The 72,089-nt window shown below is 38.5% G+C and overlaps 1 protein-coding gene across 1 annotated transcript; it reads right to left on the reverse strand.

Annotated features, from left to right (window-relative positions):
* Positions 1-12,853: 12,853 nt before the first annotated feature.
* MCHR2 (melanin concentrating hormone receptor 2) lies at positions 12,854-38,934 on the reverse strand. The gene is made up of 8 exons (XM_062608133.1): positions 38,920-38,934; positions 35,044-35,144; positions 30,403-30,423; positions 27,311-27,499; positions 19,053-19,247; positions 14,384-14,502; positions 14,192-14,228; positions 12,854-13,235 (listed from the first exon to the last, which is right to left on the reverse strand). The coding sequence occupies exons 1-8, from the start codon at positions 38,932-38,934 to the stop codon at positions 12,854-12,856; spliced, it is 1,059 nt and encodes a 352-aa protein (XP_062464117.1).
* Between the last annotated feature and the right edge of the window lie 33,155 nt (positions 38,935-72,089).

Below are 72,089 nucleotides of genomic sequence, written 5' to 3' on the forward strand. Positions count from 1 at the left end.
CTTTCATTTTCCTACAGAGGTTGGGCACATACACTTCCCACAGCTTTCAGGAAAGCAGTGCTGGTGGTATCTGTGGGAGAAAAGAAGCCCCTGGATGGTTATTGCTGTATGGATTATGTTTTCCCCAGTCAGGTTGCAATTCCGGATATGAACAGTTTTGATTTCTTTTTACATTTAGAGCTTGATTTTTTTTTTTTTCTTTAATTATTTGATTAACTTACCATAAAACAGATATCATCTTACTAACATCCACCATTTGTCCTGCATGTGATTGTCACTTGTTATCTATGATATTTGTATTAATATGTATCAGCCATACAATAAAAGACTATTTCACAGGGTCTGGTATTTATTGCATGGATTATGAGTTCAACTTCTGATTTCATACGGGTAAGAATCTTCAGACATAATGTTTTACTCTTGGAAGGTGCTGATTCAACAGAACTAAAAAGATCTTGCAGGAACTTAGTGACAGGATAAGTGTTATCTCCGAGAAACTTTTTAGATGCTCTGTTCCTGTTGGACAGAAATTGCAGCTTTCAGATGTTCCCTTCCTGAGCAGATGCACTGCTTTTCCTAAGATTATATTTCTTTTGGCAATTTACTTTGGCTAATGTTTTCAATAAATTCAGGCAACCTTGAGTAATTTCAGGCCATTAAATGAATTATCTGTGGACAGTTAAAGTTTAAAACTGAAGCATGTTGAGTTCAGAAAACAGAGACATCTAACAAAGTGTGGCAGTTTTGAAAACTGAATCATGAGTCTTTCTGTATATACAAGTGGAGTGTGGTCTTGGACATTTCAAAGCACAGAAATACACATTTTTGAACATTTACTGGTTTGCTTGTTAATACTGTTAAGCCATTATTTTTTAATTATTTAGCTTAGAAGAAAAGGAAAGGAATAAAAGTTTAGCTATTTCTTAGATACTAAAGTTTGGCCTTTTAATTGTGCCTGGGTGGTACGTATAAATCATTATATCAAAGCCTATGTATTTTAAAAAAATGATGCTTCTCCATGTTCAGAAGCTAGCTGAAGTCCTACAGGTCAGTCAGTCACTGCTAGAACACTTTTTTAAATTTTCTACAGCTCTATTCTTTGCACAGGAATGAGTTATACCACTTACAAGCAGTTCTAGAGTGAGTGGAATATATATTAAATATATAAATTAAATATATATTAAAACACAATTGTATTAATTTTCCCTAAACTATGTATCCTTTCATGCAAAGTCAGAAAAAACGCACCCAGAATAAGTATATTATGGATTTCCTCACATTCTTTCAAGAAGGGCAGAGACAGTTCACATAAAATTGTCTTTTTTGTTAAGTATTTGGCAGAACTTTTGTTGCCTTTATGGGGTTGACTTAAACCAGCTTCTATGTTAAAAACTAGTTGTTCTGCTATGCAGCCATCTGCCTCTTCATGTCACTTTTAGTCTTTCAGAATTTTAGACATTTAGCACTATTTTTCATATATAAATGCACTAATCTTAATAAGAGGACTAAACCAAATCTTGAAAAAGATTCCTGCCCTTCTCTCTACTAACTGCTTTAGAACTAGTTCTAAAGAAGATCTACTATTTAAAGTACAATGTTCTGTTGGGTTTTTTTGTCCTTTTACCACAAGAAGATCAGTATGACTCTTCTTTTTATTTTAGTCATTTTCAAATGTAATCTCTTAAAACATAAACCCCCTCCATAACTGGGTTTTCAATTTTGACATTTGGGATTTAATTTAGGATACTTTTCTCTTTTTTTTTTTTAAATTAAATTGGTTTTATTTTTGTTAAACTAAATTTTTATCATGATACAGACCATCTAGAATGTATTCTTTAGACTACAGACTATTAAATGATTCTGCAATGAAACATTTTTTGGAACAGTCACACACTTCTAAGATAAACATTCTAAACAATAAGAAAAGTTCGAAACCAGGTTTCTGTATAGAATTATTCATAAGGTTATAGATTTTTTTTCACTTTAAGAAGAGTTTTTATTAAAAAAAACTAAACATACTTATGAGATTAAAAAATAAAGGAATTCTGAAGGCAAAATTGTATCTAGATTAATCGTGCAAGATACAGGAGATATGGATTGAAATCCTTCCTTTCTTCATTCTGAGTCTTAGTAAATGCTATTGTTCCAGATACTAGAAACTTTGAGGCAAGGTGAAGAAATTACACACACACACACCCCCCCCTTTTTAGTATTTCACTGTGGGTGTTGGGGGGGTGGTGTGTGTTTAGGAAGGATGGAGTCAGGGAGCAGGATGACTTACAGGGTGATAGTCCTTCATAACTTCTGTTGCATAAGCACGGCTGTAGGCTCCATTCTCCTCAGCATTATGGAATGGATTTATCACTAGAGAAAAGCAGCGAGGGTTATCTGACCACACACACACTTTAATTCATTAGTTACTGTGAACATAGAGGAAGTGGAAAAAGAAACATCCCTGTCCAGAACGTGACTGATCTTATCCAAAGGTAGGTGTATGTAGGAACAGTTGCTGTGAAACTTGTGACTACTTTTGCTTTCCTCTGAAGTTGCATCATACTTCAGACTTCTCCCATTCAATAAATTATTTATGGCTCTTTAATTACTATAAATATCAAATTCTTATTGTTTTAACATTAACAACGACTGTAATCTCCATTTGTCCAGAAAGCAAGATATCATATTCAAGAATGAACAAAAGTTTTCACAGCTAGTTTCTGCTTCTTCCTGGTGATTTGCAGCATATAATTCTCTGTATTCGTTGACATAAGGTCAAGCAGTATTTTATGTCATCTACTCCAATCTCTAGTACCTCACATGTCATTCAGCCTCATCTAGTCACTCCTGTGCTGATCACAGTAACTTGCACGTAATGTAAAGATATCTTTGAAAAAAACCTTTCAGGAATGAATCCAGCTTTAATGAGGAGATAGACAAGCCAGTGCTGCTTCTCTCCTACAGTGCATATATTCTCTGGAGAGAAGCTCTCCCTTTTGGTCATTCGAGACAACATGTAATTTCCTTACAAGGAAAAAGCTCTGCTCCTAAAGGATATTCCCATGAGAACTTTTAGCTACACTTAGATAAAGACAAGGCAGTGCGGGTGACATAATCACTGATACCCAGTGAGAGCTGCCTACAGGGTTCTCCGTTAAAATAAGTGGCTGAGTTTATCTCACAGTCAAAGATTTTGTGCAGAACAAGACAGGCTTGAAAGCCACGCTGCATATGCAGCACAGCAGGGGCTTGTGCCCATTCAGGCTAACTCTGATGTGGATCACACATGCCTAAACATGCAATGGATTATTGGCCAGCGTGAACACAGACGTTCAAATATTTAAAAACATTTAGTGAAAGAGTTAGAAGAACAAATAAGACACTGAGGATTAAATTAGTGTAGCAAACTCACCCCATTGGGATCAAAGCTGAATAGTTACCTCCTTGTGTTCTCCCCATATGCTCTCTAGCCAGAAATTTGGAGAAATTGTCTGATATAGTACAACAGAGTGTAGTACACTGATGCTGGATGGTCAGCTACCCATAATTAATTGACTTTTTGTTTATGAATTTAAGGGGTGGTTTGTTTGGTTTGTTTTTTGCTATATTACACTTTCAGCCTTGATCACCTAGTTAGAGCACATGGGCTTATGGAAAAGGACAACAAAATACCTGATATTCCAATTGTACACCTTGCACAGACGTTAGGATGGGAATGGTGAAAAAATCTTCCTGCATTTGCTCTACTTGTGAATGTAGGGGAAAGTCTCTATTTAGTAATTAATAACAATTAACAACAATTTTCCTGGGTTCAAATTGCATAAATTATCTCTGTTCCAGACTTGCAGTTTTACGGAGAAAAGACGCCCTGGACATTTATCATCAAATGTCAAGCTGAAATACTGACATAAAACTGATTTCTGAAGATTTGGCTGTAGATTTCAGGAGACTCACAAAGCATGATAGGAAGTGGATCTCACAAAGAACAGATATGGCAGAAAGTGGGTATGTTGGGATGAGACAGTTAGAAAGGAAAAGTGCATAATGACCTACACTTTCAGCTGGTGGTCTTTGGCAGGGCATTCTGAGAGCAGAAGGAAGCCTCACACCTGGTCATTAAGTGGGATGAAATGTAGTGGTGTATGATCATATGTGCAGCATTCTTTGCAGCTGCAAGACAGCTTAAAACTTAAGATACACAGGGAACCTTGAAATTTAAGATACACAGGGAAGTCTGAATGAGTTTTTCTGTATACTGCATATCCCACTGCCAATAAATATTCCTTTCCTTTTAAATATCTTGCAAGTTTGTCACAACAATATGCTCAAATCTAAATGCTCATTTCAAACATTCACTGATATAATTTCCAGTCTTTTCAATACTTTCCCATATTTTTTCAGAACACTGGGATAAGTCTTCTGATTCTCCACAGTACAGGTTAGCTCTTATTCTGACAACGCTTGTTCCATCTGTCACTGAACACAGTTTGCTTTTCATAAAGTCTGAAGTAGCATTAGGATTTCTTTACACTTCACCAGCTTACGCTTTTCAACTGATTCCATACATTAGCACAAATTGCATTTTTAAGGAGTTCTTTGGGTAATCTGTTTGACCTCACAAATATATAGTGTTTCACTTCATTTGGCCAGCTCCCTTCATGGAAGTCTAGGTGCTGTGCCTGAGCAGCACCACCTGCTGAAGAGAAACTGAAGCACACTGAGCAGCTCCACGGAAGTCATATGTGTAAGTATATGCTTAAATGATTTGCTTGAATTGTCATGGAACGTTTACTACTTTGGAAGACCAAGTCCTGAGCATTTCTGTTTACACCACACAGGTGAGAGGGAACAGCTGTGGGGTAAGCAGAATACACAAGAAGTTGCAGAGCTGATCTTGGTTCCTGGAGGCACTTTGCACTTGTGGTAGTGGAACCTAGCTGAAAGATGGAGGGAAGGAGGGTAAGCCTTCTCTTTATCCCGGCTGCCAAGAACAGAGTCAGAGAAACTGCTGCCATTGCTGCCACTGCAGTCATGAGAAGAGACCCTAACTGTTATCTGGACCTTAAAATGACCTCCTCCAATGACAAAGCCCCCCTACCTCCTCCCCACCTTCCAATCTAGCAATCATCATTAAACCTATTGCTGTATTCAGTAGACATATCAAAACTATTTCCTTGATCTTTTTTATGTGTATGTAGAAATGTATTTCACAAAATGATATGCAATAAATTCTGCTTTCCCAAGCTTAGTTCCAATCCCAGACTTCAAGGATCAAATGTTTCAAGCAGATAAGAAGTCAGTTTTTGGTTTGTTACCTATATTTTTCAGGACGCAAAATTTTGCTTCAAGAAACATTGGATTGCCATGGCATTCTGATGTCACTGTCATCAAGATAGTGTCAGAAAGCTAATAGTGCAGTAAATGGCATATTATTTAGTACCTGAGTAGTCTATACATGTTCTACTCTTGAATAAACATACCAGGTGTGATTAATCAAATGCGGCATTTGTGATACATGTGTCTAATCTGAATGGGCCTCTTCTTAGACTCTTTTTATAATCAGCGGAAGCACAGTAATGTGTATGATTCATCTCATTCTAATACAGATGTCATAAATACAATAAATCATGAGAATTGCACCAGACATATAATTTTCCCTCCTTAGCTCTTAAAGGTTGGCAGAAGGATGACAAAATGTTATTGCCCATTTCACCACAAATCTTCTATTATAATATGTTAAATTACATTCTGGTGAGGCACGAAATAGCAGAAGTTGGTTGATTCAAAATGCAGTGCTGCTTTTCCATGCTAGTAATAGTGTTACTGACCTTGAGTAATAGCTTGAACAGGCCTTTTAATGTAAATAGAATAATTCATGCAATATAGTATGAATTGACTTATGGCCAGGTATAATATCAGGCTACTCATAAAATATTGCTGAGCTGTGGCTGAGAATAAGCTACATACTTGCACTCATCATTGTTGGTTTGGTCCGCCTTTTAGGAGGGTTGACAGTCTGGTTCAAGTTTACTGTGTAATGGTAGTGACAAGCTAAGGATGGCTTTCCCATACCCCCAAGGGGAACCTTAGGTCTCCTTGGAGGAAATTAAGTATAATACTAATGTTTAAACATAAACTAGAAGAGGCAGACTCCTTTGCTCAATCCCTTGAGCTCATCACAATGTATCTTCTACTGGCTTGAAGACTGGAATTGCACCAAGGTTTTTCACAGACTTGCTGAGTCCTCACCACCAGAGCGTTCATTATTGTTGCTTGCAGCTTGTACTCACAGGAAATTTTATCACAAGTTGTTTCTTTTGCAGGAAACAGATGGCATTTTTCAACATAAAATAATCATAAAAATTTTATGAACATGTTCCAGTAAAACAGAGCAGTTCTTCAAGTGAATTTTGAGCCAACTCACTGAAAATACTTCAGGTTTTGAAGTCTTTTCATTCATGTTGATTTTGGGAGAAAATGGCTGATAGCTTGGAGTGAGGGGTGCACCATGATTTTTGCCCATATGAAGGATTATCCAGTGCAGATTAATACTTGCAACAGTCTCCCTTAAGATGCATAACCAAGAGGCTAAGCTCACAACATATATATCTGAAAAGAACTTCTGAAAGATATATCGTGTTGCTTTTCTGTTTATTTAGATGCAGCTTTGATAAGTGTCTGGTTATCTTACTACAGGTGAATTAAGTGTACTGGCACAGTGATTTATTTAAAAAAGCTCATATTTTGGGTAGATTCACAGTTATACTGTGTTGTAAAAGCACAGTGAAAAGGGGGAGTTCCTGCTAGAATAGAAAAGTATTATGAATTTTGCCCAATATGTTCTTATCAGAGAGCTGGCCGTTGAAGTAGTGCAGACAGCCAAAAGGCACAGTAAATATGTCCAATGAGCACAGCTGCACTAGAGCTGCACTCACGTTAGTCCTGTTATCTCTACTTGTATTACAAGTCACAGTATAGGCGAACTCTAGCAAATATGGTTTTCACAAGGACGTGCTAGGAACTGCAAGCAGTGTGCATATTTTTTAAAATCTCTGATTACAAGGCAGCAATTGTTTTTTTCCTCTCTAAAATCAGATGGAAAAATTAAATATTTAATTGATGTAATTATAGATTGATAAGGGTTAGGCTTTAAAGTTCAAATCATTGCAGGTTTCTTATACAACATAATCCTGAACAAGATATCACTGGGAAAAAGTAAATGCATTGCTCTTTCTGCTTGTATAGCTTTACTTCCAAGGGAAGTATATCACTGTTTCAGTAGTTATTGGTGTTATTTTTTTATCCACACAAATCAGAAGGTGCAGAAAGCAGTGCTGAAAAAAGCCAGACCCCCCCCTCCTCTCAATTTTCTTTCTGTCACTAATGCTTACTGAATTTTTAGAATAGACATAGAAACCTTGGAGGAAATGGCTTATGTCTGAGGAATGCAACTGTGAGTTCTCTTTCCAGCTAAAGCAAGGATTTAATTTAACATTTGTTTCTTCTTTCCTTTTTCTTTTTTTTTTTTAAGACGTTATCCCAATTTATTTAAATGGAGCAGATTATGAGACTATTCAAGTAACTTTTGTTCTTTTTTACTGCTGGTTTAATGAATGGCAGCAGTTAAAAGCACCACTAATGGCAAAAAAAAAAAAAAAAGAAAGAAAAAAAACCTCTCCTCAAGTTTAAATGAATGCATTTGTCATTAATCATGTTCTCTCTGTATTTTCCCTCTTCCTTAGTGAAAATGCTTTCAAGAAGACTGTGTTCTGATTCTTCAGATACTGAAGAATTTCTTTTTCCTTCTTTCTTTGTCTTATCTGTTGTCTCCTGTCCTTTGCCATGATTTCTGAACCACTGACAGGGAGAGGGAGATGAATTTTCAGGTTTGAAGATAAAAAGGAGACAGCTAACTGGATGAGAAGCATTTCTCTCTCTCCCTCCCCAGAACCCAGGGAAGGGTGCCAGCCCGCAGCTCCTCTGTCCAGTCCTGCCAAATGCCAGTGCCTCTGCCCAGCACTGTATTTCCAGCCCAGAAACCCTTCACCACCCCTCAGTGGCTGGAGAAAGGCTTGTCTGCCTGGGGCACTTAATAGTATTGGTCCTCACTTCTGCTGCTCTCCCTACCCCTCAATGACAGTGCTTTTAACTTCTTGACAATAGGCCCTATTTCAAAATTATCTTTCTCTGAGGTGTTTGTACGTGAAGGAATGAGGAAGTCCAGGCTCACATGCACGACTTCTATTTTGATCCCATATCTTAAGTCAGACAAATGTCTTGAAATCTGGTGAAGTGCACCCTTGTTCAAATTTCAGCTTTATCTAACTAATTTCCTGAAGTGATGGGTGCAGGTTTGCATGTCCTCTTTTTTCCTTCTTAGCATGGGGCTGCAAAGCTGGCCAAAGCCCCTCCACATCTCAAACCACACAGGAGACAAAGCAGTACATCATACCACAATGACATGATAAAGTTTCTTTGTCTTCAAGGAGTGATTTACAAAAAGCTAGGAAAATAGCTCTGGTATTCTAATTTCTCTACAGGGCACCAAAAGATTGGTCTGTCAAAATATTCAAACATACTCCTAAATCCAGATGATCTCTAATAGGCAGAAGCAGGAGCATAAGCATCTTGCTGAATCAGAGCCACAAGTACAGTATATATAGAACTGATAATATCCGCAATATAGGAAGGTCTATTTTTATGAAATGACTGTCCACGGAAGAGTAAAGACATCAATACACAGACTGTAACATGATTTATTAACCACTGAGAATATCCCCCAGCAGAGTTTGTTGTACTGTTCAAGGAAACAAGGAAGCGCAGAGACATTGTTAGACAAATCCCATGTGAAAAAAATTCTTTAAAATGAAATCCTCGTTGAACCAAAATGTCAGAAATACTTATGATAAAAGGAAGAAACCATTACTTTCATCTTAAAGTCCTTATTACAAATATTTTTACTAAGGTTTTTGTTCTTTTTAATTTTTCAGTACAAATGTCCTAAACAAAATACAAGCATGTTAGCCTTTATAGACCTTCTGTTAAGAGTATTGTATGAAAAAGACATATTAATGGAGTTTGAAGTTTAAGCTGAGACTGAAGCTATTGGCCCAAAGTGTTCATACAACTATGGTGTTACTTCGAAAGGGGCTTCTTTTGAGTTTGTAGGGTAGGATATCCAATTAAGAAGTATGTTTTATTATCTCACATCCAACCAACCAGAGAAAAAAGTTGTTACTTTTTTTATTTAGCATCAGGTATTGCCTGCCTACTTTCTATCTAATCTATCTATCTATCTATCTATCATCTATCTATCTATCTATCTATCTATCTATCTATCTATCTATCTATCTATCTATCTAATCTATCCATCTATATACCTATCTATCCACCTACTTACTGAGACAGTTCATTCTTTGACACAGTCTGTACTCTTTCACAGTATGTGTGTGAAGAACCCATGCCACAGCAGTGTGTACAGCTATAAAGAGCATGTGAATAAAATGAGGACTAGCCAGCTCCTCCTGGGGGCGAAGGCAAAAAACCCACTCATAATTAAAATAAAAAGGAACAAAACACACACAAAATAGTTACTTTATGAAACTCACTCACAGCCTTTATGGAGTGAATAAACAATATGAGAAAGATTGTGCAGCATGTCAGTTCATTTTATTTCCAGTTTTGTCAGTGATGCCAGAGAAACTGATTTTCTGTTCTACAGAGTCTTGCAAAATTGAAAGTGAAAGATTAGAAAGTTTGATTTTAGGCATAATATGGTTGCAGCCTAAGTAAGTTGAATGCTGGTGTTCAGGCATTGGACCTGTGGTAACATACCCTGTGGACTCCCCCAAGCACAAATACGATATCCTTTGGCATTTTGTGCATTTTTATTAAAAGTCAAGGAACAGACTTGCCATTTTTTTCTGCTTCTTTCAAGGACTCTGAAGACTCTAAGACAGGTTTCCATAACACCTCTTTGGAGTGAAGGTAAAACAGGAGTGCACATTAGCAGAACTTTTCTGAAGCAGTGTGATCCCCAGCTCTGTCTGTCAAGCAGCTCTCAAGTCTAATGTTTAAAATAATAACGTATGTGTTTTAGAGCTGATTAAATGGTAGTGGTGATTGTCATTATTATTGGAGCACTACATAACAAATAGTTTAACTGAATTACTGAACAGCAAACATGCTTTTAGCTTTACATAATATACTTAACTGTGGAAAATATTCCTACAAATATTCAAATATGCAAATATGTTATATGCAGAAACAAACAGAAAATCACTTTATTACAGAGACTGTTGTTGATTTGGATAGTTCTCTTTCCCTCTGAAGAATCATACAGGTGATGCTGATTTTCTTTCAAGGTGGGACAGAGCTGACAGAGAATCCAAGGGATAGAAGACACTACTTCTCTACAGCAGTATGTCCATAATAGGGGATCCTGGCCCAAGTACATACATGGGTATAAATTCAGCCCTTTGAATCCAGCTCCAGGAAATATTTTTGAAGTCAAGAATAGTCTTCCTATTGTATTCCTTAGCAAGATAATCTCTAGAGTGCTAATTATGTTTGTGACTATTTGCAGGCACTCACCTGCTAGGAACTGTGCACAGGCATCCTGTCTCACTCTCTTCTACCTCTGCACACCTGTAAGTTGAGTAAATTCATCTCCAAATGGTAGTGGCATTTAGACAGAAGGTTTGGGCCCCAGTATGGCAAATCACATAGTCACATGCCTACATTGCCTTCTGTGAGACTCTACATGCTTAATATGTAATAGGTCTGCTAAGTGCTTTTACGGGATAGGGAATGCTGCATATATCATGCCATTACCACCTCCTAAACTATCCAATTTCACTTAGGCATCCAGTTTGCTCATGCAGGCAGTGTTTTAGACTGGCTGATGGGATTACAGTAGTCATCACTATGTACATAACAGGTGATACGTTATTAAATCTCAAAGCTTTGACATTTAATTTTCTAGAATCAGCTTCAGGTCCACAGTGCCCTGGAGTACAGTCAAAGCTGGCTTCCTAATGGTCTGGAAACTTTCAGCTGGAATGCTCTGATTTAGCTGCAGAATATTTTCCCTCTGAACTTATTACCAGAAGTTCAAACACAAGAAAAGCTTGAAATTCTGAACTGGATGGTGGTTGCAACACAATATTAATAGCCTATATAAAAAATGCTGCATTTTAGATAAGTGTTACATGCAAAATGAAACTTGTCTGAGGGTATGAGTGTACCCCTTATCTGTACACTGATATTACTCACCAGATTGCAAGTATCTTTAAATAAAATTTTGAAATTACAGTTTTTGTGTGGCTCGTAGTTATATATGGTGATGCAGTGTCAAATCTGCACAAAAAATACATATCACCAGCAGGGAATGGACTCAATGTTCCAGTTTGATTCTAGCAGTACTTTGCCTGTAGAGTTTAATGACAGTATTTCCTCTGCTTGCACAATTTATCTTGATTATTCATTTAGACTACTATGGTTACAATAACACCATCACAAATCTTTCTGATGAATTTTCTATGTAAAACTTTGGCTTTACCCTATGAGTAGTGATTTCAAAACCCTTAAACTCCTTTTTCTGCACGTGTGAGATCCCACGGGACTGGCAGGAGAAGATAAGGCAGTACCTCAATCCACAGTTTGGGAATGTGCATCCCAGTCTTCTTTCCCTTGTCATGGATCCTGTAGTGTGTTGGCAGATCATGGCATGGGATCACAAAGCGTGACCTTCACAGTTCTGCAAATAAATTAATCAAAAGGCCCATTTTGTATGGGATGACAAGACAGAATCTAACTGCAAGTGTGAAGAGCTGTATTGTAAGTGTTTCAGATTCATTAGGTCTCTGGATAACAAGAATACTGTACCCACAAAACCTCTGGTCTTAGCAAAATGTCATCCTCACACAGTGAAGTGATAACTGAAGTCCTAAGAGTAAGCGGACTGAGAAAAGTACATGAGGCAGATAAGCCCACAATGTGGTCAACATTAAAACTGTGAACATCTTGCAAGAACATCAGATGGGTTTCAACATTTTTTTTTTCCCCACCTAAGGTCCTACTGTATTGCTGATTACATCACCTACTAGAAATCTGTAAATTAATTGTTGACAACAAGTAGGCATTCTTCTACCCCACTTGAAATGAGTGGGAGTGCGTCCTGGGAAAGCACCAAGTTACCCTCAGCACTCATAGTGAGACTAACAGCAGGCTCTTTCAGGACTGAGCACCTTTCTCAGACTTGTCTTGCAAGCAGAGATTTTGAGAAAAGAGAAGCAGAGAAACATACAGTTCCTTTCAAAACTCAAGTTTAATAATTTCCGATGATGCACACTGTGAATTCACTTGTTTGCAAGAATATGTACAAAGGTTAATTCAAAAGTAGTTTTCCTCTGAAAGGGCCTTTATGTCTCTCCCCTGACTTTAATAGCTGCAGAAGTGAGTGCCAGATGAGACAGCTGTAGATAGGGTAAAAATCAATAGTTACCCTCTTCTGAGTCATCAGTAACTAAGACTCTTTTGGCCATTAACTTACAGTTTCCATGACTTCACACACAGTGTCAGATCCTAAAAGCCTGCCACAATCATTCTGTTACTACTGAAGGACTACAGCTTTTCTAAAACTCCACTTTTGTCTCGATACATTTGGTTCATCTCTGTGCAAATCATCATTAAAAAAAGGCAATGGCATAGTAACAAAGAACATTTTGTAGAGAATCTCTCCTCAAGGAGTTCTAACATGTCAAAGAATGGTACAGATCCTCTTACATCAGCTCAACAATTCCAGCAACAAAGCCATTTCTGAGTTACACTTTCATGAAAGTAGTGAAATCAGGCCTATCTACTGCACCTGAAAAAATCTATACATATATAATGCACTTTTCCTGGGAGAAAACCCTTCTATCAAAAACTTGACTGTGTTTACAATGCCATTGACATCTTGGTCTGTCATCCTGACTTCCACTTTTGTGCATCGCCAGAGACGCTTCTGGGAGTTCCCACTAAGCAGGATGTAGAGAAAGGGATTAATTCTGCTGCTGGCATAGCTGAGGCAGATGGAGATGTAGTAGCTCACGTAGAAGGTCAGGGTTGGCTGAGAAACCTGAAGATTCATGAGCTGGATTACATGGAATGGGGCAGCGCTTACCACAAACGCGCTGACGAGAGCAAGCACCATCTTAGTGAGGCTCAGGATTCTTTGCCTGGGGATACTGGTGGTGTAACTGCAAAACAAATAAAAGAAGGTTTCCTAGCATGGAAAATGAAGATGGGAAAATGATGGCATGGATTGAGTTTACTAAAGAATGGCTGTTATTTGAGACCAAATAACAGTGCAAGTAAAGGTCAGCTCTCAACAACTTCATATATTTTTATTGGTTGTACATTATTTTTTCTTCTGATTATTTTGCTGAATTTAATTCTATGCCACATACAGGAGCCACTTGAGAATAGTTTACATGTATTTGATGAAATACTGGCAATTATTTTCATTAAGAATGTTTACTCCTTTTCAGCATGAGAGCTTTATAGCTTTGCATTCTTTTTCATCTCTAACTACATCTTTTTTTCATCAATAACTACATCTAACATCTGGAAATAGCCACTTAAAACACAACAAGGGGGTTGGAACTAGATGGTCTTAAGATCCTTTCCAACCCTAACTATGATTCTATGATTCTATGATTATGAGCTTAAAGGAGACTTAGAGCAAAGAAGAAAATGATACTCCTGACTGAGAAATTAGAAACTACACTAAAATGGAAATCAATTTCCTTTTTGACAGAAGATTGGTACAAGCAGAAGAACTGCTGTCACAGAAATTGGGGAACTGTATTTCATCTGTTCATGTGCCAATTTTCTTTTATTGCTGGATTTCCCCAAGCTGCCAACAGTGGCTAGGGATCCTTGTGGGGCCTGGAGTCCCCTTTCCGCAGATGGGCAGTGCAGCCTGGAGACACTCAACCTGCAGCTCCCTGGGGCATAGCAGCTCGCATCAGACTGGGCACCCATGTTCTCCCTGAGTTTCCCAATCCCTGAACTGAGGCCTTGGAGCCATGAGACCCAGATAACCTGCCGCAGCCAGAAGTACAGGGTTGAGTTGTGCCCTTTTGTCGTCCTCAGATAAACCGAGAACTTCAGCCGCAACTTTCTCCACAATGTTTCCTTTTTTCTAAGTTACCTTGCTTCTTCCCTGAATCCCATACCCAGTTTGTCTCCTGGGAACATAACACAGTGTCTGAAGCACTGAATGTTATGTAATGCAGTGTCTAACTGTTGCTTTAGGATTGTTCTTTTTGTCCTGTTACATATAAAACCTACACCAGTCTGAGCACAGAATGTGATATAGGAAGAAGCATGAATAATACTTTACCTTCCTGCTTGCTTTTTTGTTGGTATGTTTCCCATGTGTAACATAAAATTAAAATATAGCAAATAAATATCAGTGGTAAAGGAAAAAAGAAAGTTGTTATAGTAAGACAAAGTGTATACCTGAAAAATAAAATGTAAGAGGAACAAACAAGATTATTACACAAATACAATCACATAAACGTAAAAGAAATATAAATGTCATTTTTCATAAAATGGTCTCTGATTTGCAATTCTTGATTAGAGATACATGGAGCTTGTTTTAGATAGCAGCAAGCACCTAGAACTGCAAGTACTTGTAAGTATTAAGGCCGTGTTTAGCACTTATAGAATCATAGAATCATAGAATAGTTCTTGGAATATGGTTGACTACAAAAGGAAAACTACAAAGGATACTTCTCAGCTTTCCAAATTCTTTCTGTGTGCACTTTTTCCCGCACCTGGGTAATTAGTGAAAATTATTGCAAACATTTATGCAGGACATAGTCTGTTTAGCCCCTGATATTTTGCTTGTCATATAGTAGACCAGTATATCATCTTCTGAGCACAGTTTTTTCTACCGTTCTTGCACTGCTAGTGTAATCTAATTGACACCATCTTTCCTAGCTGATGTGTTGTTACAGTTCAAGATATTTTACTTTTATTTAGTCTTTATCAGGCAAGATTCCATCAAAGAAGGAAATTAGATTGTTATAATTTGTTCCTGACAAATAGACATCAATTTTCTTATTGCTTTACAGATTGACATCTTGATAATTTGTTAAACTTTCTGGTTATTGACACTCATTGTGTTTTAAACTGTCTACCTGGTCATGCCATCTGAGAGAGGATGGACTAGACTGAATTCCCAACATTCTTTCAAATCTGTTTTTCTCCTATGTTCTTTGATTTTGTTCAGGCTATTAGGGGCTCATGTCCTTCACAAGTTCTTGAAAATAATCAGTCATATTTCAGGGGTTGTTTTTACTCATACCTTACATCTTCAGTAGTGATTTTCATTGATCTTTGCTGACATGAAAATAGTTAACTTCTGAACTGCTACACATTTTTTCTTTTTTTGGTGCTCTGGAGTTAGAATTAATTCCATTAAAAATCTGGTTGTGATTCAAATGGAGGGGGCAATGAGAAGGGAAGCTGGAACAAAAAAGGCTCAAATACACTCTTATTGGCTTTGCATTAACAAGTGGTACAAATGACTAGTGAAAATCTGTAGAGTGAAGTACTTGGTGCTTAGGGCATGATGCACTACACCCATGTTAGGGGGTTTATCTTAGAACTTTCTCTAATTGCACCCTGTGAGGACTGAGTACACAACAGTGATTTGAGTCCATTCATTGATTTTCTGGAGCACTTTTTCCATTCTGATTTCACCTGAAAAGAATACAGATCACATGATCTGAGACTGCTGAATATGTGACCTCAAGTGTCGTTGGAAATGTGACTCTCCAGGGCAGCCTTGGATGCAGCGATCATGAGATGCTCGAATTTGAGATCCTCAGGACAGTGAGAAGAGCATGCAGCAAGCTCACTGCCCTGGACTTCAAAAGAGCAGACTTTGGCCTCTTCAGAAACCTGCTTAGCAAGGTTCCATGGGATATAGCCCTAGAGGGCACTGGTGCCTAAGACTGTTGGTTGATATTCAAGGATCACCTGCTACAGGCTCAGGAGTGTTGCATCCCAACCAGAAGGAAGTGCAGCAGGAGGGCCAGGAGACCTCCTTGGGTGGATAAGGAGCTGCTGAGGAAAATTCAAATGAAAAAAGAGGCTTATAATAAGTGGAAGCAAGGACAGGTGGCATGGGAAGAGTACAGGGATGTCATCCAGGAAGCTAGGGACCAAGTTAGGAAAGCTAAGGCCCACTTAGAAGTAAACTTAGCTAGAGGTATTAAAGATAATAGGAAGGGATTCTACAAGTACATGGCAAATAAAAAACAGACTGGGGAGAACGTAGGCCCCCTCAGGAAGCTCTCAGGAGAACTGGCTACATGGGATTTGGAGAAGGCTGAGGTTCTGAATGACTTCTTTGCCTCAGTCTTCACTGGCAAAGGCTCTGACCAAACCACCCAAGTCTTGGAAGGCAGATGCAGGGACTGTGAGAATGAAGACCTTGCGCCCACTGTAGGAGAGGAACTGGTTCGAGACCATCTTAAAAATCTGAATGTGCACAAGTCCATGGGTCCTGATGAAATCCATCCGCAGGTCCTGAAGGAGCTGGTGAATGAAGTTGTGAAGCCGCTGGACATAATATTTGAGAAATCATGGCAGTCGGGTGAGGTTCCCAATGACTGGAAAAAGGGAAATATAACCCCCATTTTCAAGAAGGGGAAAATGGATGACCCAGGGAATTACAGACCAGTCAGTCTCACCTCTGTGCCTGGCAAAATCTTGGAGCAGATTCTCCTGGAAGGCATGCTAAGGCACATGAAAAACAACAAGGTGCTTGGTGACAGCCAGCATGGCTTCATTAAGGGGAAATCCTGCCTGACCAATTGGGTGGCCTTCTATGGTGGGGCTATGGAACCGATGGACAGGGGTAGAGCAGTTGATGTCATCTACCTGGACTTGTATAAAGCGTTCGACACTGTCCCACACAACATCCTTGTTTCTAAATTGGAGTGACATCAATTTGATAGGTGGACCACTCAGTGGATAAAGAACTGGCTGGATGGCCGCACACAAAGAGTTGTGGTCAATGGCTCAATGTCCGGCTGGAGACCAGTAACAAGTGGTGTCCCTCAGGGATCGGTGTTGGGACCGGTCTTGTTTAACATCTTTGTCGCTGACATGGACAGTGGAATTGAGTGCACCCTCAGCAAGTTTGCCAATGACACCAAGATATGTGGTTTGCTTGATACCCTGGAGGGAAGGAATGCCATTCAGAGAGACCTGGACACACTTGTGAGGTGGGCTGATGCCAACCTCATGAAGCTTAACCATGACAAGTACAAGGTCCTACACCTGGGTGGGATCAATCCCAGGCACAGCTACAGGTTGGGAAGAGAAGAGATTCTGAGCAGCCCTGTGGAGAATGACTTGGATGTGTTGGTTGATGAGAAAATGAACATGGGCCAGCAGTGTGCTCTTGCAGCCCAGAAAGCCAGCTGTATCCTGGGCTGCATCAAAAAGAGCGTGACCAGCAGGTTGAAAGAGGTGATCCTGCCCCTCTACTCTGCCCTTGTGAGACGCCACCTGGAGTATTGTGTGCAGTTCTGGTGCCCTCAACATACAAAGGACATGGGACTGTTGGAACAAGTCCAGAGAAGGGCCACGAGTATGATCAGGGGATTGGAGCACCTCCTGTATGAAGACAGGCTGAGGAAGTTGGAGCTGCTCAGCCTGGAGAAGAGAAGGCTGTGTGGAGACCTCCTAGCAGCCTTCCAGCATCTGAAGGGGGCCTATAGGGATGCTGGAGAGGGACTCTTCATTAGAGACTGTAGTGATAGGACAAGGGGTAATGGGTTAAAGCTTAAACAGGGGAAGTTTAGATTGGATATAAGAAGGAAATTCTTTCCTGTTAGGGTGGTGAGGTATTGGAATGGGTTGCCCAGGGAGGTTGTGAATGCTCCATCCCTGGCAGTGTTCAAGACCAGGTTGGATGAGGCCTTGGGTGATATGATTTAGTGTAAGGTGTCCCTGCCCACAGCAGGGGGGTTGGAACTTTATGATCTTAAGGTCCTTTCCAACCCTAACTATTCTAATTGGAGACAATTGGGATACTCACCCCAAAAATACCATCCTTATCCAAATGAACGTGCTAATTTAAGACCACCTAGTATCAGCCAAAAGTTACTCTCTGTTACATAAGGTTTCTAAAATTTTCTTTCATGTCCCTTGTTAGTCATCACCAACAAGCTAGCTTGAATTCAAGTATTTTTTTCATTCCATACTAATAAAAACCAAATTTTCTGTTCATGGCAGGCCAAGTGAATAATGCATCAAAAGATAGGATTTTCTGTAATTACTTTCTAAAATGGGAATGGACAACAGCAACAAAAACATTCTAGAAAGCAACCACTTCTCCAAACCACTCTTCTGCTTTAGTGTAGTCGACTGGATGTTCTTGCTTTGGAAAATGATTGTTTGGTGGTAGGTCCTTTGCGTGATTTGTAGCCAGATTAGCTGTGGAAGTGTTCAAGGCCAGGTTAGATGGGGTTTTGAGCAACCTTGTCTAGTGAAAGGCGTCCCTGCCTGTAGCAGGGGGATTGGAACTGGATATTAAGGTCTCTTCTAACCCAAACCATTCTATGATTATATGTTTCTAAGTAGGCAGACATCTGTTTGGCCATGAGATACTGGAAAGCCATATCTGCAAACTGAAGAGTGTTTAATCTCTTCTTTGATCTATATCTTCCAAACATGACAGTCTGCCAGGTCAGAAAGGGCAATGAGTTTTCACTTGCAAACCGGTTACCTAAATGCAGCAAGAGAAGCAGATGTCCTTATCTGTTACATTTGTTATGGGAGCTATCTTGCTGAACTTTGTCATGCTGGGGCTGCCCCTATATTACCAATACAAACTGGTCTAATGATCAGAATGATATAAGGCTCAGCTTCCACCTTTAATTCTATTTTATTCTATTCCATCCGTCTGCCTGTCAGGGATGTTAAAGACAAAACGGGCGGTATCTTCAACATCAGCTGAAGATGTGATACCCTTCACTTTGAAAACTTACCAGAGAACATCATCAGGTGAGGTTAAATCAAAAGCACAACTTTCCAAACCATCTTTGAACTTGATTACTTTTGAGTACACCCACACAGGGAACATCAGAATAAGTGACATCACACATAAACGTAAATTGACTTGAATTGTCTTTGATCTTGTTCTCAGATTGGTTAGACGAAATGGCTGGACAAGAGCGAGGTACCTGTAAAACAAGGTAACAGAGAAATAGAACAGAAAAAAGTATGAAATATCAAGGTTAAAATTGTTGACCGCAAAAGAACAATTCTAAGAATAACCATTGAAAAGGAAGGAAACTGCATTTTTTAAAAGGTTGTCTAGTACAATGTGTCAGAATGGTTTTTATTCGAGCAATTCCCTTAACATTCAACAGGTGTTGTTATAATTGATTATGCTTTCTGTCACAACATTATTTAATTAATATGATAAGAGTTTTTAACAAATTATAGTAGACTAGCGTGTAGGAAATAAATCTTAAAAATTCAGACATACAAAAATTAGTGACATCTGTAGTCATTGCCACCCAGACTGAAGGTGATGAGTCCTATGGCTCTGCCTTGGCCCCATGTCCACCAACTCATTCTCTATGACAGGGAAAAGGACAGGTGGAAGAACTAAACCTCTGGCAGCAGGAGCTGGTGTGTGAGTGGGGAGCCATAATCTTGAAGAGAAATGGGGGAGATGTAACTTATGGAAAAAAACTCAGTTCATCCATTTATCAGTCTCTAATTCTTCAATTAATGACAAGCAAAACAGCTAAGTTAAAGCTCTGAATGTCAACAGTTTACCCAAAAAAGGAGGGAGGAAGCTTTCAGGCTTTTATTTATTTTTCTTTTTTCAATATCTATTTTATCACCAGCCTTTAGAAAATGGATTATAGATTTCATTCTGCCCTCTTCAACTGTATCACACAAGCCTTTTTTCATGTAAAAGGTTGGAAGAGATTTAAATAGTAGCAGTGGAACACAGCTCTCCTATGTGAGTTAGATTGACTCAGTTTCTGCAAACTCTGAGTCATAGCCACAGAAATCTTCTGAAATGGTAATTTTCAAAAATTAACTGAAAATGAATGACTTGCTAGCTGCTATGAGCAAGGCAAATTACTCTGAATTTAAACAACACTTGGAAATAATTTTCTTGGTGACTGACCATTAACAACTTCTCTACCAAATTCTATCTTCCAGACTTCATGTCAGGGTACTTAAAACCTATACAACTGGAAAGGATAAAACTGAGAAATATTTAAATACTGGTGAATTTTTGACTGAATTTTAGTTCTTGTAGAGCAGAAAAGAAATGACAGCTCAACAAAACAAAACAGTCCACGCTAGTGTGACATGAATGTTAAGATGGTTTCAGGTACTGCCTAGAAAGCACCGTTATTCTAAAGGGTTATTATCTACGTGTGGAATTCCATGGTGCTTGTGCTCAGCTTATATAAGAAAGCTGATCTGAAAAGTAGATCATTCTTGCAGAAGACTCTTTTCCCCAGACACAACCATTTTTGGTGTGTCCTGAATATGTGCCATTAAACAGGCACCAACATAAGTGACTAATTATCACTCTTAACCTACATGAGATCTAGAAAACACTCTAACAATGAACTATTTATGCAGAAAAAACCACAATAGAAGGAACAGTCTTCATAAAAATGTGATTCCTTCTTAAAAGTACTTAATGAAAGAAAACCAGGTGTAGATAGGTCCACTAGCCTGTGAGAACAAGGTGTCTGCAGCACCTCACTTGCTTGGTATTGTTGCCCTTGTGCCAATGAAGATCAGGAACTGTTGCATAAGATCAAGAAAGATTCATATTTCATGTTTTATTAGCTTATTTTCATTCTTACTTGAATATGAGTAGGAAATAGATTTCTTTAATTATTCAAGCTTTGCAACAATCAAGTTCTTTTCCTTAAATAATGTTAAAGTAATGGCCATTATTGCTAGAATCGGCAAAAGGCTTTTCTGGCATAAGTTATCTTAAAAAGCTTTCTCTAATTTCATGCAGTTTTTCTCAGTCCTCATGATAGTCACAGAAAGAACAGAAATCCCCTCCATTTGCAATGGTAGAGCTACTTTGTTCCATTCTTGGTACAGCTACCTCTCCTGTTTCACTGGCTGCCTCATGGAAATAGCTTCTGACATCGATACTGCTTACAGGATCTGCGTAATAGAGAGTAATTTACAGGCTTCTCAGGTTCTTAAAACTTGTGATTACTACTGCTTTCCACAAAATTTGGCCTCTTAGTCTCCATGTAAGCGCACTGTACTATGTATACTTTGAGCTTGCTTTCATTTTTTTAGGTGGTGCAAACAACAACATCTCTATGCAAAGGGAGCAATACTGCAACTCTTTTTTAAAGGGGCAGCAGATATGTTTCCAAAGTAAGAATGCTGAAGACAGTTGCAGTGGACATTACGAACTGTGAATAAACTGTTAATTAAACAAAGTATTTGTCAGAAAATTGAAGTGTGTAAGATGGAAATAGGATATGTCAGGGATGTGCAAGAAAGTGACATGAGTAAGAAGTGTGCCTAACCAGGCCCCTCTCTTACCACTGGCTGCAAGGAAGGTGACAGGACAGGATGTTTCATCCTGTGCTGTGCTCTTCATACACCCTGTGAATCACCTTTTAGATATGTCTACTGCCTGCTGTTAATGAGAGACTGAACTTTAGCTGGTGCTTACAGTTGGATGATACGAAAGGTCCTTAATGCTTTCATATGCTCCTCCTTAGCAGAAAGGTTTCAGTGAGATCCTCTTTTTGTTTCAATTTGCTTAAGCTCACAAGGTACCTAACCATAAAAACATTGATTATTTGCTCTTTCATGAAGAGTCTAGAACTGTATATTACACAAAGGTTTTTGAGACAGGTTCACATGCACAGAGATTTATTAGAAGAGTTTGTAGCTGATGGAATATTAAGGGAAAAATCAAAATGAAAGGAGAAAGAGAAGCGATGGGGGAGCTTCAGACAAGCATCCTTCTCTGGGTCCACTAATATCAACGAGAAGCTTTGACCACAGGGTAGGAAAAGGGAGGGGAAGAAGGGGTGATTCTCACGCTGGTGGCAGTTACTTCCCATGAGAACCCACTGTAACAATGCTGTTGGGTTTGCAGGTGCAGGGCTGGGAGGATAACTGTGAGATCCACAGCGTGGGAACAAGGGGAAAGGGCTGACCCAGAGGTTCTGGGAAAGGCTGCCACGGTGGCTTGGGTGATTGTGCACAGAGCTGCCAACAGAAAGCCAGCTACAGAGCCTCAGAGAGAGGGCTGTTAGCATGTAAAGGGCTGAAGTTCTTAAGGCACCATGTGACATGTGACTTAGCGGGTGATACTGCCTTTGCCCAAAGGACCAGAGCGCAACGCAGCTCAAAACTTATCAACAGTGAATGTAACTCATTCTGATAGCAGCTGCAGTCTACTGGCTATGGACTAATGCAGTTTGTAATAAAACTAACTGCATTAATAGTCATTGAAGATCATTAAGGGAAGGAATGGTGCGTGCAATGGAACTTTCTAGGCACTAAATCCACACCTTCCAGCTCCAGAAGTGCCTGTCACTGCCTACGTGCTGGCTCGTTTTGTAGACAGTGTTTTCCTGGATACACAGCTGAATTTTCACAGGATTCTCCCAAAAGAAAAGCATAGTTTACTAATGATGCCTTAAAATCTGGCCTGTACAGAAGTGTATTTCCCTAAGTATTGTTAGATGAGTTTCCACACTTTCTTTCACACTTTGTGTTTTCACACAATTATTTTTCTGGATATTTTCATACAAAGATATGTTAATATAAAGGATAATTTACCTGGCTTTCTAATTCTGATTTCTAATATTCAGCTCAGCAAAGGAAAAAAAAGTCATTTAATGAATTTAAAGATGCAAGAGAAATAATTAGGGTGGATGGTATGAAGACGCCACCACAAATTCAATTCAACATAAATGATGTTATTTTCTTGATAGAACTTGAACTTATTCCAGCCTGCCAGTATTCTCATTTACCCTTCCCCAGACAGTAAGAAATTAATCTGATCCTAAATACTTATCAAGGATCTCTTGTCTCCATTCTTTTGCAGCAGTGGGTTTCTATTGGTTGTTTCAGTTTGGGTGTAATTTTTAATCTCGCCTATTGTCCAATGATAAAAATTGTGAAATTCCGTGAGTGGTGCATTTGGGAAAATGTGCTGGTCTTCAAAAAAGGGGTAATTTAAGATTCAAACAGAGAGTGGAACTTGAAGGCAGACATGTGCCCTCATCTGACAAAGTAATTCTCAGTAATGAAAGAGTCTTTTATTGGGAAAAGTCTGAAGAATATTTATCTGAAACAAACAATGGGAGAGTCTGAGCTGCATCTTTGACACAGAGAGCTGGAGAAGGAGGCAGTGATGGAGCCTGCAGAGCTCTCAAAAAGTTCAAGGCATAGAGTGCCTGTTACCCATGCCTATTGCAACATTTCTTTCTGCCTTTCTGCCAGACTTGCTGTTATGATGCTGCCTGGAGCAACATCTGTGAGACCAGCTACCATCATAGTGCATGGTATGATTGTGAAGGCCAAGGTAACACTTTAAAAGAGAAAGTATTTAATGAGATTTTATAAGGCTTTTACGTTTTCCTTTGGCTAAGGTGCTTGTGACTGCATGTGAAGTAAAGCAAAGAGAGATAGAAAAATGAGTATGAAGAATGAGTAAATGGATTAGTCCATGGCAAATCCAGTGGTTCTGGTTTTAAATAACTGAAAGCCCATGACTTCCATAGAGATATGGCCCCACCTTACCAGTGATACTGCCTTGGTAAATTTTAATTTCTTAGAGCAGCATTACAACAATGGGCAAACCAGGACACATTTTCTCATGCCTGTCAGTCTTTGCTGCTGCAAACACTTGGAACACCTGACTGTTTCTTCTCAGCTGTCACAGAGCTACTTACTCCAGATTTATCTTCCCAGCTTCATTTCTCCATTTATGTGGCTGAGGCCTTAAAGGGATAGGCTGAATAAATGTTTATGCAAGCCTCAAAATTGACTGGTACCCTATGTAACTCTCAGATTTCAGGAGCTTGCTCAGGGTCCTTTTCCCATGCACAGAGGCGCTTTGGAAACAAGATATTCACAAAAAGCGGTTATTTCTTGGCTATTACAGTAGGCAACAGACAGCTAGGACTAACAAGATCCTAGGCTAAGTCTTAGTACTCTTATCATTTCTGTATGGCACCCTTGAGTCTTTGCTGTACAGCTGTCAATGGGTGTGAAGTGGCATCTTCAGACTCCCTGATTCTTGTTAGTATTTTATACTACTTTGTGCCAGTGTTTCTCTTCTAGAACCTCTGAACTGCTGTCTCCACCTCAGAAATCTGTCTCTGGCTTTGATGTACCTTAACTTTCTTAGCATACATGGATCTAGTGTAGGTATTTTTGCACTGCTTAATATTTAGCAACTTTCTGAGGGGGCCGAGATAAGTTTAGATAGTGTGCCATACCAAAAGTACACCTTGGATCACAGGTAACCAAACCCCTGTCAAAAAGATCGCGCTTTTTCTTTTAACAAAAGTTTGTAGGAGTAGTCAGCAGCAGGTACATTCTATAAGAAAGGACACAGTGGCATTTTCCTATGACATGTTCCAGTGAATTCATTCTAAAAGGAATGAGATGTGCTTCACAGCATCCTGTCACAGAAAGAAAGTCCAGCATAGGCTTTATCAGCTGCCATCTCTTGTGCCATGAAGGAATAAAGGATGATGTAACTTCTTATTCTGCATCAGTTATTCAGAATGTGTAATTCTTGGCTATCTTTTAAAAATGTCATAGACAAAAGTGTTCCTTTGACATTTTAAAGAAGTCACTATCATCACTAATTACAGTGTTAATCTTCAACTAAAGTCAAGTGGCTTATTGGAACGTTCCAAGTAACAACATTTATGTGGGACATTATACTGGGTCCCATCTTTCCATCTTTCCTGTCTTACCAGACACAGCAACACAACATAAAAGTGTATCAACATTTGGGCTTGAGGAGTTGCTATCTGCACAGTACACAGTTCTGATTTCACTTATGCCAGATTTGCATCCTAATATTTTTGTTGACTGCTACAGCTAAACCCAGGACAAACAGACAGATTTACTCTTCATGTACATGGGGGATTAGGATTGTCTTCTGTGTGTGCCCATGTTCGTACTCGCCTAAGGAACTGGTGTTAGGAGCTGCTTCTTATGAAAGTTTCTTTTAACCAACAAGCAAAAGTTGTACTACCAATTTTTCATTGAAATATAATTTATGTAATGTCTGCCTAAAAATGAATCTGCATTAAAAATATACGTTTAATGTTAGTTTAGGAAACTTTTTCAGAAATGTTAATATATATACTCAACTTGCATAGTTTTTACAGCGCTCTTTTTTAATTTTTTAATTTTTTTTTAATTAATTTTTTTTTTTTAATTTCATATGGAAATGAGTAATGAAAAGCAAACTTTTATACATTGTACTCCTCATAAATTTACCCCTAAAGCTCCATGGAGAGAACAGCTGGGTTTTGCCACTTCTTAAGATCTTATAAGGAAATCGGATTCACAAAAAAAAAAAAAAGCTGAAATAATAAAGTCTCTATTGGACCATTGCATGACATAGTTCACTCCCATAATGAAGCAGAGGATTTATAGGAATAAACCCACCATTCAGCAATATGACAGATATTAATTTGCATGTGGTAGTTATTTTATTCAGCTTAGGCTCCTTTTGGAAGTGGCTTCCCAGGTCTGACCAGTTCCTGTCTTCCTTTAGAAGTGCTTCTTTGTTTTGAGATATGTGAAAGAGAACACAAAGTTGTCCAATGTTGCAGTAGGCATAACTTTTACTAAGGTATAATTATGTTTCTTGCTTTTATTGCAAATGTGAGATGATTTTACAGTCAAAGAAAGCCTGATAAACTCTGCTGATTTTTTGCAAAATATCTGGTTTAATCTTTTCTCTTAATGAAAGGCGGCTTCAGAGGTGCTTTACTGAAATTATCAAACAATAAACAGTCAGGGAGCTTGTCACCTGAAAAATCTTTGTCTCTCTTGGCTACCGTGTCATAATTTGTATTAGCAGATATTAGGTATTGGTATTAGGAGAGAAGCAATTTGAAGAGCTTTATGTAGGCAAGTGTATTTGAGATGGAAAAACTTGCCTCAAAATAGAAAAGAAAGTACAGGCTTTACCTTAAAAAAAAACCCAACAAAACACATGTCCATGTTAAGACATGGCTTTAGCTGGGACATAAACTATTTTTTATACCAGGTTTTGACATTCTGCCTTAATCCGTGCTGTCTTTTGCATGAAAATTTTTCTCTAAGCAGAAATAGTAAAGGTACCGCTAAGTGTAAATTCTTCAGGAATATAAGAAAAGGCTTTCATTTGTCACATTACTCATATGCAAATATTAGAAGAGAGCTTTAAAAATTAAACTACAAAGGAACTGATAATTTCTTGACTCTTTTTTAATTTCATGTCAATGAAATAAGACTTCTAATATTACGGCTCTTTATGATTGCCATAATTCATCTGTTTCAAAATTGTTTATAACTTGCAATTTCTTCTTTCTGCTTGCTGATAATTTTTCTCTCCCTCTTTTTAGTGGCAACGTTTCACTTCCATGGAAGCATGCTGTCTTGTATGGTACAAGTTCAATAGCAAGTGTCCTTCCCATCGACTCTGTCTATTAAGCCTAGATTCTTCTTAATGACTGACCAGTGTCTTATGCTATGCAGGATAGTTTGTCTTTTTTCCTTCATGCTCTTTCTGACTTATAAAAGAAGACATCTTTGGATCAAAGTAGACTTTTCTTTCCTGAATTCGACTTTTTTCTTTAAGATCAAGAACATACAGAAGCTGTTTTTAAAATCTGTAGTTATGATAAAAGCTAAAACTTTTGTCATACTCCTAATGAATTTTAACAATGATTTTAACAAATAACAGATACAGTAGGTTTCTGCAGTCTGTTTGGAAGCCATTTTTTAATCTGAAATGTGAATGGTTAAACCAAATCTTGGTTTAGTGACATTAAGCCTTTATTAGAAGTTTTGTCTCTAAAGATAAGCCTCACAGTAGTAGCACTGTTACCTCCACAAACATCAGAAAAAGATTCTTCCAGTTTTCAAAAAATCATCAACCATGACTGATGATATTTCTCTTTTTTGAGTTACTACAGCTTTGTATAAACACAATCAGATATCATTGCCCTGGATTATAGAATGAAAATGTGAAACCACATACCTGTCCAAACTCATTGCTGTCATAATGGCACTACATGTAAACTGGTTACACGTGTCCAGGGAGGTAATGATGGCGCAAAGAGGGCTGCCAAAAACCCACTCGCCTCCACGTGCCCACTGGTGAGTGAGAAAGGGCATGCCAATGATATTAACCAAATCTGCATTAGCTAGATTGCAGATGTAGATATCTGTATAGTTTTCTTCTGGGTTCTGAAATAAATTGGAAGACATGAAGATGATTACTTGACATATCTACTATACTGTTGGTAAAGCAGACTTCAAAACTGAACTCCACACAAATAAGTACACTGTCAGAACCACTATTTCAGAGTCTGGGGAAGTTTGTCAACCCAAAGATATTTCAAACTAAATATTTTAGGCTCAAGAAAAGTATATTGTTTTCCATAATTTTGCTTTCCAGTGAGGTTGAATGGTTATTTATTTTATTAACAACAGCACAATTATTCATATTCTCCTTTGAAAACTATAAAGTGTTCAAAATAAACACAGGTCTGAGGGACATAGGAACTCTAGAAATGTAAGCCTAGCATAAATAAGAGGAGCGATCAGAGCCTTCTTGCAGTGCAGCTGACCCAAGGCTGAATCTTGCTGAAAGATGCAGACAGGGGATTCTTGAATGCTGAAGGTAGAAATGGAACTGCTGAAAGAGGAATGATCCACTGGGAAAAGAATTAGCATGCAATGAAATATTCAAAGACAGTCTTGTGAGGTTTATACATACATACAAAAGGAGTGCAACTGATTTAAAACTGCATGCAGAGTCTTCATCTAAGTACTGGAGTTTGGCTTTGCTAGTTTCATAATGTCTATATTGCATAGCTTTTGTGTGATATACGTGTGTTTCTAGTTTCCTTTGCCAAAAAGTAATCCTTATCTTAGTACATCCCCTGATTTAGGCTTGGACAAATGTCATACATGCAGATGAAAGAATTCCTGACTTTAAATTGCCTTCCTCTATACAAAGTCAGGAAAGGAGTATAAAGCATCTTTGAAAAGCACTGATATTTACAAAATATTTTTTAATTGCAGGGCTTTATTAAAAAGGTCCTTATTTACAGTCTCCATATAGAAATCACCCTACCTATGATCACTTACAGACTGTCTAGTCTAAGCTATTTGTCTATGCTCCCCCTCAGTATCTCTAATCAAGTTTTTTTCCAGTCTACTACAACGTACCAGTTTATTTGTCATTCTTACTGGAAGGCACCTAAGAACCTGCAGCTGGAAGAACTCCACCTGGCCACCCTTGGACCACATTCAGAATTCCAGCACTACGGCCATCATTTCCTAAAAGGACCTGTGTGAGAAGAGTTCTTAATGTCATATTTTCCATGTTGCCTTCACTGCATGCTTCAAGATATGAAATAACTATGTTTCTAAAGAAACAGATTTAAGCTAGAGGGAATGAGCCAGATGAAAATATTCTTTTCAAACATTTTGAATAAATTACAAAGTATGATTCACTGTCATCTGGTTATGATACTGAAACCAAAACCAGACATCCATAAAGTATATCTGCTGGCACTAATGACTGGAGCTTGTGGAGAAAATGACGCATGTGTGACCTTTTTCTCCAGTGCCTTCAGCTTTGTGAACACTGAAGGATGCAAAACCTCCAGGAAAAGAGAAGCCTCAGACTGTGTTTCCTGCAAGGTGTCAAATAACACCATTATGCTTAAACACACAGGTTTCAAAGCATCTGGAAACTGCCTGTACATGTAGTTTTACAAAAAAAGTTTAATTGGTCCTTTTCTGCTTCATTTTATTCACATATACAGGATAAATCACACTTTATTGGAAACTACTTCTGGACTCAGTATGAGAACCTCATTGAAACTTGCACACTTTATGCTTGTTGGGTATAATCCCAGCAGACAACTAAGCACCACACAGCTGCTTGCTCACTCCTCTCTCCCCACCGCCCCACAGGATGGGGAAGAGAATTTGAATTTGAGATATGAACAGTTCATTAACATAACATAAAATAAAATACTACTACTACTACTAACTTTTAATGAAAAGGAAAATAACAAGAGAGAGAAATAAAACCCAAGAAAACCAAGTGGTACAAGTGAAAACAGTTACCATGAACCAACTGATGCCTAGCCAGTCCCTGAGCAGTGGCCCCCTTGCCAACCTTCCCCCGAGCTTATTGCTGAGCATGACACCATATGGTCTGGGATATCCCTTTGGTCAGCTGGGGTCAGCTGTCCCTGCTGTGTCCCCTCACAACTCCTTGTGCACCCCCAGGCTATTCACTGCCATGGTGCTATGAGGAGGCCTTGGCTTTCTGTAGGACTGCTCAGCAATAACAAAAACATCCACAAATCCAAAACTTCCCCCCAAAACATATCCCTCAAACACAGAATTAGAAGAACACACTTGTTTGCTCTGAACTTCACCAGACCTTTCCATGGTTTGTTTACTGCATTACAAGAGCAGAATATTTTAATGGATTGGGATTTTAATTATCCCAATCTACTAAAAAAAGAAGTGTTGAGCAGCATGACAACATAATAATCTATATACTGTCTGTCATTCCAGTAACAACACCAAGGAACCTGACAATTGCATAACATGTTGTCATCAGTCTTTATTTATCCCCATTGACTGCATTATGTGCTGTCATCAGAATTTATTTATACCCTCCTGGACAGAGAGTCTTCATTAACTAAAAGCTTAAGTGTTAGTTTGGACATGTTGGTCAAAACCAAGATTATTTATAGGCATCACACATTTAAAAACACGAGCACATACCTTTTCTTCAAATAGAAAAGGATAAAATGGTATTTTTTCTGGGATATGTCTGCAGTGGCAAGTACAACCAGCTTTAAAGTCATCCTCCCACCTAGACCTCTCCTTCCCTACAAAATCTAACCATCTGCAACAAACCAGATTGTCTTGGAGGAAGCTTTTTAAAATTTCCATCTCTGACATTAACCACAGTCCACTTTCCTTCCGCTCTCACTTGGAGTTTACCTAGATCCTTGGTTCCTAACAAGACCATGTCCAACAGCATCTGTCCTGTACCTACTTGACCCTATTTTGTAGTACTTTTGTGCTGGTAAGTATGTAATGTGCTTCCTCTTGGATCTTTTCTGTGCATGTAATTTTCTCATAGTAGCTGAAAAAACATCTCAATACTTATCAGGAAAGAGTTATCTTTTTTCCTTTTAATTGAGGGTGGGATTCTTTTATGCTAATTTTCTCAGTTTGAAATTTAGACCTCTAATGCCTCCTAGTGTTCTTGGCTTCTACAATCTCTGCAGAGAAATAGAACTCTGGGAGAAGTTTATCATGACAAAGACAATAGGTATTACACTCAGTAGTGCTTCTCTATGGAGGCACCCTGATGACTCACTTGGGGAATCAAAGTTATGCTGAAAAATATTTGGCTCACATCTGTACAATTAGATAAGGCTTTAGCAGTAGCAGTCAATTTTTCTCCTTCTTGGTAGCTGGTGCAGTGCTGTGTTTTGACTTCCAGCCTGGGAGCAGTCCTGTGGATACCGATGTTTTCGGTTGTTGCTAAGTGATGTTTACCCTGACCAAGGACTTTGTGAGGCTCATGCTCTGCCAGGGAGGAGGGGAAGCTGGGAGGGAGCGGAGACTGGACGCCTGACCTAGGCTAGCCAAGGAGGTACTCCTAACACAGCGCTGCACCAGCTACCAAGAAGGAGAAAAAATGACTGCTACTGCTAAACCCAGGACAAATGTTTAGCATTAGATTAGCAATGCTACAAAAGTTTATCCAAAATATCCTGGTCCAAAAATATATGGCTGTTTAACTGAATCTCACAGTCAAGGCAGACAACATCACTTAGAAACATGTATCAGTTGCTGTGCCAGCTGTCATCATGGGAAGTCCCACATCTCTAACATTAGCTTGTTTTTGTTTTATTTCTGAAACAGATCTAAAACAGAATCATAGAAACCAGAGCAAACTGACAGCATGCTGTCGCAGTGCAACAACACTTAGCTCCCTATCTCAGCGATGAATAAAGAACAGAAGAGCTGAGATACTTTGTAGGGCACTAAGTATGTTTTTTAACGCGGGGTTTTCTTTTGCTAGATTTAGGAAAAGCAGGAACCCAAGATTGGAAGAGATAACCCTTGTCATAGAATTAAGTTGTTGGTTGTTGCAGGCAACAAGAGCAGAAAAGGCATCCTTATAACAGAGAAATTTCAATGCAGAAATAATCATTCTATTTCCATTACTCCTACTGAAGGCTACCACAAGACATCACTGTTCTGGGAGGGTATAAATCACCATCCAGTTAACAACCTTTAATACGTCCTCACTGCAGTCTACCCAGTTGCTCTTATACCAGTTTTGGCCTTTAGTTTAAACAGCTCTTTACCCTTTCTGCTGTATTTGATCCTGATTTACAGAGAGCAAGCATACACTTCTGGGTCTTTTTTTTTTTTATTTTTTTTAAACAAATCTAAGTGAATTTTCATAGTTCTCTATTATTCTGGTTCTAGAAATTGTTCTTTTCTTTTCTTATTCCAGACTGAATATCTCATATTTCCTGGAAACAGCTGGTGAGAGTTGCATTTCAGGCCCTTCAAAATGGTCTGAGTTTGTATTTTCATGCCTGGAGAATGTCATTGGCATTTCCCTCTTTTCCCTGGAAGGGCAGAGCCTTACATGTATTACATCTGTGTGTGCTTCTCATGCAGCTTTAGCCTTTGACAGACCACAGCAATCCCAGGAGCTTTTCCTCTGTTGTTTTCTAACTGACAGCAGTGTTTCCTATTTATAAAAAAATACTAATAAGAAAAAATTCCATGGCTTTGTGCTATTAAATGTTATTTCTATTGCTTTAGTCCCTCCTTTAGTCTTCATCTGGTTCTTTCTGTATGATAGTCTCATACTCCTTCACATCAGCCACATTTCCCCAGTGTATGTTATTAGGAATATTATTGACACACTCCTACACTTTGCCCCAGGTCTTTGAAGGAAAATACGAAATCTGGCCAGCCCCATAATCAGTCCCTCAAAGTTCCATGTTAATCTATTTACTTCTGAAAATCTTTTCAGGAAACTGGTTTGTCATCAACACCACCTAGGAGCATCCACACTTTACCAATTTTTTTTTTCATGTTATAATTCTTGAACTTACTGTATTGTTCTTTTTCTGACTTAATAATTCCCAAGAAGACAGCATATAAAAACTGATAACATAAAATCTCTGATCTGGATAGAGCAGCTGCGCATAGTGTTTTCAAAAATTTTCTGCAGCTGACTCTATATTCAGTTGTAAATACACCCTCTCCAGCTGAGGACTCAGAATGCAAGTAATAAGTGTTGCCACACATATCTGCAATCTCTATTTTAGGACATGCTATTTTACCACTTACCATTAGTTAACTTAATAAAAATCAGGTTACTCTGAAAAGAAATACTCGTAAATAATTGAAATTGTATTTGATGCCCTTTTCTCTTCTGTAACATGCTTTTTCTTCAAAATATAAAGTCAGGATAATGGAGCTAATTGGGGTTGTCTGGATTGCATTTTCTGCCTCCATAAAACACCAGCCATTCTCCCAGCAGCTGCCCACCAAAGTCAGTATTTACATGAAAAATAAAGTTTACATGAAATACTTGCTAACAGAACCACAGTTTTAAGGACCAGTTTTTCTGGGTTGCTGGTATGAAAGTTATTGGTTACTTATGGCTGACATTGAACCCTTGCCGCATTTTCTTCATCATTTTCATTTTAATTAAACAGCAGCGTATCTCAACTCTTATTACTCCCTACGGATGAAATCCATTCATACAAGGAGGGCCAGCCAAAAGTCATTGAGTTAGTAATTTTTACATTAAATCTCACTGCATAGGCATATATTACATGTAAGTTCAATAGGCTATTTAGTTATTTTTCTCTGAGTAAATTGCAGATTATACCAGTTTAGTTCAAACTTTAAAATGTTTGTCCTCAGCTGGCAGACTTGCAAACAAATTTGTGGAACTGAAATTCCAAGGTTTGTTCTTTATCATCTTCTACCATGAGTAAAGCATTTGCTACTGGAAAGTGAATAACTTTCTACTTAGAGAGATAATCTATCTTATTTCTCTCTTAAAAGAACTCTGTAATGCAAAAAAATTAAAAAGCATTAATTTTAATGAAATGAGAAAATATGATCAAGACACCTCTCTGAAGCAGAGCCATTGAGCAGAATCCAATCTATCTAGAGGACGAGATTCTGATATGGCTATTTTTCAAAATGTTGCTGCATTTTAAATGTACATTTATTTACAGAATCTGAGGCTTGTGGCTGACTTTTTTAGTGTTGGTAACTACCACACTAACTTTTTAATACACTATTTAAATTCTTTTCCTGCGTACTAATGCTCATGCCCATGAATTTGAATGCTTATAATTTTCTCAAGCAAACACAGTTTAAACTATATTCTTTTTTTTTTTCCCCAAGTCATTGTTTGTGTCTATTCCCACTGTCTCTCATATTTTTATTTCAGTTAGACAAAGGCTTTTCACCAGGGTAAAAAAAAAATAATCTTTGCTCCATGTCAGTTTCCTTCCATTCTATTATTTTAAAGACTCTATAACTAATTTTCAGAAACTCAAGGATTTCTTTTTTCCTTTCCATTCATTCATACATTTAAAAATTCATATTGCCCTTATGTTCACTTCAGACATATTGTTTCCACATTTGTTCCCTCCGCATTCAGAATGTGAGCTACAATGTTCTTGAGTGTACCAAGCACTAGATTTCTGGTAGTTTCAAGGGAAGTTTACTAAAGCTCAGAGGCCGACAGACACTTAATACTGCATTGTCCTTTGGAAATCTTCCCTTTAAAAGCACAATATGTAGGGCTGGAATCCACCTATTAATCCTTGTAGAGTGCCATGCATATCAGCCTTATGCTGTCATAATTCTTTATGCTAAATTTACACCTCAGATAAAAGACACCTTTTCAAGATACATGCGTATGGATTTAGAGTTTGAGGTAGCATCAGCTATTTTTTATTTTATATATGCATATATAAATATATAAAAATATCTTGTTCAAATTAAGAGACTAAAAGGTATTTTCTTGCATAAACAATGTTGTGTCTGAATTTATGGCCCCCAATACCTCAGCAACTTCAGTAGTTTTACCTTGTCAGAATACATCAAAAATGTTTTGAGATATTAATTCCTGCCATGTAAGAATCCTGGACCAGCACGAAGGCTGTTTCCAGAAGGAAGGTAATGCTGCAAAAAGCAGTGAATTCTAGGATGTTGCTGTAAAAGGCAGAAATAATGAGGTAGAGGAACAGTTTTCAAAGGAGAAAAAGACTATATTTCAACTGATCAAAGAATTTTGTAAAACATTACAATGCCAGGCAGGTACCATAACTAAACTTCAAAGGTTAGTCTAGCTTTTACATATGCTAATGGGAAGATTGCTGCCAATTGTAACAGAAACTAGGGAAGAAGGCATGTATTTCAGTTTCCTTGAGTATGTTTGAAGTCACTCATGCACTGAAGTGCTATCTCATAGAGGCAAAGGCTAAGAAGACATAAATTACTGCTATCTATATTCATGATTCAATTTGTTTTAATGAGAAGTAAATGTCAATGACTAAACAGAGCATGAAAGACTTGCTATCCTTGTCTGTGTTGGGCAATTACTTCTTTCATGCAGTCATAATTTATATTTTTAACAGTAAATCTTATTGAAAAATGTATTTGATTCCATACCTTACTATTGTGAACACAATGAGGATATTTCCAACTAAACCTGTTGAACAGATAATCCCAGTCAGAGAGGGAAGGATGACTGTCTCTGTGGCACCAATCACCTGCTAATGGTGCCATCCACTCCAAGATCTGTTAAACAAGCCTGGTGTACCATTCTGATAGGAAGGCTGAAATTCACTCATTCTTCAATGACTTTAGGACTCAATTCTGTAATAGAAAGAGAAAATAAATTATTTGTGGACTAATAATTTGAATATCATTAGTTAAGTCTGGTATCTAAGTGTTCATCACTTTAATGATCATCTGAATTTCATAAAACCTTCCACCCCAAGATCTTGTACATTCAGAATTGTACATAAAAGACCTGGATGGTATTATTTTCAAAATTAAATCTGTGATATAATAAGTCTGTTACAATTTAAACAAGTTTTTAATCATCAAAGATACACCATTTTAGTCTCACAGTGTTTATTCTACTCTCAAAAGGTGAACTGTCTGCTTTTTCTTACGGCTGAGGTGGTCCCAGCAGACAAGAAGTTGAACCACAAGCCACAGATTTGCCCTTGCAGGCACAATGGCATCCAGTGCTGCACCAGACAGTGCATTTCAGTAAATACAGTATCTTAAAGCAAAATTGCAGCCTGGGATGAAGCAGAAAATCCCTTTATATACACATTTGAGAATAAAATCACCCTTTTAACAGATCTTAGTCTTTACTAGGTGATGATGAGCTGCCGCTTTTCAACAGTATCAAATTAACAGGGTTATGCTGTTCAAGACACAAGGAAGGCAGTGAGTAATAAATATTTAATTTACTTCCCGTAATCAGGGGGTTCAGGAAGCTACCAGAAATAGGAAAATGTAATGAAAATAAAATGCAAAAAATACAAAGAGGGAGGTAATTTTTACACATGCATAATGCACAAAGACCACCAAAACCTCTACAAACTTATTGCTTCATAACAAAGATATGACATAGAAAAGTATCTTTTGGTGTTGAAATACCATTTGTTCTGTATGAAACCTGAGTGAATCACATATGATCACAAACACAGTTACTTACATTGGTGAAGACAAAATAAATCCAGCTACGACAATGAAAACAATTTCTCTTCACAAATATACTCGAAGCCACGCCTTACTAAGACATTTATAAAATACATTACAGGTACGATTTTTGCATATATTATAACAAAACCACATACTTTTCAAGAATTAAAAAAGTAGGAAACCCAGAAGTTGTTCTGTTATTAGTATAACTTCACATTCCTAATGAATGATTGATGCAATGGTCATTTAATAATAAAAAGCTACAGTGGGCTAAAAAGAAAATTGTGCCTTTTTTAGTGCTTAGCTTCTGAGAAGTAAATAAGTGCTAGTTTGTCTGTAAAAAGGGCAGATGAGATTTTTTGCAGCCAATAAAAGGTCACAGAAACCAGCTGCACATAAATTCACCATGACAGTGAATTTTATTTAAAAAAAACCCACACCCCAAATGCTGAGAAGAGAGGAAGTTTGCTCCTTGGTGGCTTAAGAACCAGAGAAGAAAGATTTAGAACAAGAAACAGAGCTTCTTCTGGAGGCCTGGATCAAAGTGGCTAGTGAAACTCAGTGAAGATTTGCACAGGGTAGTTGTGACTCTTAATGAGTGTCTTTTAAGAATTCTCCAGTATATATCAAACAGTTACACTACTGAAGTGTTTATACAAGTTGTCTAATTTACATTCTTGTATATAGATGTGTTTCTTATTAAATATCTGTTACTAAGCAGTTCAGACACTTAAATAGAATTTTCACTCTGAATTTATTCCTCCTCAAAACTGCCAGGGACTATTACAGGAATAAGTACATAGTGACCCTGATTTGTTTTTTAGCAACATGACACACTTTTACTAGAGGCAGAAGAGTGGTTTCTTTTAATTGTTGTATTCTGAAGAAATAATTATTGGCAACTGCTTAAACAACAAAAAAATATATTTTTTTCATTCAATTCATAATTTTTCATTCAATTCCATCCAGTTACAAACTGAATCTTAGTTGGAGGAAGTCAGCTGTAGAATTTGGCTACTACTTGACTTAGTTTTGGTGTCATTTATGACTATTATCACTTTCTCTGGTGGCTTTGACGTGCTCAGATTCAGTAGGAAGGGCATTTTCTCATCTTGCCATTGCAAAGTTCAGCAGTTTGGTAGCCATTTTAATATTAACGTGGGATGATTTGTGTCAGAAGCTTATCTTGTTTAGTTTGGGAAAGGCATCGTTTATCTCATTGCTTTTTGATCCTTTGTTTTGCCCTATTCTCTGTTGCCTTTATTCTAGAAACACTAGAAGATGTGGATTTAATTCTTTCTTCTGCCTCTGATTGATTCTGTGCCCAACCTCAGGCATGTTTCCTATATCCTTTGTTGCTCTGCTAATCCATCTGCAAAATACAGACACTTTTAAATTTTACTTATGCCTTAGTAAAGTAACAAAAGGTCCAGTGACATATCAAGGATGAGGGGGTCATTAAGAGCAGCCAACATGGCTTTACCAAGGGGAAGTCATGTTTGATCAACCTTATAGCCTTCTATGAGCAAGTAACTAGGTGGCTGGATGATGGTAGTGCGGTCAATGTGGTTTTTCTTGATTTCAGTAAGGCATTTGATACTGTCTCCCACAGCATCCTCATAGACAAGCTAAGGAAATGTGGGCTTGATGATCAGGTAGTGAGGTGGATCAAGAACTGGTTGGAAGGAAGAAGGCAGAGAGTTGTTGTCAATGGGGCAGAATCTAGCTGGAGGTCTGTGACTAGTGCAGTCCCTCAGGGGTCGGTGCTGGGACCAGTGCTGTTTAATATTTTCATCAACGACCTGGATGAGGGAACTGAATGTACCCTCAGCAAGTTTGCTGATGATACTAAACTGGGAGGAGTGGCTGACACACCAGAGGGCTGTGTTGCCATTCAGCGAGACCTGGACAGGCTGGAGAGCTGGGCGGAGAGGAACTTGATGAAATTCAACAAGGGCAAGTGTAGAGTCTTGCATTTGGGGAAGAACAACCCCATGTACCAGTACAGGTTGGGGGCTGACCTGCTGGACAGTAGTGAAGGGGAAAGGGACCTGGGGGTCCTGGTGGATAGGAGGATGACCATGAGCCAGCAGTGTGCCCTTATGGCCAAGAAGGCCAATGGCATCCTAGGGTGCATTAGAAAGGGTGTGGTTAGTAGGTCAAGAGAGGTTCTCCTCCCCCTCTACTCTGCCTTGGTGAGGCCACATCTGGAATATTGTGTCCAGTTCTGGGCCCCACAGTTCAAGAAGGACAGAGAATTGCCTGAAAGAGTCCAGCGCAGAGCTACAAAGATGATTAAGGGAGTGGAACATCTCTCTTATGAGGAGAGGCTGAGGGAGCTGGGACTCTTTAGCTTGGAGAAGAGGAGACTGAGGGGTGACCTCATCAATGTTTACAAATCTGTAAAGGGTGAGTGTCAGGATGATGGAGCTAGGTTTTTTCCAGTGATGTCCAGTGATAGGACAAGGGGCAATGGGTGTAAACTGGAGCATAGGAGGTTCCATGTGAACATCAGGAAAAATTTCTTTACTGTGAGAGTGACAGAGCACTGGAACGGGTTGCCCAGGGGGGTTGTGGAGTCTCCTACGTTGGAGATATTCAAGGCCCACCTGGACAAGTTCCTGTGTGATGTACTCTAGGTTACCCTGCTCTGCAGGAGGGTTGGACTAGATGATTTTTTGAGGTCCCTTCCAACCCTTAGGATTCTGTGATTCTGTGATAAGTTACATGGCAAGGGGTAATTGTTTAAGCCATCAAAGTGAATAGCAGCTGTGGAATGGGTCAATTTAACTTGCTGACACAAGTGTGAGAGAAATACCAGCTTACCTGTGGATCAATCATGCCCTTCTTGCAAGGGATACAATTTTATTTCTTATTTCTAAGAAGAAATAAAATTAAATAAAATAATGAAATAAAAAGATATAAAATAAAATATAAACTAAACTAAAATGTGTGAGATTGTTCAGGGCTGGGGGTGTACTAACAGTAGGGTGAGTGTAGCTGTGTTCAAAAGAAGAGCAGAGGAAGAAGAAAGTAATTAAGTGGAGGTCTATCTACTTGGCCAAAGAACTGAACAAGAAATTTGGACCATGGAATATCTACCTCAGTTCTGTGCAGCATCACTAAGACAGGACCTTCCACCATCACTCAAAAAGCCCATCTGCACCATGATGACCAGGCCGGTGCTGGAAATGCCAGGTAAATGTTACTGTTCAGGTCATCCATTTATATCCACTGAGGCTGAGACCTTGAGTCAGCGCATACACTTAAACAGTCTACATAACTTATGAGAGTGGATACAGGATACTTCTCACTACATGGACATAGTACTAAATTTCAGAATGAACAATGAACTGGATACCAAGTTAAATGAGAACAAAGAACATTAATTTCTGTATTGCTTAGGGCCTGTTCTGCTATTTTAAACCACTGGGATGTTATCACAGAATCAGGAGAAGTGCTACTTACGTTTCTGTATTCCCCTGTACCTCTATACACCATAGCTTTGCCTCCACATAACCAATCCGAGGGACAAAAATTCAAGACTACCTCATAGCTAAGTGATATCATATTTTCTTTTAAAGTATAATCTTCCTTGCCTGCCACTAAGAATGGTAAGAAACATTCTAGATTCTCCTCCGTCACTCACAGCAGACAACGTTTGCTTTTCCTTGGCTTCCAATACAGTCCACTACTACTCAGTTGTACCAGAGATAACTGCAGATAATCTGGGTTTACTCTTTTCACAAACCCTCACCTATGAGAACATCTGTAACTTTCCAAACAACTATTAAAATCAGTAAGGCTTCTTATTCAAAATAATTCTAAATTTAACAAACCTCTGTGGTGTAGATAAGCATCTATCCCCTTGATAGAACCTTTATTTTTCAGGGGAGGAGGAGGGGGAAGGAGGAGAGGGTAATGACAGAAACCTACAAAATACTAGAAATGTTGCTCAGTATATGACATTTTCATTGAGTCATAGGATTTTGGTGAAATCATAGCAAAAGCTCTGCTTGGATATTGACCAATTGGTAAGACCAATATAAATTCAATAAAAGAATTGCTTCCATGGAATTTTTCTGTAAATCCCTAAATACTCCTTAGGTGGTATTACCAAGTAGATGCTTATTGAATCTGAGTTAAACTATTAAGAAGGAGCATTTTTCTTCACATGGTATGACTTGACTTCATATGAGTCTGATACCAAAGTGCAAGAAAATAAGACAATGTGTCCAAAGAAAGAGTATTTAAACACAATATCTCCACCTTATTTTAACCATGATTTTAATGCCTGATGGCTATGCTGCACAATAGCCTTAAAAAAACCCCGTCTGTATTTTATTTTAAGTCAATTTCTGCTGCAAATTGAAGATAATTGTGTCTTCTTCAATAAATGCGAGGCAACAAATGACTGGCAGAAAAAGTCATTCTGTCTCATTCCAAGGAGCGGGAAAGATTGTAAAATAGCGATTCTTTTAAAAAGTTGAATTGATGACTTAAAATATAGCTGTCATACCCTTAGCCTTCCTATTTTCTTCCATCCTAGGCGCTTTGCCTTCAATAATGCCACAGCATCTTTCTCTCCAACACAGGGTTGGTGAGACACTGACAGTGGTCTCCCAGGCAAGTAACCCTCTTCCATGTTTACTGAAGGCACATGCATACTTTTCCACTGAAGACAACCATCTAAGCAAGTAGAAATACTTTTTATTGTCCATTAAAAGAAAGGGAAAAGAAAAAAAAAAACAACCTCCCCCCCCAAAGCCCCAAACCAAATTTTGCAAGCAAACCACAGAAATCCCGCATGGCTGATAGCCCACAGAGCACAAAATTCCGCAATACTGCACCATCCTCGCTCCGGCGCCCCTCGCACGGCGTTCCTTGGGGTAGCGCCTTCCCTTTACCTCCCCGGCCCGCCTGCGGAGCCACCCCGTCTCTCACCCCGGAGTGTGGGAGCAGCAGCTGGGACCCCCGCTCTGCTCCAGCGTGGTTGCGGTACCGCGCTCCCCGGCGCCCTCCCGCCCGGCTCTCGCTGCAGTCAGTCCCTGTGTAAGCGCTCACCTGCAGCCGTGCTCTGCTCCCCTCCACTGCTGACATAGGACCTGGCGCTTTGTCAAGCAATCCCCGGCGGAAAGAGAGGAAACAGCCTGTTATACCAACAGCCAGAAGGCTGCTGTGCCCGTCTCGAAACGCTCACACAAAGGTTAAATACAGTAAAACCTGTCACGATACCTATGCTGGAGAAAACAAGCAAAGCAGCACAACCTCACTGGGAAGAACTTGAAAGACCATAGGAAAATATGATACCCATTTCACTGCCCACTCCAAGTTTCACAGCACTTGTGTCTTCAAAGTTTTAAACATCCCTGACATTTCAAGGAGTACTTCTTACGAAACAAGGGAGAGAACACAGGGAAATGGCCTGTCTGCGCCACGTCACAATATATATATGTACATATTAATTCCACCTCTCATATAAGTATGTGAATGCCTGCTTTGTTTTAACTGTAGGCTTACTCCATTTTTTTTGTAGTATATATGCAATAAATACCTGACTTTTGAAGCCAAGAAAATCAGTTCTGTAGTGCTGACAGAAGATTATTGTCAGAACTGCTTTTCACACTAAATTTTGGCAAAAATATTTCAACTTTGAATGAAATCTATTCTTACTGAAACATTCCTGATTCCCTTCGTTTCAAAGACGCATCTCAGCTGACCAGATTTGGAACTGACATTACTGTTTTGGCTCCTGTAGGAAAAACTCTTCCCCAAAATTTCTGAATTATCTTTATAAACCAGGTACTCCCCCTCTACCCCCTCAGAGAACTGCAGCTCACATAAAAACATAAGAAACATGAACTGTTCAGTACAACAAACACATGAGAAAAAAAGTCAAATCGGGAAAGAAGCTTTACATCCAAAGGAAAGGGAAAGCCTCAGTGGTACGTTTCTCAGTGATATGCCTCTTTCCAGCCCTGTGCTCTGACCTGAAGGTTTCTCAGATTGCTGCTGCCTGCTTTGCTCTGCCCGTGGCTGAACCAGCCCAGGGGCCTTTTGGTGTCCCTGATACTCCTACCAGAGATTTCTGCCTCCTCAGATATGCCACCATAACAGCAGGTTTCATTCCTCCCTTACCTGCTTCTTGTCAAAAGGTCAGGGTTAGAAAAGTTTGCTATTAAAAGAACTTGAATGAATCACAGTCCAACAGGACCACCTGACAGGTAATTAAACACGCAGCACTTGCACATCTCTGAGAAAAGTAACCTTTGGTAGGAGGGAGGTGATGGCAGATGGGCAGCCAAAGTAGGTAACTCTAAAGGATCAGGGTACTTTCTCCTCCATATGCTCTGGAGATAAAAAATCCCACTGTTGGTCAGATGACACTGTGAAGAAAAGTCAAAGTAACCTGGAAAAATATAGTCAGGCAGCCAATATAACTCATATTTAGGGACTGGAGGTGTCTGTCTTAGGGTGTAGGATTTTAGGAAAGGATTATAGGCGAGGGGTTGGAAGGAACATGGGTCATTGGGGAAAATCAAATGCATATAGGCTCTCGGGTGAGAGCGGATAAATGGCTAATATAGTCCTTAGACATGTAAACATTAATAGCAATAAGAGGGATAACAGGAGAGACACTATCTTTACTTGGTACAGGGAGTACTCTGCCCTGTTTATGTTTGTACAGCATAGCTGAAATCACATGCACGTAGAGGGAGACAAGGTGCAGATACACACGCCTGAATCTCTTCAGCAAAGGAAAGATTAGAAACTTTTCATTTAATCAGTTTAGGAATATCAACATAGGCAAAAAAGGAAAAAAAAAAAATTGAAATAAAAGCTCTTTGTCCAGCAGATGGTAATTCAATTAAAAAATTTAAATCTGAAAACTGAATTAGAGAAAAACACAATGGAAATACAACAGCAATTTATAGCTAAGAGCTTGGTGGTAGCAGCTATTGGAACAACTCACCAGGTTAAAAGGTTGGTTCTGCAACATTGAAACAATTCTTAAAGCATTTCAGGTATTTTCCTGAAGTATACATTCTTGCTCAAATACAAATTGATTGCAAAATGCATATTTTACAATATTTTACAAGGTGTCAGACAACTGCTCACAGTTCCTTCACTAGCTTTCTAATCCAAGAGAAAGATGTTGCAGTAGTTAGGAAATGTGGTACTTAGCCAATTGGATGAAGCTCTGGATATGGATTCATATGTTTTGACTTTGCAAACAGTGGCAGAATAAGAAATGCTGGAACTTTTGATAATTTGTGATGCTGAGTACCTTAAAGCAAGTAAGGTGGCAAAGATGAAAATACTTACTGTGAGGTGAATTGAGGCCAGGCTACCAGGCAGTTTCCATGTCTTACTGCAAACTCTTACTGCTTTACTCTTTTCTTCAGGCATGGTATAACTGGAGCAAGTCTAAGACAGTTTTGCCTTTCAGAATGAAAACTTAAACCTCTAGAAAGTGGCTTCAAGGTAAAGTTAAGATCTGCAAGTCTGTAAAGGTAGTAAAATACACTGTTTATTGATACTGTGATAAAGCCCAAAGTCTGGCAGCTTGCTTTTGGCTGCGAAAGTTTTTATTTGTTTAACCATTATGTGCCCATACACTACTTCATTTCTTTCTATTCTTAACCTTTAATAGAGACAATTGACAGTTGGTTTGATTCATAATTGTTTTGACTCATAATTCGGTGACATGCTGCAAATTATCAGATCCTTAATTGGTCTGAGCTGCACACACATCATAAGTAATGAGAGAAAAAGATTGGCTCTCAGATGATTCTGGGTTCACTTACCTGGAACAGAGAAATAAGAGAAGTAAGTGTTTTGAATTAAGATCTAACTGGAGCAGAGACTGACACTCTGGACTCTGTACTCATTGTTCCTCTTCTATTGTCTTGGTACAGTGAATTTGAATTATTTAATGAAAAAAGATATAGCACAAAGACAGAGCTCCTACCTCAGAGTGCCCCCCACATATTTAGACCACGTTCATCGCAAACTCCCTTGGGCAGTGCAGATTAATTTATTCCAGTTCTATGAAATCCAGGAGAGTTATCCAGCATCTCTACGATGATGGCAGTAATTTCGTGATCATCATCTTTGCTTTCTAAGAAAGCAATAAAGACGAATAATTGCGGAAATAGGGTGCAGGGAGAGCAATGGATAACACTAGAGATATCCTTCCTGATGGAGGGTGCTGCCTCCCTCCCTCCCCTGGATGCTGGGAACCTCATTCTCTCAGGTAATAAGCCCTTCTCTTTAGCAGGCATGGCTTCTGCAGTTTCTGGGTTTTGGCACAGAGCTTTCTTCATGTGGCACATGTAAATCTTATACGATAGTCTGTGGAGGAGGTTACAGATTTCTGTGAATAATGGATTTTTCTGAATATATTGGCCTGAGAAGTGGTTAACTACAAAGTTAATTAAAAAAAAAAAAAAAAAGAGAAAAAATATAAACCACAAGTGTTTCCCGGTGGCTGAAGTTCAGCTAAAACTGTCTCTTTTCTCTAAGGTTACCTTTCAGTATATTGATGTAACAGCCTCATATTAATTTGGGTTTATTGTTCTAAATAATTTTCTCTCCCCTCAAAGTAGTTTCTCTTGAAACAAGCTTTCTTTGAAAGAAAAGCAAATTTCTGTGGATAATCTAGGGATTTGGTCCTAGCCTCCAGTTCTCATTCACTGACATTTTAGGAGTCAATAGCAAATATCACATATAATTCACATCAGTTTAGCTTGCACATTTTTATTCCAAAAGGGCTGAAAGACTTCCAGTTCTGCTTCTCTGAAAGCATCATACTCTTCTTGACCAGGAAGAGGGCTGAAACATCTGCTTTTTCGTAAGGAATGACAGGTTTGACACTATTTCTTTGCAGGCACATTTCTACACATGACGCAGCTCTGTTGTTTCATAGGGTATTCAGTACAAAGCTTCAAATGCCTGCAGTCTGCTTTCCTACTTCCCTACAAAAAGTGACTGCTAAGAGCAGTACTACAGCTCCTCATCCTTTCTGCCTACTGCTCTGGTATAATTCCCTTCTTCCTTAAGCAACACCGACAGGATGCTTCACAGGGCTACAACAGATAAATGCAAGAAGTAAATACCACCGGGTGGTGCTACTAACCATAGTTTTCCACATCCTTTTTTATTCCTTTGTGAAGTCCTCTAAAGGTCTACCCAACAGCTAATTTGATCTCGCTTGGTTTTCCAAAGAAGCCTTTCTCTCTGGGCAGGAAAGAGAGTCCTCTCTGCCTGGGTACTTGAGAAGAATCAATACCTGAGCCAGATTGCCTGATACCTGAGCATTTTTGAGTGATGGAACACACACATGCATTATAACCATTACTTTCCCAGACAAAATAAATAAATTTCACAACTACTTCTACTAAGCCAAGGCAGTGTGCAAGGTGCAGCCATCACTTTCTCTTGACAGAGAGTGAGGGGTAGAAATGAGTTTGAATACTGAGCCTGGAAAAAAGGATACTGGTATAAAGACAATAGTTGCCACCTACAGACCACAGATTGCACTTTTTTTGACTCCGCATGCTTGTGTGATTCCTTTAACTACCCTTACACATCAAATGCGTTTTCCATAATAGGAAAAAAGCAGTATAATCCCGTGTTACATAATAAATCTCAGGTGGACTCTGCTTGCTCACCCTCTCTGCAAAAATGTCTGACTGGAGGAAGCTATTATTACATCTGGAGTGTTTGCTGGCATCATACGATATGAGAAATATTTATTGAAAAGACAGTACCAAATGTTAATAAATTCCTCTGTGCCCTTACCATTTTTTATTAATGAATTGGTACTTCAAAAGGTCTTGGCTCATTTGTACATTTCCTGAGGTAATGTTCACACAGCAAAGAAGTGCTTATTGCTTGAGCCTCTATTTTTCATGTTACCATTGGCTAGAAGCCATTGCACATTACTTAAAAAAAAAAAAAAGAAAGAAAAAAATGTAAATCTGCTTCTCTTGATCTTGTCTCAGAGAAAATTTTTCAGAGACATTAAAGAAGATGTTTTTATACCACCCTTAATATTTTGAGAGAAATATGAAAGGTCATTCAGGTATTCATTATCCTGTCTCAGTATTTTTTTCTCTTTCAAGCTGACTTTTTTTATTTATGCTCCAGATCATTTATGATCTCATAGTTAAAGAACTTTCAAGAATGTGCATGGAAAGTCATGACTTGAAACTTGATGAGGTTATTTTCTTTGCTGACACAAAGTCAAATATATATCCTCAACATTTATTTACGTACTTTCCTGCACATCAACAGTCATATATAACATAACTTCAGAGCTAAGCACTCTGGTGCTGTGACTGAGAAATCTCTCTTCCCTTTTACCACTTTTCTTTCTTTTATTCAGACTCATAAGTTTTTTTCACTGTGGCTGTATTTGGCAGTTTCATGGAATTTTCTTCTCAGAGATGTTTTATTGAGTTCTCTGTTCTTCATTCTAATGTTGATTTTTATTTAACTGGGCAGCATGTTACAGCTTCATGTAAGGCAAAGAAGAGTACACCTGGAAAATAAAAAAGTCTCATGAAAAACAGGTCTGTAGCCTTTAAGAGAACACCGTAGAGTCGGAACCCACCATCTGTCCCCCTGCTCAAGCAGTCTATGAAAATAATCCCAGCTTTGGGGCACAATGTCTGTCTGGTCAGCTGGCTGCAGGCTGTGGCAGCAAGCTACCATCTTCAGGTGAGGACACCCAAAATGGCAATGTACAAGCATATTTTACCTCCTCACCAGCCTAATGAAACCCCATCTGCAGCCATGACAGTGTGGTCCTAGTGGTGAGAAGGTTCAATGAACAGTGCCAGTGGCAATAAGCAAATTCTTTATGACTAAATTACCATCACCCTCTTAATCTTTTGCAACATCAGGAGATCCATGGAGCAGGTTTCAGACACTCAGCTCAGTCAGACCTTGCCAATGGAAACCAGTATGGTAACTGGTCTGTGCATGTGAGCCAGGTCAAATATGAAGTTTTATGGAAGCAGTTGTTTTTTAATAAAGACAACAATTTTATTTTCTTTTCCCCTTCAAACCCCTTAGTTGTTTGTCACATTATAAAGGAACTGTGTTCTGCTTAGCAGAAGTAGTATAGGCTGTACATTCAAAATGGAAAATCTTTCAATTTGAACTGGTAGAGAGGCTAGAAATCTATGCCAATTCAGTCCTTTTCAGCTTCATTTTTGTGGCTGGAACAATAAAACCCAGTGTACATCTTGGTTGCCCTTCTAGTGTGTGTGCCTGATATCTTTATATATATTTTATTAACCCCCAGTTCCTATTGTACACGTGTATCCTTTTAATAGTCCTGCACTTAGATTTATGAATCCTTTTTTTAATTCCCCACATTTATTTGTATTAATTGTTTATTTAATGTTGAGAGATTTGAGGCATGCAAAATTTCCTGTCTTTATAAGGGGTCTACACACTTCCACTTCTGCCAAGAGAAGTACCTGAGTGACTGAAACCTAATACCATTCTGCAGCTTCAGTTTGTGAGAGCTAGCTCTTCTGAAGAAAAAGAATAAAGTAAGAATCAGAGTTGTCCAGGAATGACAGTAGAACAAGGATGTCGCCTCAAAAAGAGGTGATAATGTAAGTGCAACTTGGAAGGCAAAAGTTCACGACAAAGTGCACTTCACTGCCAAATACTGCAGCAGGAATAATGAAAGTTGTATATGTAAAATGATGCATAACCTATTTGAACTGGGTAGGCATTTTGTGACATACTTTCTTCTGCACTAAAAATGTAGGGTGATTGTTTCTCCTAACAGTTTTTTTTCCTTCTATAACACTGTTGTTCTTCTAAACATGAAGCTACCACTCCTACTTTAAGTTAGTCTCTAACGTAAGAGAATTATATTTGCCTAGAGTAAATGATAGTATGAGAACACTTGTATGACCTCACTAGTTAGAAGACATAATCAAAAATGTTAAGCACCGGTAGTTATTTTTGAGCACTTAACAATAGGATCTTCAATCCTAAGGAAAAATGTTGAAAGCATCTCCTGAATAATGAGAACAGGAAAAGTACTTCTTCATTAGAAAAGTTCAGTACTTGTAGTTGCTGGCAACTACATCAAAGATAAAACGCAATCGTAATCATAATTGCATTTCAAACTTCATCTTGATGTGAGATCTCTAAGTCTTAACAGCTCATAGGATTTTGGATTTTTGTCTGCACGAAGCGAATGTATTTCTTTTGAGTTCAGAGGATTTCTCAAGCCCATGGTAAAAATTTATTTTAAGAACAGTGAAACATTTTCTAACAAGTAGTACATGCTTGGATAGCTCTGCAGTCATTTAACTTTGCTGATGGATATTAACTTCCTTAATAGGAAATTCAGATTATGCATAAATCTGGTAATGACAATTCATATCACTTCTAGGAGAAGGCAATTTATTTCAGTTCAGGAGCAGGGTTTTTTTCTTTTGACTACTTAAAATACAGATCTTTGGAAATCAGAACAATTTTGAAGAAATTACACTGACCGAAATCGTCAGAATAAATAGCTCTCACAGGTTTTCAGACTCTTCCTAGAAAGTCTAAAGAAATTTTATCATCCCCACTTCTTTATAACACCTCAGATAAAGTATAACATTTTTAAATACTCTGATACTAAAATAGAAAGTAAAAAGTACAATATCTTATGTTCTTTTCAGTTATATTGGTAGCTTACTTTGCAACGGTTACTTAGGTAAAACATTGTGAGAACTAATGATTAGTTTTAGTTCTTCAGCACAAGATCTATCCTTTTAAATACTACTGTGTTAAAATGGAACAGAATAAAACCAGGAGAAATGTGAAGAATAAATATGGCCATTCAACTACACAGCTATTTTAGAAAATATGGCAAATACTGAAGGATATATGCCTGTTAAGTCTTAGAGGTAAGTAGAACGTTTACACATAGATTAAAAAACTTAATGAAAAGCAAACAGAGGGCTTCAGTAGCTTCCTCTGCCTTCTGCAACTGTGTCTTCTTTGTACACGCTAATGCCTGTCTCTTGGGGAAAACAAATCTATTCAGAAACCTTTCACATATCTGAAGACCTCTGTCAAGAATACTTGCTTTCATTGGCTGAACAAATATAGGTATTTCACAGAAACTTGTTGGCTATGTTTTCCAAAGTTCTGACACTTTTGCTGTGTCTTGCATACCCAATGTGTGCTTGTCTCCTTCCTGGCACAGAAGGGCGTGGAAAGGGGCCACTACTGAGAATAGGAATAAAACTATATCATGCAAAATACATTACTTGCAACAATCTTACAATCCAAGGGAGGCTGTATTTTGCTTTTAAAACAATCCATGATTTTATAAATTCTACACATTCTACTTGCAAAACAGTTAAAAATAAACTAGTGCTTTATTCTAAAACTAAATGCTTTGGTGCTGGCAATTAAGTGAGGTGTTGCTGTTATGCTCAAGCACAAAAAAAAAAATTAATTTCCAAAGAGAGCTATACTAAAGTGAAAGTCCACTTGCAACACAATAGGACAGTCTATACACAAAGACTACTAGAAACAATTAAGTGCAAACGGGTTCTCATTTGGACAACATAAAGTCCTTTTATGCATGTTGTCAAATGATTGACTAGCTTCTGATTGTCGGGAAAGAACATAAGAACCAAGGACTGCTAGGTTATAAACAATCATTTGGTACAAGCCAATTTCCTCTGGAGATACACACAAGTTCCTTTGGTAACTGGTGTGACTGGGTAGGACAGCAGCAATGCAATGAGTGTTGCTTCATACTAGAGTAATTGTCCAATGACCAGTGTAATTTGGTCCAGAGGAAAAGTGGTGATTCTTCCATTATCCCAAAGAAATCCTGCCCTTAGGAGGATCTTGTATGTGTTCCAGAATTTTTTTTTTGTTTGCTATTGAAGAGGACAGTTTGTCATACAATTATCCCTGCAAACGTAGGCAATTTACACAGTTAGACTTGCTCTTGTGCTCTCCTTCAAGAGCAGGAATTTGCATTCTTACCCCACAATACAGTTCATGGTCAAACTTTCCTCCCTTTCTTCATCTTCTGTCCTTTATATGCCAAGACAGTCACTAAGAAAAGACGTGAATGTTCTCATAGACATTGTGGCAATAAACCCTAGTCCTCACTGAAACGTGAAACACCTTCTGCATTGTATGGATGATTTCCACAGCGTGTGGTTTTATTTCTGGTTCTGATTTAAAAGGAGCAAAAAGATTGTTTTGGCACATTTTCTGGGGATTTTGAGCCTGTCAGTGCATTAAACATCAATCCTCAGTGCATAACTCATGACAGGGGGGTTGGAACTAGATAACCTTAAGATCCTTTCCAACCCTAACTATTCTATGATTCTATGAATTCCAAGAGACGGTGTCTCCAGAAACATAGTTAGAGGATTAGCTTGCTTTTTAGAGCTTGACCCATGAATGAGCTTGGCTATGAGATCTTAGACATGTCTAAACTGTGCAGTTTCTGTGTACATTCAGAGGCACAAAGCAAAAGGTTCTAGAAGTTCAAGTGGTACCAAATTTCATAAACATTGGTGAGGGACGATTTTCAGGACTCTGATTTTAGCTTCAGTAGTCTACATTCTAGTAGTATTCTGAATTGTGAATTGCATTCATTGAACCTGACCCTTACATGTATGTTTCAGCAATGCAAAGAAAAGAACATTGAGAATAAAACAGTATTAAGAGTGGAAGTATTTGGTAATTTAATCTAGTGTTCTGATTTCAGCAATGGTTTAGAACCAGATGATATTTGAAAACTCCAGTAGTCATCCTCTCTAAAGATGTAATAATTTGCTTAGTGTTATGAGTAAATAAGGAAATCTCTCTAGTGGTCATTGAATGAGCTAAGGTATGACCCTGATGTCTTTTATGATCTAGAGATAGCAGGGCATGCCGTATTTCTCCTTTCATTTTAGATTAGCAAAGCTCCAATTTTTTACTGCCTTGCTTTGTTCAAACTGTATGTAGTGGCCACCGGTGTGTTTTGTTTGAATGAAATATCATAGCCAAGTTCTGTATAAAACAATATGTTTTCTGGCAGGGAAGGCCAGAAAGCTTAAGAAAAATGGTGAAATGAGTTGTTTCCTATGCAACAGACATCAGTCCTAGAAAGCATTTTTCAGACCCACTAAGTTTTCTTAGTGAATATTGAAATGTGTTTATATGCAGACTAGTGCATCCCGGACAGCAGCAAATTAATACATTCTTTGACACTAGTTAATTAAACCAAACCTGGTGACCTTCTCATAATTAGGAATTCCAATAATTTCAGTGATTTATAAAGCACTAAACATAGTTAGAATAATCAAGAATCTATTATAGATTCGTTACATTATATCTTGATGAAGGTTTTAATTGGTGCATTCTAATTTCAGTTGCAAAGCTTATTAGAACTGTAGTAGAAGAAACTACAATCAATTAATTGCAGCCAGGGCATTGAACTAACTTCAGAAAATACACTTACCATTTTAGGGCAAATAAAGCTAGACAGGCAAAGTAACAAGATAATTACCAAAATCAGTGTGATGTTTTCTTAATTATCTTAAAAAAATTGCAAATAAAAAGACCTGAGTTTTGAACACCACCACATGTACTATACAATTAATTTAGAAAATGTGTGACAATATGGTGTTTTGTCCCACTTTACTTTGATTTATAGTGTAACTTTAAGTATTGGGGCTTCACACAGGCCAAGAAAAATTTGAATGTAAGAACAGATGTCATTTGCAAAAATGAGAAAATTACAGCATATTAATGAAAGAAATTTTTATGTAGATGATGTGAAGGGAAATTTGAATCCTTTTGTTCAGTCATCTGTAAGACAGAGAAAGAGAAGAGCAGGTTTAGGGGGAACAGTTTCTCTGCCATGATTCTGCAGACTCTTTTAATGGTGTGCAGCCTCTCCAGTAAGCACAGGACCAAATCTTCTTTTAATAGGCCAGATGCAGACAAAGGGATTCTTTTTTGCATGTTTTCCCGTTATACTTTACTGCATAAGCATTTCAGGTCATAGAGATGGGGTGTTTCACCATTTGTACAATGGCATGAAGTAATACATTTGCCCAGGAAAAGGAATCCTGGGTTCTGGGAATATCTCAAGCTTAGCAGGTATATGCCCACATTGCCAGGAAATTGTGCTAGTCTTCAAAGTGCAGATATGTGGAGTGCCTGATGGGATAGTGCTGCTATTCAGGTTGAGTCACTGTGTCACCAGGAATACAAGAACCATGGAGCAGGAATGTGGGAAAGAGGACACCTGATTCTTGCCTTTTCGTTAGGGTTCTTAGACAAGTTAGGAAGAACTTGTGGTTTAGCCCTACTCCTAGTAAGTTTTTCAGATTTTATCTTATGAGCCTTTAGATGAATGAACTTTCCAATAAAGACTGTGAAAGTCAAGTGAAAGAGAGTCCAAGCTGGGATCTGTAATTCTTTTACTCCAAATGCAGTGACCAGCTTCAAGAAATGGTGACCAAAGCAGCTAAGGGTCTAAAACTGAGCACAAGGGTTGCTTCTAGCAGAATGCCATGGATTCCAAGATGTAGGAGACATTGCTTTTACCTCACTATCCACACGTAGGGATGCTTCAGCTGAGGTCTACACTTCTGAAGTAAGTCTTATACATGCAAAGCTATTGAGAAAGTTATAAGGTGCATCACCATCTTCTGTTACTAAAAGAGTTAACCATGCTGTGAGTAAACTCAGATATTATTTTAGAATGGATTAGTACTACTAGGTAGCCTGAATCTCATGTAGCTACAGCCACTATAGCTTTTCCTATAGAATTTGTTTACTGCCAATGGAAAGAGGTAGATATCTACATTAAGTGATATGGATCATCTTTCACAGTTTCTTGACTGTCCTAAATGCATTGGCTAAGGGAGCCCACCTTAGATTGCATCTTCTCTGATAGATGGAAAGTATAATCAGAACCTCCTTCACCTCTTCAATGAATATATAAAAGCTGATGAGCTCTATCCCTTCCTTTTACCCCAGGGTTATGTATCTGAAATACAGATCATTCCTGTCACAGAATATGTGCTGCGTGTGGTAAGCATTTTGAACAGCCTGATTTTCTACTGTTCAAAATGAAAGAGACTGTAAAAAAGAACAGGATTTATAATATGGTTATTTGACAGCTCAGTCCAAAGACTGCTAAAGCTCTTGAGGATTTTTCCATCAATATATTTGGAATTGGGCCACTAATGACTAGGAGGAAGGGAACTTGGAACCTAAGCTTGTTTAGTTGAGTTTTATTTGAATTTAAGTAATGTTAGATGCAGATTAGTACTCACTAGTATGTCTGGCTGCTGCAATAAGACTTTGTGCCAAGTCTTTCTGTCAAGTGGCCAGTGTACTGAAAGAACAGAGTGCATAGAACATAGCTGCAAGTACCGAGGGGGTTAAAGACAGAGAACTGTGATGTGTCTGGGGAGAGCATACATGGAATCGTAGAATAGTTAGGGTTGGAAAGGACCTGAAGATCATCCAGTTCCAAACCCCATGCAGCAAATGGTATGGAATGTCTTTTTCTGTCTTCCATAAATTTGACCAAATTAAAACAAAATGAAAAATCCAATCTCCCTATCTCATCTTCATTGAGAAAGTGTTCTATGCTCTTTAAAAGAAGCAAAACGTGGAGCTCCTGATTGGGTGGGTGTGTGTATGTAAAGGCATTCTCTTTATGAGTTCCCGTTTCCTAATCATAGAAGGGTCTTAAACAACTTTCTTTTTACATGCTGGCTATGTTTAAGAAATCAATTTTGATTGATCCTTTGTTAATTTACTTTCTAATTAACACCACTAAATCTCTTTTTCTCCAGCAGTAAAAAAGACAACACCAGAGGAATAACAATTTTTAACAATGACTTAGAACTTACTGTGTCCCAAGGGTAATTATTATGAAGGTGTAGGACAGTATCTGAATGGATTTTAGGGCCTGAATTTTGTACCTAACCACCAGAATCTGGTTATGAAGGGAATTCTGGCAGACCATATTAAATCACAGTGCTGTGATTCTCTTAGTTGTTTATGGTTTCTATAATAAGAAAATACTCTCAGTCCTACCAGTAAATTTAAGCCAATACTTAGTCCAGAACTGATTACAGAGCTCCAGTCCACAGATTAATGAATAGTTTGTTACCTTATATTATATTTTAGTAGTACAGGGATTAGTGTGTTGACAGAATCTGGACTAAATTAATTCTCTTCAGAAGTAATGAAAAGTGATGAGCAAACAAATGATGGTTATTCTGTGGTAAAACCATTAAATTATATAGAAAAAAACTACTGAGTGTACAAGGTAGGAAAAAACCCACATCAAAAGTGTATTCCAAGGCATATGGCAATCTCTCTAGCTTCCCTGGATTTTCAATTATCCTCCACAGAAAAAGAGAGCAGCAGCCTAGCTCAGGGACAAACACATATTGTTGTTGCCTCAGCTATATCCTCAAGATAAAGCATGCTTGAGCCTGAGGAAGAGGAAAGGTATGCAAACAGTCTGTGACAATCTGGTCACTGGAGTGCAGAGTATGACAATACACCCAGGTTTACTACAACCAGCACATAATTCATTATTATACCCATCAGCTGATGAGCGTCCAGACTGCATTGTTATAAATTGCTTATGGGGAACTCCAGATGATTATAAAAGGTAATGTTCTCTCTAGTCACCTGAAATAAATAGATTCCAGATTTTGTACTTAATCATTTTACTACTTGGCGGTAAATGCTATTTTTGCTGTGCAGGCTATTGTGGAAACACCTAATTGATTCACCACCACCAGCATGTTACATCATACTCAGCAATAAACAGCTTGATTCAAATCCAAACCAGCTTTTGTAGCCACCATACCAGAAAAACTTCTGTGAAACCATCTGTGACTGTCAGATCTAATGGGTTAGAGGTATGCACCTTGCTAACATAAGCAAGACTGATCATTAGCAAAGGCTGTGAAACTGCATACTTAAATGCTAGAGTGGATAAATTCTTGTAATTCTGCTAGCCCAGCAGGTGACTATTCAACCTGTTGCTCATCCTCTGTATCTTTGCAGTGAACTTTGCTTACAGGGACCACTTTTAATGTGAGCTAACACTGATTTGTTAATATTGAATAAAAATGATACTTGAATTTCTCATTTTTTGCATCCGTTATTGGTATTTGTGATTAAGCTAAAAAAAAAAGCACAACCAAGCCAGAACTTGTGGCCCTGAAATTTGTGAATTATTTCTGATATCCTCTGTGATATATACAGTCAGATTTTATGATGTCCTTCTGGCAACACCAGTAAGGCTCCACTTGAATAAGAATACCACAATATAAAGAAGTAGCCTGACTAAGCCAGCTTATATTACATAATTATTTTGGTGTGTTTTTTTTGTGACCAGATCTGAAATTACCTCTGAAAGTTTTCTTTTAACAAGATGCTTACTACTACACAGTAATAATGTGATTAAACAACTTCATTATGTTTGCATAGTCACATTTTCAAAGGTAGGACATGACAGAACAAATTGTGCCTACACAACATAATGAATGCTACATATTGTGACTAGTCATATTATTGAATAAACATTATAAGCACTTATTTAATAACACACACATTATGAATATGCATATTGCATTTTTTCAGATATGCATTTTCATTAATATTTTCAGGAGTCACTGAATTTTCCTACCAAATTCTAGGAATAGGGGTGAAAACAGAGAGCTCAAGAGATGGTTTTTTTCAGTTTTCACAGGTGACATTCAGGCAAAATGAATGCTGTGGAATAGTGTCACCAATAAGTTTTGGCTTTCTTGAACATGTAGTAATATTGTGTTGACCCAGGTTATATTCTGTCTCATGAGAAAGAAGAAAAACAACTTCATGTCTGTCTGCTAATCTACTAACTACTGCTCTAAACTAGAAGGAGAGAGAAGGAAATATTCTGGGTTCAAACACTCCATTTGAGGTACACAAATTTGATAGATCTACAGCTGCTGAAGATTTGTAAAGAAGTGGTTGAGAATCAAAAGGTAAGAGCAACAGTGATAACAAACAGAGTAAGAATTAGTGATTCACAGACACTGCCAAAGAGCTGCATTTGAGGAATAAAGAATTAAGTAAATTTAGAGCATGAGTAACATCTGCTAAAACTACAGTCACTCTTAGCTTGTTGTCTCCCAAGACAAACAGAAAAAGCAGCAGTGCAATAATTACAGCTTCTGTTCTGAGAGCAGGCATGTGGACTAACACTTCCCCTTAAGGTTGCTTCTCAATAAGTAAAGTGGTTTTGAGGTTCACTGCCTTTATGGGCCTTACTACTAATATGTTTTGCAAGCTACCCTCCTGTTTGTACATCCCAGTGTGATCTTCGGTTTTCATTTCTTTTTTTTTGCAACATCAGTGGCATAACATTGCAAACATATGTCAGCTTGTGAACCACTATAATCTGCATATTCTTTCTAAGCAGCGTCTTGGCAGCTTCCCCCCTTCCCCCATATATTTAGATTATTATTATTGCCCATATGCGATAGTTAGTGGAGCACAGGGGAAAAAAATGTATGCTGTAAAGAGACAGAAATAAGCTTTCTTAGCAGAAAGTCCATCTAGAGAGAGAGCTCTTCTTTGAGCCTTGCTTCATGCTGTTACTGCAAAACGGAGGTGAGCTCATACGTGAACCCATACTGGTAGGCTGAGACATAGGTGGGTCAGCAAGGATGGCAACTGCCCTCTTGGAGCTGTGAATCTGCAAGCAGCTGTACACAGAAGGGAGAAGCATATTCTGAATTTCTGAGAAAAATTCTAGCCATTCTTGTGCGAAAAGAGAATATTCTCTAAGAAAATACATGGCAACAGCTACATTGACCAGACTAGGAAAAGCTACAGTCAGGAGCTGACAAATGCTTTTGGAGACTTGCCATAGTCCTCCAAGAACAATGACCCATTGAGTCACCAGGAAGCCATGCACCTACAAAATCTGCTTAGACACAAGGTAATGTATCTATCATTCAAAATGCTTATTATTGGTCAGTAAGACAGAACATAATTCAAGTACATAACCTCTGATACTTTTTTGGCTGTTTTCAGACAACCAGTTATCCAAAGATGTCCTCAGTTCTCTCTCCTACCTTAGGTATCCCATTGTAATGATCAAAATGGAGGTAATTGCATGTAGTAGAACATATGGGTTGAGAAGGAATGTAGACAAGCTGAACTAGACTGAGAAAATCTAGGTGCATGGCCTCAAAAACTTCTGGCCTGTCTTCAGCTGAATGATCCCCTGTAGGTCCCCTGTAGGTCACTGTCTGAAGAATTCCATTAACAAATGGCTGCAGTGGTTGTAGATGGATTGAAACATGTATTTGAGATAAATGTGCCTTTGAGGCAATGTACTCTTTTATACCAGATTGTGCCTCCTTTGTCCAAAACTCACAAGAGTATGGCCAGATGTAGCTAAGGTCAGGCAGCACTAAGGTAGTACCTACTTTCTTCCTACATGATTTTTCCCCAAAGAAATGATAATGCTGTAAGGGAACAAATTTCACAATATGACTTATACTGTTCTTTCTTGAGCATTCTACCAGTAGATGAATATTGATCATGAATCTTTCCATATTGTAAGGGGAATTATTTTTCATTCACAATTCAGCAGTGTGATTGGCTGAAAAGATTTCTATTTGGAATAGGTCTTTTTTTGGCTGAAGTAAAAGTTTCAGTTGGGGTCACTGGATAGTCCCCATATAATAAATCACGATTCTGGACTACAATGAAGTTTAAATATGGAATAAGTCTTCTTAGGTTATGGTGGAACATGCCTTGAAATGATTTCCAAGACAGTCACCAAAATGGGCAAATGATCTTTGTTGTAAGGACAATTATCCCTATTCTAATTGAACGACATCATGTCTTTTTATGTAATGTCTATTTTAAGTAAGATACACAATCATTTACTTACTTAGAGAAGGGACTGAAGATCAAATCTTCTTTCCTTACAGGAGAACATGCTCATAAGTCATCTACAAAACTAATTTTTATGCTGTGACAGCATCTCCAAGTGACTACTAATTGCACAACTGGAAGAGACAACCTGCAGTTCCAAGCTCTGAAGCTACATCCTTCACTTAGTATCCCACAGACTCAAAGCCAGGGAGTCTGCTACTATATGTGGGTACTCTTAGATTAGAATTCTTACTCTCCTTGTGCTTCACTTAAGTTTTGCTTGTTGCTGTTTAAACTCATAACTTCTTTCCCAGGAAACAAAGAACATGGGGACATCCACCCTAGGCACTAGCTGTTATCTAATCTGCTCTATTAGGAGTGTTTAAAGAATGTATGCTGGCAGAATACACAGAAGTTTTTAGATGGTGTTGGAGCACACTTGTGCATGTGGAGTTGTTGAGAAATAGTTGTCTGTAAGGATTTAGTGGTGGAAACTATCAAATCTATGTATTTCAGAAAACCCACACTTAAAAGGAAGCCAGTTAATTGGTGCTGGTGAACACAATCTGTACATAGATAGCTGGAATCAGGATGTACAACAAAACATAAACCTCTAAAAAATCATAGATAAAAATAAAACTATAGATAAAACATAGATAAAAAATAATAAAGAAAAAACATAGATAAAAATATAATTATGCACACTGCCTGGGCAGTAAAAGTCTGACAAAGTAACTTGTATTGCCTTTAGACATTAGGCCCACATTTAAAACTCAAGCATATATTGTTATAAAGTTTCTTTTTATTATTATTTTTAAATAATAAAAGGAATGACTTCTCAAAACCATTTAATTTTTTGCATCAAAAATCTGAAAGGTATTACTATACAGTGGAACAGTTCTCTGAGGAAGCATGGGGACAAACATGAGGAATTAGAGATGTGTGCACGTCTACAGGGGTATGATATAATAGGCATCACAGAAACATGGTGGGATGGCTCCTATGACTGGAATGTTGGAATGGAAGGTTACAGGCTCTTTAGAAAAGACAGGCCTGGCAGGTGGGGAGGGGGAGTTGCCCTTTATGTTAGGGATAGGCTGGAGAGTATGGAGCTGTGTCTGGGGACAGGTGAGGAGTCCACAGAGAGTTTGTGGGTCAGGGTTAAAGGGAATACAGCTATGGGAGACATTATTGTGGGGATCTGTTACAGACCACCTGATCAAGGAGAACCTGCGGATGAAGCACTCTATAGACAGATAGGAAAAGCCTCATGCTCGCAGGCCCTTGTTCTCATGGGGGACTTCAACCACCCTGACATCTGTTGGAAGGACTGTACGGCCTGGCACAAGCAATCCAGGAGGTTCCTCAATTGCGTGGAAGACAACTTCCTTCTGCAAGTAATGGAGGAGCTGACAAGGAGAGGTGCCATGCTTGACCTTGTGCTCACCAACAGGGAAAGGCTTGCTGGAAATGTGATGCTTCAGGGCAGCCTTGGATGCAGCGATCATGAGATGCTCGAATTTGAGATCCTCAGGACAGTGAGAAGAGCATGCAGCAAGCTCACTGCCCTGGACTTCAAAAGAGCAGACTTTGGCCTCTTCAGGAACCTGCTTAGGAAGGTTCCATGGGATACAGCCCTAGAGGGCAGGGGGGCCCAAGACTGTTGGTTGATATTCAAGGATCACCTGCTACAAGCTCAGGAGTGTTGCATCCCAGCTAGAAAAGTGCAGCAGGAGGGCCAGGAGACCTCCTTGGGTGGATAAGGAGCTCCTGAGGAAAATTCAATTGAAAAAAGAGGCTTATAATAAGTGGAAGCAAGGACAGGTGGCATGGGAAGAGTACAGGGATGTTGTCTGAGAAGCTAGGGACCAGGTTAGGAAAGCTAAGGCCCTGTTAGAATTAAACTTAGCTAGAGGTATTAAAGATAACAGGAAGGGATTCTACAAGTATGTAGCGAATAAAAGACTAGGGAGAACGTAGGCCCCCTCAGGAAGCTCTCGGGAGAACTGCAGATGGAAGGCAGATGCAGGGACTGTGAGAATGAAGACCTTGCGCCCACTGCAGGAGAGGAACTGGTTCGGGACCATCTTAAAAATCTGAACATGCACAAGTCTGTGGGTCCTGATGAGATCCATCCACGGGTCCTGAAGGAGCTGGCAAATGAAGTTGCTAAGCCACTGTCCATCATATTTGAAAAATCATGGCAGTTGGGTGAAGTTCCCGATGACTGGAAAAAGGGAAATATAACCCCCATTTTCAAGAAGGGGAAAATGGATGACCCGGGGAATTACAGATCAGTCAGTCTCACCTCTGTGCCTGGCAAAATCTTGGAGCAGATTCTCCTGGATGGCATGCTAAGGCACATGAAAATCAACAAGCTGCTTGGTGACAGCCAGCATGGCTTCACTAAGGGGAAATCCTGCCTGACCAATTGGGTGGCCTTCTATGATGAGTTGTGGTCAATGGCTCAATGTCCAGCTGGAGACCAGTAACAAGTGGTGTCCCTCAGGGATCGGTGTTGGGCCCGGTCTTGTTCAACATCTTTGTCGCTGACATGGGCAGTGGGATTGAGTGCGCCCTCAGCAAGTTTGCCAATGACACCAAGCTGTGTGGTTCAGTTGATACCCTGGAGGGGAGGAATGCCATTCAGAGGGACCTTGACACGCTTGTAAGGTGGGCTGATGCCAACCTCATGAGGTTTAACCATGACAAGTGCAAGGTCCTGCACCTGGGTGGGAGCAATCCCAGGCACAGCTACAGATTGGGCAGAGAAGAGATTCAGAGCAGCCCTGCAGAGAAGGACTTGGGGGTGCTGGTTGATGAGAAAATGAACATGAGCCAGCTTCAGTGTGCGCTTGCAGCCCAGAAAGCCAACTGTATCCTGGGCTGCATCAAAAGGAGCATGACCAGCAGGTTGAAGGAGGTGATCCTGCCCCTCTACTCTGCTCTTGTGAGACCTCACCTGGAGTATTGTGTGCAGTTCTGGTGTCCTCAACATAAAAAGGACATGGAACTGATGGAAGAAGTCCAGAGAAGGGCAATGAGGATGATCAGGGGACTGGAGCACTTCCCGTATGAAGACAGGCTGAGGAAGTTGGGGCTGTTCAGCCTGGAGAAGAGAAGGCTGTGTGGAGACCTCATAGCAGCCTTCCAGTATCTGAAGGGGGCCTATGAGGATGCTGGGGATGGACTCTCCATTAGGGACTGTAGTGATAGGACAAGGGGTAATGGGTTAAAACTTAAACAGGGGAAGTTTAGATTGGATATAAGGAGGAAATTCTTTCCTGTTAGGGTGGTGAGGCACTGGAATGGGTTGCCCAGGGAGGTTGTGAATGCTCCATCCCTGTAGGTGTTCAAGACCAGGTTGGACGAGGCCTTGGGTGATATGATTTAGCGTAAGGTGTCCCTGCCCACAGCAGGGGGGTTGGAACTTGATGATCTTGAGGTCCTCTCCAACCCTAACGATTCTATGATTCTATTCTATGATTCTAAAATCATCCTGGGCCACATCTTGTTGAAGATGGCCTTACAAGTGCAGCAAGTATAAAATAATAGAATACAAAGTTAGAATAATCAACTACTTGGTGTAAGTACCAAAAAGTTTTATATCAAGGATTTTTAGCAAATTATATTTTGCTCTCATTTATGGTTATTAAGTAAATGGATATAAATGAACAAATTCCTCCATTTCACTGTTACAAAGAGTAAAAAAATAAAAGAGAGAGAGAATTTATCATGATGGACATCTTGGCAATTACTTAAATCTCTAAAGAATATTCACAGAGTGCACTCTTAAAACTGCGAGCAATATTAAATGAATTCCCAGCTCCACTATTACAGAGATTAGTTCAGTGTTGTAGCTTTCCTGACAATTCTATTGTACCCTTTTGCTCAAAAGATTTTATGAGTGAGGCTCCACTCTTGCCCTGGTCTCACATGGAGAGATCCCACTGAAGGAACACAGCTGCAGTTCTTAACTTCCACGTCTCTTGCTTAAGTTGGTTTATCTGTTTAAAACAAATTTCGTTTATGTGAAAACTGCAGGATATCATATATATCCATGAGCTGACTCAAAAAGAGTCCTATTTTATTTTCTATCATTCTGCAGGACTTGATTGATGACCAAAAATCTTGGAATTCCAGCTACCTGGGGAAAATAAGTACTCAGTAGTGGATATATAATAAAGAGCAGCTAAAAATAAAGTGACAGCAATCACTGTAAAGCCTGATAACTGAATCTCTAGTGTCCAACATAAATACTGGGTTTAGGTGCTTTTTATGTATTTTACAGCAAGAGCCAGATGTTTGATATCTAGTACGTGCGTTTATATAAATTAGTTCCTAACTTGGCCAACTTTATGACATCAGTTCATCTTGAATTTATACTTTGCTTTAAAAAGTCACAATTGCAAAAAAACTTGCAAACAAAACATTGAGACCTAGCTTTCCTGCTCCTGGCATATTAAATCTATGTTCTGTAAATTTCTTAAAGTACATACTTGCGATTTTATGAAATGCTGCAATCTTACTACTGTGTATTATGCCAAATCTATATAATACACCTATGTGACAACGAGTAGCTAAATATTTCCACGTGTGTAAAGGTACATCTGAGTAAGTTTTTTTTTCTCTCTCCAAGTAGCTACAACTTTAATTTATCAGAAATGTGCAGTATGTGCACCTGTTTATTTCATCTAGTTAAATATTGATCGTAATGGCCTCTTCAAGCATACTTACAACTTGAAACAAACCAAAAACCAAATCACTTCCTGCAGATAGGAGCTGAGACAGCATTACAAGAATTTAGGCTTGTATTGCGCTGACGAAGAAAGCATGGTGCCCTTCGGCCAAGGCCACTATAATGTACAAAATTGATTACGATCTGATAGGCAGTAGGTATCTATGCTGGTCAACCAGGTGTGCCATATCTTAGCTGTGCTCCACTGTTGTGCTGCCCTTCTCTGTCTTTTCCAGCCTTTTATTTGTACTTTCTAAGATGAGTATGGATCTATGTGGGCTAGCAGTAAAAAAAAAGTAAAAAGGAGCTGATAGGCCATGTTTTTTGCGCTAGAAAAGGTGTCTTTTATCCTTAAAAGGATATGGTCTAGGGCTGTATGAAGGACGACGCCTTATAGCATATAAAGTAATTGGAACTAGCAGAATGACAAGGAAATGTATCAATAAAATCCCTACTGAAGCCAGTGGAAATTCTGTTACTGACTTTAATAGGGCCAAGATGTCACCCCAGAAATTGGACTCTTTCTGTCACTGGGTTCTAGGATACATTTACATGGAGAACAGATTTGCAGTTATGAGAATTTACTGGTCTGCCCTTTCATTTGGGTCATAATGCTGTAAGAGTGAAGAGGTCAGGATTTATTTTCTCCAGTAACACATCTGTTTAGAATTGACACAACCAGTAAGTAGGCTAGATAAATAGATATCACACTCAAAAGTAATGTCCTTTTACAAGATATTATAAATTCCTTATAATTGAAGGTGGCTTGAAAGACATGTTACAGAAATGTGGCACTGGTATAAAACTCTGGGAGTCAGTAATTGTCAGAGGCTATAAATAATCCTGAGATGCTGTACTGACCTGCTCATGCACTTGATGTAATGGTATGAGTTTAGCTTGCAAAAAAAGGTAGAACATTAGAATACTCAATGTATGTGTTGGGACTGGGGAGAGAAACAACAGAACTCTCATAGGTCATTAATTTTCTATAAAGTTGGAGAAAAATACCACCATTAATAATAAGTTTTCTTCTGAAGTTTATTCATCTAGCCAATATTGTCCAGTGCTGCAATTTAAAAAATAAGACAAAATTTGAACTATTATGTAATTACAAGCAATTGTTTATGCAAAGTGTTTACTTGCTAGTAATATGTTAATATTTATTAACAAATTATTTATTAACATTTTCTTGCCATTAACATGAATGTGAATGCTGTAGAATCTTAACACAGCACAAATATTTAAGGAGGGCTGCAGTAATTTTTTAAATGGAATCAACTTTTATTTCCAGCTGGAAACTTGAACAAGACAGAATCTGAGGACTTCTGTATAATTATCAAATATTCTGGTTGTGTGGCTGTAGTAGCAGTCTCTGCAAGTCTGCACAATATTTGCAAACCCAGGTCTGTTCCCTGCACTGGTGAAGTTCATTAGCTAGCAACAGAGGTGCAGCTTGGTAGATGTAGCATTTTTTTAGTTGGGTATGCATGTATGTATGTCAAGTATACTTACTTGACTGTAAGCACATATTCAAAGAATTTATTTGGCTCAATATTTTGGACTTCATATCTGAATGGTGTATATTACCAATGTATCTGTGGCTTGTGAGACATAGAGAAACCCTATACTTGATGAGCGTAACAGCACTGGTGAATTCAGATTGGCAAAGATAGTTGAAAAGCTCAACCAGAAAAAAGTTGCTTTTGCTTCCTCCACAGCTTCCTCACAGCAGTGGAGGCCCTCTGAAGATTTGTGTCCCTTCTGCCGCAGGGTGTTTATGTAACTGTGGAGCACTGGCTTTATTAACAATGACTTGCAGTTCCGTAGGCCTTTCTAGAGCTTTTGAACATTGTTTTCCAGAAAACATAACAGCGCAAACAGAAACTTCACTCATTTAACCATGGATTTTTACAGACATTTGCATGCTGTAGAGAAGTCATTAATGATTTTTTTATTGTTATTATTTTCAACTGTTTTGCCCTGGCATGGGTATGCCCCTTGTAAATCTAAAACTGATTATTAATACCTCCTAGGACACAAAGACATAGTGGCCACCTTCCAGGTTTCTGATGTAAATGATATTTTAACCATTAATTATATCTTCCTAACAGCTCAGAAGTCTATTTTCAATACTTCCAAGAATCTACAAGCTCAAATGTTTGGGCTTGTAGAAACAGCCAAATTCTCAGCCTACTCAAATCACTTCAGACTTTGTTTATTAAGGGTAACCATTTCTGACAGTATCTCACAAACACCAGGTTCTCATTTCTAAAGAACTCTTTTCCCTTTAAATATATCATCAATCCCAACAGGTTGCTGGTCACTTTCACAGAACTGTTGAAATTGATTTCACCTGGGTCTGTATCTGACAGAATGATGCTGCCATTTATGTGTCTGACTGCAAGATGTACATGTGTGTGCACCTGAAGAAGCTTTAACTATCCCAAATAACAAATGATGTGGTGGATTACAGACTTCAGTATATCCTAGGTAAAGTAAATTATATTGAAAGCTTTTACAGATACTGTGGCTTGTCACCTTACTGGATGAAAATTATAGATCTAGTTGAAGCTGGCTATACACATGATATTTCTTTGGAAGTGCCTATTTTATATATTGTTGTTATGATTAGATGAGTTACTTTACAGGGATTCTCCCATCACCTCTCTGTCTCTTTCTGACCATTGAGAAAGCTTAATCCACTTAGACAAGCTAACTGACTTTGCAATGGCTTGTGTCCTAATATTACCTTCTCTGGTACCTCCTCTTCATTGGTGCAGGGACACAAACCACTTAGATAATGGCCAGCTTAATAATGTCTGTCATTCCAAGGTCACAGCTCCTCGCTGCAGACTGGAATGATCACAGTAATATTCATTAATCTCATACCTATCTTCCTTTGAGCAGAAGACATTTGTGTTGCTTTTGCTTCTCATAGCACAGAAGATGGGCCAAGTGGAGTTAGCATAAAAAAGTAACTTTTTTGTTAAAATTAACAAGTACATATACTATGTGGTACCTTCAGCCACCAAGATTTGCAGTGGTATGATTCAGATTCAAAAAATCGTGAACATCTACTAGAAAGAACTATATTTTTTTTTTAGTTTTATTTTGATCTACTACAGTTTCAGTTGCTATAGAAACCAACAATAGCAGTGACAAGAAGCAAACTATTATTTTGTATAACTACATAAGCTTACATTTAATAGTGTGACATATGTACCACGTATCTTTCATAAGAATTGGCAGGAATGCATATGTTACCCCAACAATTTTCAGGGAAAATAAAACTGCACATATGGATTAAATTTCAGAGACATATTCCTTTGTTTTGCCACCATTTTTCTTTAAAACACCAAAATAATTTCTTTCACCCTCTCTCCCCAATTTCGATAAGCAATTCACTCCTGCTTCCATCTACCTCCTTGTATTGTTTGAGCTTCTCCTCTTATTTCTAGTTCATCTGTCAAGATGTATTTGGCTTTCTTTATTTGGCAGATGACAGTACTTCATTTCACTGGGGGGAAGAATATGGAAAGCAGGAGATGAAAAGCAGCTGAAAACCATTTTGTCTTAGGATAAATGAATAGACTTTTACCAAATATTCTCACAAGCACACTCTCCAAATCTTTGGACTGACAATAAGCATTCAAATGGTATTTTTCATCTGATAGCACTAAGCTTCTGAAAATGGGGTTTTACAAGACTGCTGCTCAGTCATACCTTTTTTTTTTCTAAAAGATTTAGAATTTAAGTTGAAATTCTTTGATGGCTTTGTATTACATGCTGTCTGAATAAAACATACTTGATTTCTTGTGCACACTGGATGACCAGGTAAGCTGCACATTATCTATTTGGTCCCTTCTGAATTACTTTGCTTTTGCAGCTCAAAGTGACTGACAGCAACACAAGGGCTAAGTGTTCCAGAAGAGCAAGCAGAGACTGCATTTATAAATTGCTGACTACTGCACCAGTAGGAAAAGCCTCCCAGTGAAGCAATAATTACTCTGAAAGAAGAGGGTATTTCCAAGTCTTTGATGCTGAAGACAGATAATAGGCAATATGGAAAAAGTTTCAGTAGACTGAATGCCTCCACATGCATTTTCACATAAATTCTTCTGTGTATATGGGATGTTTTTTATAAACTGTCTTTCGGAGATATTGTTTTCTCGCTTTTCAAAATACTTTCTTTCATGTCGTTCTACATCATGAAATTAATTTAGAAAACAATGAGTAGACAAAGCACCATTACTGGCATTTCATATATACGCATTACCTAATTCTTGAGAACTTGGTTAAATTATATAATTTGCAAAAATTTACTTTTGTCTTGCTATTTGCTTGAAGGATGTTAATCATAATTCCTGTACTTAAAAACTAATATTTTCTAGTAACTTTAGAAATTGACTAACTTTTTTACTCAGAAGGATAAATTTGCTTGTAATTATTGACTTGGGTGTGGCATTCCATTCTCTACAATTCTTCCTTAGCAGCTCAGAATGGTGCCTTTAAGGTACTCTGTAACTAATCACATTTTTTGTGTATTTTATGAATGGTAAGAGTTTTCTGAAAAATCATGGGTTTAATATAAAAACACCATTTAAATGGTAAACTGACTTAGATTCCACTCAAACCAAAAAACTTCTATCAGAACCAAAGATTAAGATGGAAAAGATTCCACCTGAAACCAAATTCATCTGACAACCAAAGTTAGCAGATACTGTACTGGAACTAGCAAGTTACCACTTTCAGTGATGAATGGATTTTTCTGCACATCATAAAAGCAAATGGAAGAAAACTTTCAAGTCTCTTTTTTTCTCCCTAAAAAATAGCCAAAACTAAGGCTATCCAAGCAGAAATAAAGAATGTGAGTTGCACTTATACATAAAGGGCTCATTGAAAAAGAGAACTGTCCTGTCAACATGAAATATTGCTACTCTAAAAACCTGTAGAGTTTAGCTGGCTTTAGGATTAGGTTGTAGAGTTTTCAGGATCAGAGTCTGGGCTGAGGCACTACTGTTTGTTTAGATTTTACTTACTTTCATAGAGAATTTTTTTTTAAATGGTCCTAAAGTTTGAGTACCTTTACATGGTGCAGTGTGTATGTGAGAAATAAGCACCTGGGATTAATTTATGTAACTAGAATTCCAAAGAAAATACATTTTCATCTCTTGAATTACCATTTTTACTCCACCTGACTGAATGGGAAATTGTAGGATAATCCTGAATTAATATATCTCAATCTGTTATGGAGAAACAGACAAGCTGTGATAACTATTCGTGTGTTTTTTTTTCTCCTGTAAACTCATGTTATGACAGCAAGAGGTTTGTTGTCTTTTATAAAATGTATCACAGAATGGTTTGAGTTGGAAGGGACCTTAAAGATCATTTAGTTCCAACCCTCCCTGCCATGGGAAGGGACACCTAAAAGAGTCATGACTTTGCCATGACCTAAGAGAATAATCTCACATGTTTATGGCTTCTTTTTAAGAGTTAGCTTACTTAGGTATTAGTTTTATTAGCTATTTTATTTTTACTTTTACATTACAATGGTATCTAGCAGGCCAAAGTCTGATGTAAGAAATATAGCATGCAGATTTAGTGAGACGGTTAAACTGCCCAAGAGTCTTAAGTGGGAAATCCAAGGAGCAGAGGAAAAAAGCACAGGTACAGAGGTGCAAATTAAATTGCTTAAATTCAAACTGAAATAGTAATAAAGATTAAAATAGGTTCATTGTCTCTCAGTGTGTAGTTTGGTGTCACTGGGACACATTTCTCATAACTGACTTTGTTTTTTCATGTATTTCTGTCAACTCAATTAAAAGATTCTATGTAAAAGTTAAAAAACTATTTTAACTTGTGGTGTTACCTCTGAAATAATGAAATAACAGAAACTAAACTTTTTATTGCACTAGAGTAACATTGCAGGCAAAATAGTAACAACTTGGAATTCTACTTAATATAATTTATTACTAATTAACAGAAATGTTTAATTTAAATAGGAGAGTAAATTAAATGAACACTTAGGGAAAAGTCCTTTCTTCCCCTTTCCCTGGGCACCTCTCCTCACTGCTTCTTTATCTGCACTTTGTCTGCAACACAGGTTATGATCAGGCCCTTTGGTGATGTGGCAGGTGGCGTAGGAGGCTGGGGTCAGTGCCTGGTGGCTTTTTGCTACTGCTCCTTCCTTCTTACTCCCCTTCACCTCCTTGTTTTGTTTTTTCTGCTCTGGTATGATTTCCTCTATGAGTTGGAGTCCCTCAAGATGTCCCTGTCCTAGTGTGGGTCACCCACAGCCATAGTCCCTTGGGATGTTCCTGGCCTGGCCTGGGTTCCCTGAGGCCATAGTCCTTTAGAGATGGAGGTCCTTCTTCCAAGAGTGTCTCCTGCAGTGTCCCCAACAATTCTTTTCCACGTGCTTCCCCATATATTGCTGCATGTGTCCTCACATGGCATCCCCCATGTCTCCATTTTTGAGTCCTCCTGTGTCTCCTGCTTCCAGCAGCTATTGCCCTTTTTCTTCAGTTAGTTTGAGGCAGCATCACCAGGTGCTCCTGTGATGAGTTGAAGTCCTGGCAGGTGGCAGGGTACATCATCAATAGATATGACCAGCGCAGGGCAGCTCCAGTTGCCTCCTCAATGATGCTTGTGCCGCCCGCTATTGAAACCCTGACATGTATTTCTAGCACAAGTAGGTGTGCTCTGCATCATATGGCTAAGATTAAGAAGCTGATGAAGAAGCTATTATTTAGGAGAAAAAAAATATTCATTTTACATTCTGTGGCAATCATAAAACATTTTAATAATGAAACTTTTAATGAAAAAATGACATGTGAATAATCTTTGTGAATTACCACCATCATGGATGGTTCTATATAATCACAGTTCCCTGGATTACAAACCATGTTCATCAGTAATTATCAGTCTATTCCAGATTTGCAGATTAAAAATTGAGCTTCATGAGTTTGCAATGCTGGGCAACCCATCTGCAGTTTCTGATGCTTCCTAGGCTGCAGCAGAGGATTTCAGAAATCAGGGGTAACTGTTTTCATGCAGTACTTACTGACTTCCAACTTTCTGCTCCTCCACCACCACCATGCACCATCATGCAGTCAGGCACTGGCATACTCTCTCCTGCTCCCAAGAGGCAAGCCTGGTAGAAGTCCTGACATGAAAATTTGCCATTTTCCCCCCCAAAAAGGGATTGTTAATCTCTTCTCTTTTGGGTTCAGCTTTATTATTATTATCATTATTATTATTATTATTGCTATTATTTTAAATACCTCTGAGATGCTGAAGCACTGCTTTTCAGAAGATTTTGTGTAGCATGAGGGCCCCATTGTAGGATTTGCAAAAGAAAATCTTTGTTTAGAGCACTCTGTCTTCCTGCTTTAAGAAAAACATATTTCTTATATTTCTGTCTTGGAGCAAAGTAGATTATAGCCGGACAGATAGGTATTTGGAAAAAGAATTGATTTTATTTCTATGCTGCATTGATTATTCCCACGTATACCACCATTAGTCATACCCAGGAATTTCCTTGCTGGGAAATGGCAGGACAAACTGGTTTGGAACTGCTCTGCAGCTGTTCTAAATTACACTTGGATAAGACTGTGAACCCTTCCAGTTTCTAGCTGTTTGAAGGTTTAGCTTTAGTATGAGACCATACCCAACCCAAGACTAAATTCCGTCTTGAAACAGTTCACTGTTATGTTGATGTCTGAATGAGTAATTTACAAGGAAAAATACCATAAAAAAACCTGAAAGAAACAGAACAGTGAAAAGAGATGTAGGCTGGCAAGAAACTTTAAACTGTGCACAATATGAAATGGTATCAAAACAAAAGATGATGTCTGAATGAGTAATTTACAAGGAAAAATACCATAAAAAAACCTGAAAGAAACAGAACAGTGAAAAGAGATGTAGGCTGGCAAGAAACTTTAAACTGTGCACAATATGAAATGGTATCATCCCTGGGAAAGTGAAACACAATATCAAGGATAAGAGGGTTATCAGGGGGAAACATGTTTGACCAAAGATAACACGGTGGATGGATGATGGCAGAGCAGTGGATGTGGCTTCAGCATGAAGACTAGCAGTGTTTTCTAGCTTTTATTTATTTCAGGGGCTCAGTACTAAGAGGTGCACGTCTCCATCTGGTAATAGAATTCCATAAAAAATTTAAGATGAAAGTGATAGTATATGTTTAATGATGCCTTCACATTGCTGGTCAAAGAATTTTTTCTAACCAATTTTTTCTTTATGGTTTAATTTTTCTTCCTTTGCTCATTTTCTTCAGTCCTTCTACCCTTCCCCGACTCCCATGTTGCATAGCTTTGCTATCATTTTTCCTATACTGCTACAGAGACTGTGTTTGCTGAAGACAGTGATTTTTCAGTGACTGTCCCTCAATTTTTTCATTCTTCCTGTTCTCTCCTTCCCCAGCCCACCATAAATTTTAGAACTGGGAAGTAGTTGAATTTCACTTGTTTTTTGTATGTTTTCAGTGTTTGTTCTTCTTATCCTAATTCCATTAAGCTTGTTTGTTTATGGGCGTATATGCACAAGAAGCATATTGGGCATATGCTCTTTCCCTAAATAAGCAAGAGTATGTCACTTCTCAACCTGCCAGCATGGCACAGTGAACAGCTGTGCCACATTACTGTTGGGGGACACTTCTGTCTCTGAGGAACCACAGAATGCAAGAAGAAATATGTTAGACAAGAAAAAAAGAATTACAAAGGTTAGAGGACCTTGGTAAGACCCTTCATCCTTCCATGTCTCCATTTTCCCTCTCAACTACTGTTTTGTCTATCTAAAGGACAGAGTTCCCAGCACAATGACCTCTTAGGGTTTTAAGCTTTGCTGTCGTGCTAATAGGTCATCTATTTTCATCTATCACTGCTGAGAAACTTAATAGGAAATTCCACAGAATTTAGGAAACTGTTTCATCATGGGCATTCTACTAAAAATCATGTTTACCTCTGCCTGACAAGAGGTAGAAGATATTAAAGAATGACTGTTTGTCCTTTCAGATAGTTAGAAACCTTCCTCTGAATTTGGCAAGACTTGTATCAGGCATATTAGTTTGAGGCAGCATGTGCCCATTGCAATGCTTCCTGACTTCATATTCCAGTGCTGGCTTGTCAGTAAACACAGCAGGAGGAGAAAAGTGGCTCTGAGCCCTGCTCTGTGCACGCTCAGTTTCCTTGTTTTCCTTCTTTTTAACCTCCAATTCAAAAGTGAATTTAGAATGGCTCAGCAATGCTATTGGCAAGTGCTTCAGCTCCAGTAGCTT

This window comes from Pezoporus occidentalis, unplaced genomic scaffold, assembly GCF_034315485.1.
Source record: "Pezoporus occidentalis ecotype Australia unplaced genomic scaffold, CSIRO_AGI_Poc_V1 ctg13, whole genome shotgun sequence".
In the NCBI taxonomy this organism is placed as follows: Eukaryota; Metazoa; Chordata; class Aves; order Psittaciformes; family Psittacidae; genus Pezoporus; species Pezoporus occidentalis.

What these genes read in the sequence shown, in the direction of transcription:
- MCHR2 (XM_062608133.1), bottom strand. An exon ending in TCCAAGAGGAAGCACATTAC is followed by an intron (nt 27,500 to 30,402) that starts ATACTTACCAGC and finishes AGAAAACTATAC; the next exon opens with AGATATCTACATCTGCAATC. An exon ending in TCACCTGATGATGTTCTCTG is followed by an intron (nt 14,503 to 19,052) that starts GTAAGTTTTCAA and finishes TTTATTTTTCAG; the next exon opens with GTATACACTTTGTCTTACTA.